This window comes from Culex pipiens, chromosome 3, assembly GCF_016801865.2.
Source record: "Culex pipiens pallens isolate TS chromosome 3, TS_CPP_V2, whole genome shotgun sequence".
In the NCBI taxonomy this organism is placed as follows: Eukaryota; Metazoa; Arthropoda; class Insecta; order Diptera; family Culicidae; genus Culex; species Culex pipiens.
In genome coordinates, this window is record NC_068939.1 from 178,546,044 (window position 1) to 178,618,132 (window position 72,089).

Genomic DNA, 72,089 nt, shown 5'->3' on the forward strand with positions numbered 1-72,089 from the left:
ATTTTTCATGGAAAAAACAACTGCGCGTGGCCGAATGAATACGCTGTCCGCTTCGTAAGCGGATGATTCTGGGTTTGATTCCCATCTGCTGCAACCTTCCATCGGATGAGAAAGTAAAATGTCAGTCCCGGCCTTGGTTGTTAGGCCGTCCAGGTGTAGGAGTCGTCTCCATGCCCTAAGTACAAACAACACACCAAACCAAGCCTACTCCGGTGGAATCGCTGGCGGCGGTTGGACTCGCAATCCAAAGGTCGCCAGTTCAAACACTGGGGTGGAAGGTTCCTTGGAGTAGAAAGAGGTTTGGGTGCTCTCCCCATTGAACCCTTCGGACTCCTAGGTTCGAGCAGAAACTTGCAATAGAGACCACAAAAGACCTGGGGGTCGTTAATGTAGATGGTTTGATTTTTGGAAAAAACAAAATTTTGAAGAAATATATAAATGTAAGGCTGGTACAAATTTTATTTAATTTTTTTGCCACATCTCCCCAGAAATGAAAATCGAATGATCATTTCTTTTCCAAACATAAATAGCAAAAAAAACGTTAAAAGTACCCGAGCATGGAATATCATTTTCTGATATTTGAAAATTACATTTTATGTTATTTATAACAAGATTTGTTATTCGTCGTTATTATTTTTTTTTTTTTGTTATTGGATTGTTGTTTTAATACCAGACTGACAATTTTTAATATTTTTGGAACAAATCTTTGTTATTATTTTTTCTTATTTTAACAACTAATCCGATCATGCAAGTAACAGTTAGAGGTATGATCCCACAACAATAATTGTTATTCCAAAGTTGTTTTTGCTTTCAATCAATATCAGGCCAATAACAAATTTGGTTATGATAACATAAACTGTTATTCAACTCTTATGCAAAAATTGATCTTTCAAGAAGGATCCATAACACTTTCTGTTATTTAAACAGTATTTATTATTGAAATGGTATGAATTTAGTAATTACAGTCTGCCCGGGTATACTTTGTTCACAAGTGCTAAACACTTTAATTTTGTAATCATAACAACAAACCATCAATCAAAACATATCGATCTATCCCTAACACATACCCTCAATCATAGTCCCGACCGACATCCATCGAATCGATACTCATCAACTTTATTAGCCTACATTTGATGCCCCCCATTTGGTCCTAACAACAAATTACCAGCATTCAAATCTCAAACAGCAACCAGTTCTCGACTCTACGCTACTCCTTGCCTACAAAACTTTTCATTCATCGTTTTTTTACCGCGCCCGGAGCCTTCGTCATGATCGGCGCAAAGCTTTCCGTTCAGAACAACACAACACAACTGGGGATCTCCGCTCGCGTCAGGAAAGTTCAGGCCGATCATCGCGATGCCATCTTCCGAACTTCGTCTCCCTTCCTCCCCCACCCCATTGAAATCGTCGATCGTTTACACCAACCACAAGCAGGTGTCGGAGGAGCTTTCCGTGTACGAGCTTTTGCGGCGGCTCGGATTTGATTCGCGAGCGCGTATTATTTCGCAAACCCCACGGGCCGCGACTCGTCAGTCCGCTGTGAGATTCTGAAGCGATCGGTTCAGCTCGTTTCGCGGTTCGTCGGGACATTCTGGTTGAGAAGTTCTTTTGTTAAGGTTCTGATTGATTGTGTTGACTACGGTGAAGAGTTGGTGAAGTTCGTCGTTTGAGAATATTTCAAATGTGAGTGAAAATTTGAAGCAAGTGTAATTTTTGAGAGTCTATATCAGACACCTTGTACGCACGAATGCCAAGTGCAGTAGATCGCGCTGCCTCGTAATTGATTAGCAATTTCCGCGTCTCGAGGAAAAAAAACATGAACATTCGCTCCCTTTACCAGCTGCAATAGCAGAGCAGAAATCGCAAGTGTTGTTGAGTAATCAACCCCCGGTCAGGTCAGCAGGAAGCAACGAAGCTAATTGAACTGGTTGTTCTTCGAAGTAGAAAAAAGTTGCGTACACTAACCTGCGTGCGTGATCGCACGCCGATTCCAAGGCTCCCGCGCACTTGAAGAGACGCGTGAATTGCCAGTTCCAACAACTTCAAGTGACTCTTACGGTTTTGCCCAAATGTCAGGACCAAACATTGTCATTGAATAAAATTACCATACCCGTGCAAGTGAAATTTGTTTCCAGTATCAATCATCTTCCCCACTTTTTTTTCTTCCCAAATTTCAGTTTTGTTCAAAATAAAGAGAAAAAAAATCAAACAGTGAATCCACCCCAATCAGGTCGGTCTTTATTGATTGTGCGCGAAGAAAGTGAGTTTGTTGTGCCGATAACCGGAGCAGCAGCTGATCGAAGCGAAGCGGCTCATCTCACGATTTACAGGTAAGGTTCGTCGCCAGCGGCCGTTCAGGTCTTTGCTGCCACCGCGCGTGGTGCGTTTTCAACTTCGTGCGGTGTTTCTCGATTAAAGCCATTATCACACACCATCTTGGATAACAACCAGCTGGGGGCATTTGATGGATGTATTATTTTTTTTTTTTGTTATATTTCATCAATGTGTGTCAAATTTATTTCCATTGAATGTTTTCAATGCCAGTAAATAAAATCATGGTAACATTACTTTGAGGAATGTTTATTTTTTTGTGTTAAATCAATGTGCAAATTTGGAAATTTATTCTTTTGTGCATTTTCACATGTTTCACATAAATAAAGGTAAAATTAAATTAAAAATAAGGTTAATTACATTTATTATATATTTTTTTCAAAAAAATTATCTTTCAATGTTTCAATGTTTGTTTTTAATTTTGATAAAAATATAACATGTTTTTTATTTTAAACATCAAATTTTTCAACCTTCCAAAATTGAACTTTTTACTGTGTGGAGTGTAATTTTTCCAAGCATCCATACACCATGTGCACACCTTTGAAGGGGGGGGGGATTGTCCACGCTCCATACAAAAATATTTGTATGGAAATTGTCCAAGATATTTTTAGTTTGCTACACATTTCAATCACATTTTGTCTAGCTACAAATTTTAATCAATCAATGCTGAGAAAAATCATATTAATTTCGCAATTTTAGGTAAAAAGTTAAAAAAAAAATACAAAAATTACAATTAAGTAGCTGCTAATAGATCACAGAACATTAAATACAATCATATAAAAAAATGTATCAACATTTATTTCTGTAACCGATCCATGCAAATTTTTTTTAATCGTAAAATGTATCTCATTTCTAGGCTTAGTGATTTTTCACGCTCAAAAATAGCAAATTTCACGGGACCTTAATTTCAAAACACCAAATTTCACGGAAATTCAGCGTAGCGTGATTTTTTTAAATAACTTTGAAAATCTTATGTTAAACTTACAGAAACTACAGAAAACTACTATTTACGTTTATTTTATATTTTTTTCACTAAAACTCATAAAAATCTTCACACATGCGTATTGTAATATATTGAACTGTTTTTTTAATGCTCGGCTAACATTGCAAAACAGTTTTCGCTGATTTGCTACTGTTTTATCTTTGTACAATTTATTGAATTTCATATTAAAGCAAGATTTGCCAAAAATTAAAATAACTTTTCTGCGACATTTTTCCCAGTAAAAATATGTTTAAAGTTTTCATCTAACTTTTCACTAACTAAATTTAAAATCAAAAGGCAAAAATAATTGAATCTGTAACTAAATCTTCAAAATGTTATTCAAAATCAAAACAGAAAACAAACCCACTACCCGAGCAGACGGAATTAACTTGGGAATAACATTTTTTGTTATTTGAAAATACTAGGCCAACAACATTATATGTTATTTATAACATGATTTGTTATTCGTCGTTATGATTTTTTTGTTATTGGATTTACAGACTAATAACATTTTTAGTTATTCTTCGAACAAATCTTTTTATTATTTTTTGTTATTTTAACAACTAATCCGATCATCCCGATAACATTTGGAGATATTCTTCCATAGCAAGAAATGTTATTCCAAAGGTGTTTTTGATTTCAACCAATATCAGACCAATAACAAATTTTGTTATGATAACATAAACTGTTATTATACCCTTATGCAAAGGGTTGTTATTTTAACAGTATTTGTTATTGAAATGGCATGAATTTTGTTATTACCGTCTGCCCGGGTACCCAAATAATCAAATACCCTAAAAATTAAACAGGACATCATACAATAAAATGTGAAATGCTCCTAAAAGGTGACTTCGAAGGTATAATAAAACTATTCATTTAATCTTGAATAAACCAAGCTTGACTCTTTTAATTTCTTTCAACATTATACCTAACAATTAAATAATAGTCAAATACAGTAAAAAAATCATGATGAAATTACATCTAAAAAGGGGTAAATCTTCTATGCCAGAAAAATGGTTTAATTGTACCTCTAATAATGTGTAAATTTGCATCTAGCAGACGCTAGGAAAAATATCTGTAATCCCAAAAAGATATCAAACCGGCGATAGTTATATCTAGCTTACTAAGTCCGCGCCCTAATTTGCACGGCCAATTCACCGCTATGAAAACTGAAGATCAAAGCCGATGTACCTCTTTTTGTTCTTGATTCGATTAACCGAAGTTTCATACAAACCTTCGAATAACTATCAATTAGATTTGTTATGTTGGAAGAAACTAAAAAATAGGAAATAATTATCATCATTAATCATAACATAACATTTTCAAGTTGGAAAACACGTTACCAAAAATATGACGTTATTTCACATCTTCAGTAAAGCGTGTAACCAAAACATAGTTTTAACAAAGTGTATGTTAAAACTTTGTTTTGGTTTACATTCAATTTGAAATTTCAGGAGGAAATAATCGAACTCCTTTATTCTGAATTTCACATTTTATTTATTTTTCGCATAAATCTAATTATTTCAGGTCATAATATATTTAAAACCTCATGAAAAGTATTCCTATCAGATATCATGTCTGTTTCTAATCTATGCCCAAGACATTCAAAATCTTTGTCTTTCAATATTTCAATGTTTGTTTTCAATTTGATTCGATTTTTTTTTATTATGTTGAAGTCATTCCTCTCACTTTAGCAATTTCGTCAGAAAGAGAATTATTGCGTATTCAAAACATTGCAGACTTTTTGTCAAGCAAATACAGACACCATCTTTGTTGTTTTTCATAACTTTTTAACAACTAATTGAAACACAGACATTTGCTCAGAATTTGATTCTTAGTCGATTATGTTGCTATTGAATTGTTTGAAATTTCGATACGTAGTTCAAAAGTTATGTATAAAAATGTGTTTTCAGAAATATTCGAATTTCACCTAATTGTATGTAAACTATGTCCGGATCTATGAACCGACCATCGTCCCTTTCTAACGAGCCCAAAACATTGATAATCTGGCAACCCTGTCTGGAGTTATTACCACTTATGTGATATTTGTGCATCTTTTTGAAGCCGGATGTATGTACCTAAATGTATGTAAACTATGTCCGGATCTTTCAACCGACATATCGCTGGTTAGGTAATTGAAAGACCTTTCCAACGAGTCCAAAACATTGATGATCTGGCAACCCTGTCTCGAGTTATGACCACTTAAGTGATATTTATGTAGTTGTTTAAAGCCGGATCTCACTTAAATGTGTACAAATTATGTCCGGAACCATTATCCGATCCATCGTTGGTTAGGTAATTGAAAGACCTTTCCAATTTGTCCAAAACATTGATGATCTGGCAACCCTGGCTCAAGTTATGACCACTGCAGTGATATTTGTGTATTTTTTATTCCGGATCTAAAAAAAATAGGTGAAATTTGTGTTCAAATGTATGTGTCCCATCATGTCACCCACTGTGTGTAAAGAGTGAGGAAGGCACCAACCACATAGGTGGATTAAGTTATTTTTTTCACAAATAACTTTTGAACAAAAGCCGTATTTATCTAACTGTGCAAACTTTTGTCGCTCAAACATTTACAGAATATGACGATCCCCATCAACTACTTGACGAGGCAAATGAAGTTCTCTAGTACTTTCGAAGCGCTGATCACTCTAACTGCTGAATTCCTAACAGACTTCCCTTCGTTAATCAACCCGACTCGACTCGCACGCTTCAACGATTTACAACTTATTCCCACTGTTAGCAAGTTCATGCTGCAACGACTCTGGTACCGTTGCTCCTACTACCGGTTCTTGTGTAATATTTGCACTGAGTCGTTCAATATTTATAAGTTTACTTACTCGCGTGGAGAACCGTTTGCCGTCGAACAACAATTCTCCCCACGATGAACTGCGCCTTTGATGGAAGATTTTGCCGATATCTGTTTGAAATCAGTGAAGTTAAGATGATTTGATTTGGCAAACTCAACTGTAAATTAAAGTTTCGGTGTAAACCTGGAATCTTATCGTAAGAATGTTCCATCTTCAGCGTGGCGCTACGAGCATCATTCGTCAACAGTCGGCAGCCGGCCTCATCCAAAAGACCGGTTCACCGCAAATAGAGTTGAGAGCTGTAACTCCGCGTTGCTCCTACTGCTACGCTCGGGTCGCTTGATTTACCAAGTAAACCGCATCGCCGCAGCAGCAGAGCTTGCTGGCCGTGGCAATGGTACCACTAATTTGCTTCCTTATTCAGGTTGTTTGCCCCGGCGTCGTCGTCGTAGACGTCGGTTTCTCCGGCCAGATCAAATTCGCTTGATTTGTTTTTCGATGGATTTTGACATTACTTGCTCGTTCGTCACATAACCAGCAAACACACACGTGAATCGTTGGAGCCAATATTTGCCTTGGATGATCGTACTGTTTGCCCAAAACTTGTCGCATACGACCAGGCGAAACTCGTACTTGGCTGGGCTTGGGCTAGGCCCGGATCAGGTCCGCGGAGTTCAAGATCAGTCACACTATTAATATTCAAACGGTGTGACATTGGCCCTTTGTCGAACGTCTGACATTGAAACAAGCTTTACGAGGCTCGAGTAGGTAGTTGTTGTTGATCGCGACGGAACCGCTCTCGATTACCGATCTGGTTCAACCTTCCCCGCAGGGTTTCGCGATGTAAGGTATGGAATTTTCCTGTCTGCTTACATCCTCCTACGCGGTGGCGGTGGCAGAATTTCAAGTTACAGAATTCCCCGTCGCAGAATCAGTTCTATAGCCGATCATCGCCGGTTCCACGTATAGAACACGATGACGAGTTCACTCCTCTCCGTCCAGTTAAGGGTAAAACCAGTTTCGTACGTTGTGTGTAGAACCGACTGACACGAAGGTGACCAGTCCGGTTAGGGATAAGGGCTTGGTGGCCACGAAGGTCAACGACACCAGAAGAGAAATGGAAATTTTACCTTCGGCGCAGAACTTCGATCTAAGATTAGAAATTTATAGCAAACAAAATTTAGGAATTTCTTTAGTCGTTTATTTTTAGGGTTTCGAAATTGAAATATTTTATTTAAAAAATCATTTCAAATTACAAAAAAAAATCAACAATTCTCTAACTAACCGTTGAGAATCACTGCTGTAAGTAATAACCCCGCAACACGATGCATCCCGGTCGCGACCTTCACCGGCCACAGGGGTGGGGTCATCCTCAGAAGGTGGCACTTACAGTGTCGCAGGCGTGACGCTAATAACAGACAAACATTCTCGTGAATTCATCAATTACAGCCATCACAGTGCTTGCTTGCACTTGAGCCCGTATATTTGCGCAGAAAGTGTGATCAAACACTTGCAATCCGACGCGCCTGAAACCGGCCACGTGAATTTGCGTTTCTTCCTGTGAAGAGTGAGATGATGATTAGTTTCGACCTGGGTTGGAGCGAAGGCATTTCTTTGAAACGGGTGTGGGGTTTTCTGTACAACGCAGGGTTGCAAAGTGTGGAAACCAGTTCAAGGATATCATTTTTGCACATCATCGTTCGTGAATCGATCCACTTGAACGTAACAACATGATAGATTGTGATTGAATGTTTATAAGCATTAGTAGTTAAGGTGTGCAACCAAGGATGACCAAATGAATCATCAAAAGGACTGCTGTTGCTTGATATGTAACCGTGTTCAGCTAAAGTCGCAACCCGTATTCATGAAACAACCCTTTAAAATGATGGTGTCAAGCGCAGCACTCGTCTGAGAGGAATATGCTATCAGATTTTAAGTAAAGTCCTGCAATTTATTTATTTTATTTTCAAAAAATTTCCCCTCTAGAATATTATTATCCTCCCAGACCACTTCAAGGCCTTTTACTCTCGACCGTCTCCTGTGGATTTTCCACTCCAGATTCGATAAATCCTCACAAAAATTATTTGCGAATCATAACAAATGGGTATCTTATTTAAGTCTTTCAACTCAAACCTAAAAGGCTCTAAAATGCTCTGGAAAAATGTCATCCAAGATGATGTGCAATACAGCGGCGATGTAATATTTAGAATATTCTGTTGATAACACAACTTAACATTTTTGAAGTTGATGTCAGTAAACGCCTCAGTTTTGTCAAGGTATGAAAGATTTCGGCTCCACAAACACGCTCCAATTGACAGCATTAAATTTTAGTGGATTCCCTGCCAATAAATAAAATTATAAATTTGAGAACAAATTCTAGGGAATTATCTTGAGCAACCATGCGCACCCACGTTTATGTATGGGGGTAGCAAGAATAAGGGGGTGCGCATGGTTGCTTATATGAGGGAACGCACGGTTGTTTAACATTTTTTTTTTTATTATTCTTTGTCCTCTATCTTAACCTATACCCTAACTGGCTCAATCGGCCTTGCCATCACGGAGCCGTGCGTCTATTTATAGATCTCGAGATCTATTGTTCTTGTTCATGATGGATGATGATGATCTCCAGGGGGGTCTTCTTGGAAGAGTCTTCCTTCCTTCCTTCACGCGTTGTGGTGTGGTTGGTTGGTCATCTTCCCGTCCTGTTTGCACTCAACCACCACTATCTGGTTCTAGCGGGGGGAGCGGCGTGCGTGTGTGTTTTGGTAATTAATTACCGGGGTTCTGGTGCTCCCAGAGGGAGCAAGGGGGTCTAGTTGCCACCGAAAAATCGGTGACGAGGTGACCGGGCGGGATTCGATCCCTGATCGTCTGCTTTGGAAGGCAGATCGCTTAACCATCAGGCTAAGTACCCGGACGGTTGTTTAACATGATTCCATAGGTTTTATACCTAAATTTATAATTTTATATATTTGCAAAGAATTCCATAAAATTCAATTCTGTTTATTGGAGCGTGTTTAGGGAGCCCAAATCTATCATACTTTGACGAAAATGAGGCGTTTACTGACATCAACTTCAAAAATGTGGAGTTGTGAAATGTATTAATCAATCACTCGAAATTGAATATTCATATTTGGGTCGCTGAACTCGATTGTTATCTCACCAAGTCAACTCAATCAGATTCTGAAACGGAATTCAATACGAACCGTTTACGTATTCCTTATACGTCCACCTGAGAATTTCCGGAACAAAATTCCAGATATTTTTCCAAAACCGAGAATTTTTGAATCCCGGGATTTTTTTATATTTTGTCCCGTGCCCAATTTAAAAAAAAAAACATATTTTTGTCTTGATATTCTAATTTTGTTGTGGAAATAGATGAACAGTTCACTACTTTGTAATTGGTAAGAGAGGCTTCATCCATAAAGTACGCCCTCTAGAGCGTGACAACGTTATGGATGACGCCTAAAAACATTTATTCAGCATATATCAATATTCATTTGGCTTAAAAGAGAACACTGTTAAAATTTTAGTTTACAGATCCGCAAAATGCCTAGTACTTTACAATTGTCTAATTAACTTTATACATTTTTGAAAATACTGTGTATCTTTTACGTAGATTAATAATTTTAACCTTAAAAAATATATACTAGGGTGGGTACGTTTTTCAAAAAGTTCTCGGATCAAGTTTTAGTATGGTTCCCCTTGTAGGGCATGCCCATAGGGACTCTCATGCCAAATATTAGCTCATTTGGTTGAAAACTGGCTGCGCGCATCACGGTTAAAGTTTACATGGGAATTACTATGGGAAATTGGAACTTTTTGTTCAAACGCTCCTACAGGTCTGGAAAAATCACGCGCCAACTTTTGGTATGGTCAGGTCTATGGGGAATGGTCTGGAGAACACTTTTCCCGAAGAGAGCATATGGATTCGTTGTCCCTAGACCTGGCGCATCGGCAAACAATCCGATGTCTCCGGAATCAACGGTTTTCCCTCAAAAAGCATAATATTTTCCTTAGCATGCTATGAAAGCTTGATGAACACCGCGACGCCATATGTCAGACAGCGACCACGTGGGTGAGAAACGGCTGGAATATTTTATTGCAAACCTTCTTTTAACTAGAAAATGAGCATTTCGAGTAATCCTGATATTATTTAGTCGAATTCAAAATCTTTGCATAGCAAATTTGTATTTTTTTTGCAAAGTCTCACCCAAACAACCCATTATTTTCTAATGTCGATATCTCAGCAACAAATGGTCCAATTTACAATGTTAAAACATGAAACATTCGTGAAATTTTCCGATCTTTTTGAAAAAAATATTTTCATGAATTTTGAATCAAGACTAATATTTCAAAAAGACCAAACATTTAATATTTCGCCCTTTTGATATGTTAGTCTTGATTTAATTTTTTTTAAATATTTTTTTTCGAAAAGATCGAAAAATTTCACGAATGTTTTATATTTTAACATTGTAAATCGAACCATTAGTTGCTGAGATATCGACATTAGAAACTGGTGGGTTGTTTGGGTGAGACTTAGAAAACATCAACTTTCTTGGTTTTAAACCTTTGCATGGCAATATCTCAGCAACTAAGGGTCGTATCAACAAAGTCCGAAAAAGCAAAATATAGAGAATTTTCTCAACTTTTCAAAATTATTTTTTTCAAATGTGGGCAAACATGGGCACTAATTTTAAAAAATGATAAACTGCGACTATTTTCAAAAAATTTACCTAAAAATGGTTTTAACTTGATAACGGTGCACTCCTGGGTGCTGAAAAGACAGAATGCGTAACGTGATTTCCGAATGATCCTTACTGCTCCTCACTAATACAACTGCACTACAGCTGTAAACATAAACAAAGTAGAAGGCTTTGTTCAAGCTCAAGCGTGACATATTTTTTGCTGCTGAAGTGACTCGTTTTAAAACATTTTGGATCTAATGATATTTAAGTTTTCGCTGAAAACATAAGTTCTTCGTGCTTTTTTTGTTCGTAGACTAAACGATGGGCGGTTAAAAGAGTCCTTCTTTGTTTTCAACGTGATGAAATATTGCGTCAGAAGTGGGGGAATTCTGTGAATCAGAAGAGCAACCGAATGGAAGTTATGAGAGTATGTATCTTTGAAGCGCAGTGATAATACAGGAGTAAGATTATTCAATGTTATTTGGCAGGTTCCATTCACTGTTACCGATAATTCATCGTAAACAATCCGTAAACATAGGTTTTGAGTGAGACATAGCGCTTATGGAAATGTTAGCGACGAATTATGGCAATCTCGATTTCGTCTCTTTTCTTAAGACTGACTCAAAAGCTCGACGTCCTCGACTTGTTTTATTCCTGACAAAATAAATAATAGATCGATTACAATACTTGCCACTTCTTGGCATCATTTTTCAAACAGTAAATTGGTTCCACTTTGACAGTTCTAAATTGAGGCCGCTTTGCGAACAACAATTCTGCACCCAGGTGCACTCTATCTAAATTTCACTAGAGTATTTTTTGTGTGCAAAATCAATTTTACATCGAAAAATTAAGTTGAAAAATTTTTGCGACCAATTTTTTGATTTTTTGAAAAAAATTGTATGATTCTAAAAATCATAATATTTTTTGCCCATTCTGGAAATTGCTGAAAAGTCTTAGATATTTTTGGATGTACCGGGCAGCAATCAAATTGTCTAAGAATATTGAATTGACCATTGTGGCACCCCCTATAGCGTGGTGCAGACCCGTTATGCTATGCTATGCTATGCTATTCTGGAAATTGCTGAAAAGTTGGCATTTGATGTCCTCTAAAACATATCAAAAAATTAAAAATAGTGTTTTTTTTGCAAATCAAGTTTTAGTGATAAAAAGTGAAATTAAAAATCATCAAAAAAATTTTACCGTGTATCATTTTTTTCAGTGTAGTCCATATTCATACCTACAAATTTGCCGAGACACCAAATCGATCAAAAAATTCCTTCAAAAGATATAGATTTTTGAATTTGTACGGACAGCTGCCAAATTTGTATGGAAAATTAGGTATGGCCAAAATAATGCTGCAAAATGACTTTTTTGGGCATACCGAAGGCACCAAAAAAGTTTCGCCGGATTAAAAAATACAAAAATTAAAATTGAAGAAAAAATACCGATTCCGTAGAGAACTGCTCATAGATTTTATGACTTTTTCAAAAGTTTCCCGGGATATTCGCAATAAGAAAATTGGGCACGTGTAATCCAGGAGCTTTGAATAAATATTCATGACTTTCATGACCGATTACACTCGTAAACCTAAATAATTTGCATGATTTCATGCAATGCACGTAAAAAGTCGTGAACAATATTCATGATTTTATGATTAAAATTTCATGATTACGATCAAACAAATATACCTCGTGAAAATTTCAAATCAAATTATTCGCTCTACAGCATTGCCTTGGCGTTCTCGATTGTGAGATTCCTACTCGAAACTAAGTGTTCGAAGGCTTGATTGTTGAGGCAATTGCAAACCTCTTTTTACACCTTAGCTTCCATCCACTCCGGGATTCGAACTGACGACCTTTGGATTGTTAGTCCAACTGCCTACCAGCGACTCCACCGATACAGGACCCAGGGAGACGACTCCTGCACATTTTCTTCCCGTCCGACGGAGGGCGTGATCAGACAAATCTCGTCTCGAACAATGCCACCGGGACCTTCTGGGATCAAACCCAGGCCGACTGGGTGAGAGGCAACCACGCTTACCCCTACACCACGGGTCCCGGGTCGTGAAAATTTGTATGTCATGAATAAATGAAATAATTCATGAAAATTTATTGTGTACATTAAAAACTTATTTATTGCCACGAGCTGGACGTTGAACTTGAACTGCCCTCCAAACTGATGCAACGCACTGAGTTCAATGTGAAGGTCGGTTGTAAACGTCACCTCTTCGTCTTCGTACGATCTTCACTGACGAATCCCGCGTGTTCCTTTCACTTTTGTCCTAGTGAGTGAGAAAAACAACAGCATTTATGGGAACCGATTTGCTGGATGACCCCCCCGGATAATGACCCCCAATTCTGCGCCGTAGTACGTTCGAGGCTCCTGTTGCGCTTCGCTCCTTATCGAACCAATCAAACTTTATCGGGTGGCGCGATTGGTATCGTAAAATATTTATTGCTGCATGTGGTGTGTGGTGTTGACTAGGGGGTACTAAACCTTCTAATGTGTTGAGCGCAATTGGCCAGTTGCTGGTATACGGTCTTCAGCACTGGGCGTGTGGTCAGCCATGTGAAAACACAATTTGTGAGCCAGCTTATTAATCGGCACTTCGTTTTTTTGTTTTGCACAAAAACAATAGCGGTACCGGCTTAAACAGTGGCATTCAGTGCAACAGCTGCGAAGCTGCAGTCAGGCGTTACCGAAAAAAAGAGTGCATCCGCGGGCCGTTGGGTGGCTTTACTGCACATCGGAAGACCTTCGCCGCATTGTGAGGAGTGGCTTTATTTACTGCACATTTAAATAGATTGCGTTGCATAACGCCAACTATGAAATGAGTACCTACAAAAGGGTACTGTAAACCTTGAAGGAAGACTGACTTGAAATTACCTCAATACTAAGTTTTAATTAAAACCAGACCTGTGTCGAGTCAAACTCGAAGTCGGCATAGTCAACGGTAGCGCATCTCGCGATAACCTTACTAATTGGGTTAAACAGTGCCGTGCTTGAATGGCTCGCAACATCGTTGAAGTGGGTGTGAAGAAAAGTGCAGTATGGCCTCAGGCTTCGTTCTGAGGCAGTCAGTGATGTGCAGAAGAAGTCCTGTGAGTCGGTTGATGCTCGCAGACTAAAGTATTGCGGTTCATACAGGCGTTGCACACTTGTACTGAAATGTGGTGCACGACGTACTAGCGTACTCATATGCACAACCCAGCAGCTTACGACGCTGAAGGAGTGCTCTTCTCCAGCACACTGAGTGGTACTCGACCTCAAAGTTCATCGTCGAGGAGTAACAGGGCGGATGCTGCTGCTGCTGCTGCTGCTGGGGAAGCTGATATCTCTAACGGAATACGGTGGAAGTTTAGCGTGGTGGCCTTTTTGATGATATTTTATCCTTTTGCAGAAATTTGCCTATTCCTAGATTTCTGTACACAAGGACCAAAAATCTATTTTTGATATTTTATTTTTTTAACAAACTTAAAAAAATTGTCAAAATACGAGTAATTCGGATCTGCGATGGACGTCAAAAATTCAAAACTGAACCAATCTATTGAAGATTCATTAAATATAATTTAATAACCTTGCAGATCCCTCATCATGATCAATGTCTATTTCTGCGATTCAGTGTAGGTGCGCTTGTTAAATCCAAAACTGACAGTGATGAGGTGAAAATTACAAGCCAAAAACACTGCTTTTAACAAGGCAACAGGGGGGCACACGCTGCAACTCTAATGCACCCCCCGCACATTTTCGGAAGCTGCTCTGCGGCACTAATTGCATGTTGTATCGCAACGCAGCAGTGCGTGTTAACATCATACGCGATTTGGGAGCAATATCGAAAGTGGAGCCTTCCCAAAGTAAGTTCGTGATTAGACGTGGCTGAGGTTCCGTACTGCTGGAGGAGCAACTGTTGATTGTAGTACGAGTTCGGAAGGGGCACTTTAACCCGCGTTTAATTTTCCAGCTCCCTGGAGTTATTATGAAGCGATTAGAGGGAGCTTTTCCGCTGAACTGTCAGAATATCGAGCGACGAGGGTTGGAGGGGGGGAGGAGCTAATTAGAACAAATATTCTCGATCTCCGGTCGCAGTCTAAGCCGCGCTGTGTCTGTGCTTGCATCGAAAAATGCACAATTTGTTCAACTAACTGCTTTTCCTAATTGGCCGTCTCCGGGGTGTGCAGTGCTGGTTCGGGTTCTATGTCGGAGGAAGTATCGTGACTCGTGGATGGGCGGGGGGAAAACACAGTGAAATTACTCGGTTCGATCTGATAGGGAATGTTTGCTGAAATGGCATCCGGTAATGGCGGTCGGAGCTGCAGTTCCAGAATGGGAAAAGTGCATTATCACCGGGCCCAGGCGTGGGACTTCCGCACTAATTACTGCGTTTGCAATGCGCTAATTGATTGTGATTTTAAAAACTGACTGCACCCTGCTAGGTGAGGTTCAATATTCTGTTGGTAAGGGAAATGAAAAGTTACTGATTCATGGGGTGAGATTAAGTAATTGTGTTCTTATTAGAAAATAAACGATTTGATTCTTATTCTGGTTTCACTGAGGATTCATAATAATTGATAAATGTTCTATTGATTATGTCCATTTATAAAATTAATACACCTAACCTAGTCATTGACCCCGATTTGCACATGATCTTTCATCGTTAGCCCCCCCTAACGATCTCCAATTTCACGTGGCGCAGCCTTTTCTGGAAGCGCGAGGTTCAAATCTGATCGGACTTTTTCCTCCCCAGTTTAGCTGCTTCTAGACGACCATTAGCTGAGAAAACGTCATTAAGAGTGGAGGAAAATTACGCCCCATCATATTGGCTAATGATCCGCGCGATCAGCCGCCAAGTTTGAACGCCGGGAACGACGTCTGACGTCAACGGCGATGATTTGAAGCCCCTCGGTGGAATCTACGACGGGGTCGGTCAATTGCAGAAAGTCGGTACTGTAAGGGGAGTCACTACCGGTTTCTTGGGACTCGAGGTAAAAAGTGTTAAAAAAAATGACCATCTTGAACAGTGACGTACATCCAGCATGACAACGTCAATTTGAAGGTAAAGAAAGGAGTGCCACCTGTCGAGGATCGATACTGAACGGTGCCACACTTCAATACCTTGATCTTCAATTTGTTTGCCCAAAAAAGAAGTTTTTTTTTCGACCGGTTTGGGTATAGCGGACGGGATTTCTTTTTGGAATATTGAAGGCAATTGTGTTCCGCGCAGTAAAAAGTGTCGGCAATGACGATGATGAGTTTGGAGCAGCGAGTTCTTCAGTGTGTCTACGTACTCGGTTAATTAGCATCATTTGAGGAAGCATTATTCTTGGTGGGAGCCGCGCGCGTAAGTGAGTGCGCAAAAAAGGGGTAGATAATGAGTAGCCGCACGTAATGGCCACCGAAAATTTGGGTGACTTTCAATTTGACAGTTAAACAAAAAGCGTCTGGTTACACTTACGATGAGTCATGTGTTGAACTGTGGTTGAAAACAGAACACTTGAACCAATTTAACCTTGTATTGGCTCGAGATAGTCTCTAAACATCGCGTAGCACGTTCCCCTCGTACGTGAACCGTTAGCTCAGCTGACGAGACGGAATTTATTTAAATTCACAAATTTTACACATTTTCCCTTCGTTTATTGACTTTAGTTGGAATGAAAACCCGTTTTGTACGATATTTAGTATCAGCGCGCTGATGGTCTAGACGGCGCACAATGACGTTGCTGTTTTGTGATACACTGAACTAGAAACGGGTTTGACTTTCTTCAAGCGAGTTTATCTTCTGATTTGATCGCACACAGATGGACAACTTTAGCGTGATCAATCTTAGCTCGATGCACATTGTACGCAGAAGTATTCATTTTGATGCAAATCAATTAACATTTCCAACAATGTAACAGGCCAGTGGACAGAATTTGAAGATTTGAAGATTTGAAGATTTGAAGATTTAAAGATTTGAAGATTTGAAGATTTGAAGATTTGAAGATTTGAAGATTTGAAATTTTGAAGATTTGAAGATTTGAAGATTTGAAGATTTGAAGATTTGAAGATTTGAAGATTTGAAGATTTGAAGATTTGAAGATTTGAAGATTTGAAGATTTGAAGATTTGAAGATTTGAAGATTTGAAGATTTGAAGATTTGAAGATTTGAAGATTTGAAGATTTGAAGATATAACAACTTGAGGTTGCTGAGCTGTGCTTCCAGTATGGGTAGAGCCAGATACCGATGGGACTCTCCTTAAAAACCCAGGATCGGCATGACGCTCGAAGTTAAGCTAGGCCAAGAAAACACTCGCAGTCGTCTAAGGAAACTACGTTTATTTCTCGGGGTTCCGTCGACGGTTTATTGGGCACACTTCCTAACTCCTCGCTAACACGTCTCCCTTCCCACTTCCTTACTTCCTAGATCCTACCTCACACGATCCTTCTTCCTACTTCCTTGTGCACCGATGATCTGCTGCGGGGCCCCGATCTGCACTGCGGTCGTCGTTGTTCCGTCCGGATGACCGTTGAGCTCCTCCTGCAATACGTCAACGGGGGTGGCTTCTCGGTCGTCGGATGGACCCTCCGACTTCTGCTGCTGCTTCTCGGACCTATCGCCAGCCGTCCGTGTCCTTCCTGCGCGTGTAACGGTGCTGCAGGCTTCGACGAGGCAGCGCCTCCGTCGGGATTGTCCGGGTTTGGGACACGGAGGTTACGTGGCGGCTTGGCGACGCACCGACCAACGGGTTGACGATTGGTGGTTTCAGGGTTGGTCTGCTGGGCCGGATATGGCAAGGCCAGGGCAGAAACCAACGGGGTTTCACGGGGAAACTATGGGTAAACCCCGAGAGGTCCTGGGGCAAGAGGGATTTAAAGATGGCGTTAGAGCGATGGCGGTCGGGATCAAGGTTCACTAGGGGGGTTGTTGTGGGGGATATCATCCTACCTGGGATGTCCAAATCTCGAGCAGCTCCTGCTCTTCGCTGTCCGCGGAACGTAGCACGGTTCCGGGCACTTCCTGACACGGTCAGGTTCACTGCGGCCGCTGGTCCAACTCCGGGACACTGGCCTTCGGTTTCGGCTGCGATTGACGACAGCCTCCTTCGTCGTACAACACCGGACTTAATGATGGCGCAATCCTGGCCACTTCGTCCTGAACCCCCCTGATCCGATACCCGCCAACTTTCCTCTCTTTTCGCCCTCTTTCGCCACCCCCTGCTGATCTCTCGTGCGATGTTTTCCACGACGACATCTGGTGGTGGCTAGCGGCAACAACGCACTGCGTGGGACTGGTCGTTCTGGGAGACGTCCTGGTAGCTTTCCGTCGACAACCACGAACATCTCTTGGCACTACATTTACACAAATACGCGACGAGTCACACCGATATCGAACACTACAGACACACTGGTTACAAAGATTTGAAGATTTGAAGATTTGAAGATTTGAAGATTTGAAGATTTGAAGATTTGAAGATTTGAAGATTTGAAGATTTGAAGATTTGAAGATTTTAAGATTTTAAGATTTTAAGATTTTAAGATTTTAAGATTTTAAGATTTTAAGATTTTAAGATTTTAAGATTTTAAGATTTTAAGATTTTAAGATTTTAAGATTTGAAGATTTGAAGATTTGAAGGTTTGAAGATTTGAAGATTTGAAGATTTTAAGATTTGGAGATTTGAAGATTTGAAGATTTGAATTCTGGGGAATGAGATATACACGTTGTACAGTGACAAAACGACCGTATTTAGAGGTCTTCCTTTTGAGTTTATGATCTTCTGTTGCACTCTACAAGAAACCTACAGTGTCAGTCGCCAGTAACTTAGTATCGTTTTACTCGTTACAATCTGTACACAATGATCATGAGTAATTGAGTGCGTCACCTTGCTTAAGGTGAAAGAGCAAAAGGGCTCGGGAATAAAAAGCCTTCCCCACATCGATAAATGGCTGTACGGCGCAACGACAATTCAATGGAAATCACCTTGCATGGGTCTCGACCCTGTGGGGCTATCCAATTGATGATGAGCTGGGCATGCGGATTTGTTCTGCTCGCCCGGAAAAGTACTGACCATTAATAGCGAAATAAATTTTCCTACACACGAGCAGGCAAATCCACACACACACACCCGTTCAGCCTGCATTATTTGCACGAGTTCGAGCGAACACCGGCAATTGCAATCTGTGGAGAGACGTGTCCGTATACGTGAATCATGAACTTGAACGCCGCGAACCTCAACAGCAGCAGCAGCAGCCTCTGAAGGTCTCCTAGAAGACATTGGCGTCACTGAGCGAGCTGTTGCTGGTTTCGATTGCAACACTTCTCACTCGAGCCGGCAGTGTTGAGCCGGTGTGATGAGTTCTGGTTGAGCTCCCCTGGCTGCCTTGCTTCAAGCTTTGCCTTTGGGGTTCGTAAGTGCGATGTTCAAGTAATTACCGGCGGAGCCTTCGATTTCTATTGTCAGTTTTCTGAGGTTCGTTGTGTTTCTTGCGCGAGAGGTAACTTAGAAGTTTAAACTCTTCTGCGTTCTTGGGTGCTTCTGAAGAGCAGACCCCCCTAGCTGGTAGGCTAATTAGGTTCATTTGTTTCACTTCCTCATTGGAATCGATTCGATTGGCGTACGTTTGTAGAGGCTCCCAAATTGATCGATATCCATTGTTGTTGAACGATTTAGCTATTTTTGGAGCAGACGGCTTGATTCCAAAACAATCAGACAAAATTGTTCGTTTTACGTTAAAATTGCATCAATTTCAAGTTTTTCCGTGTACATTATTTTTCAACTTGCTCAATTTATCTAGGCCAATTAGGATACCCACTCATTTTGAAACAATTCCAAAGTACACAACTCACATTCAACATGCTTTGAAATCCTGATATCCATAAACCAACAAAAATAGCAGCAAAATAGTGTTACTTTGCAACACCTTCTAGAACCCAAAGCAACAACAACAAAAAACATGTATCACTCTCCCAAATGGCCAACGGGAATCCGGTTTCAGTGAGAACTAGCTATTCTTTCTTTTCTGTGCAATTGCCGCACTAACTGCAGCTGCCTTTTTCAGACACATACACACTCACAAGCACTGCTTCAATACAGTGTTGTGCATATACCGGGTGTATTGCATTGTGCAGCAGTCGGAAACGGAGAAATACGAGCAGAATAATGCAACAAACAGGTACCTACCGGGCTACAGACAAACTCACAAAAGGTACAGTTTGCGCTCTGCAACTCCGAAATTCCCCGGCACTTACTACACTGCAATGCAAAAGTGAAAGAAAAGCAACCAGTGGCAATAATTTCCTTGTGTAAAAATGAAGATAATTTTTCAAATTATTCCATTAATAAAATTATTCTAAAGAAACAATAAAAACAAAAACAGTATTCAAAATACTTTTTTTAAACATAAAAACAAATTCAGGGGTTTTTTAAGAAATCTGGAGGATTATCGCGAAAATATTACACAAAGCTTTATATGGGGACATACTTGCCAGGTGTTATTCTCAGCTTGCTGTTTTTTGTATATGAAACATTTATGCAAAATTGGGCAATATAATTGATGTATAATTGATGTAACTCTAAAATACTCAACTTAATTCAACTACGTCAAAACATAAAATTCTTAAAATACTTCAAATACTTCAAATACTTAAAATACTTAAAATACTTAAAATACTTCAAATACTTCAAATACTTAAAATACTTAAAATACTTAAAATACATAAAAAACTTCAAATACTTAAAATACTTAAAAAACTAAAAATCCTTAAAAAACTTAAAATACTTAAAATACTTAAAATATTTGAAATACTTAAAATACTTAAAATACTTTAAAAAACCTTAAAATACTTAAAATACTTAAAATACTTAAAATACTTAAAATACCTAAAATACTTAAAATACTTAAAATACTTAAAATACTTAAAATAATTACAATACTTCAAATACTTCAAATACATCAAATACTTCAAATACTTCAAATACTTCAAATACTTCAAATACTTAAAATACTTAAAATACTTAAAATATTTAAAGTACCTAAAATACTTAAAATACTTAAAATACTTAAAATACTTAAAATACTAAAAAAACTTAAAAAACATAAAAAATACTTAAAATACTTAAAATACTTAAAATACTTAAAATACTTAAAATACTTAAAATACTTAAAATACTTAAAATACTTAAAATACTCAAAATACTTAAAATACTTAAAATACTTAAAATACTTAAAATACTTAAAATACTTAAAATACTTAAAATACTTAAAATACTTAAAATACTTAAAATACTTAAAATACTTAAAATACTTAAAATACTTAAAATACTTAAAATACTTAAAATACTTAAAATACTTAAAATACTTAAAAAACTTAAAATACTTAAAATACTTAAAATACTTAAAATACTTAAAATACTTAAAATACTTAAAAAACTTAAAATACTTAAAATACTTAAAATACTTAAAATACTTCAAAAACTTAAAATGATTAAAATACTTAAAATACTTAAAATACTTAAAATACTTAAAATACTTAAAATACTTAAAATACTTAAAATACTTAAAATACTTAAAATACTTAAAATACTTAAAATACTTAAAATACATAAAATACTTAAAATACTTAAAATACTTAAAATACTTAAAAAACTTAAAATACTTAAAATACTTAAAATTTTTAAAATACTTAAAATACTAAAAATATTTCAAATACTTAAAATATTTAAAATACTTAAAATACTTAAAATACTTAAAATACTTAAAATACTAAAAATACTAAAAATACTAAAAATACTCAAAATACTTAAAATACTTAAAATACATAAAATACTTAAAATACATAAAATACATAAAATACTTAAAAATTTTAAAATACTTAAAATACTAAAAATATTTCAAATACTTAAAATATTTAAAATACTTAAAATACTTAAAATACTTAAAATACTAAAAATACTAAAAATACTCAAAATACTTAAAATACTTAAAATACTTAAAATACATAAAATACTTAAAATACATAAAATACATAAAATACTTAAAATACTTAAAATACTTAAAATACTTAAAATACTTCAAAAACTTAAAATGATTAAAATACTTAAAATACTTAAAATACTTAAAATACTTAAAATACTTAAAATACTTAAAATACTTAAAATACATAAAACACTTAAAATACTTAAAATACTTAAAATACTTAAAAAACTTAAAATACTTAAAATACTTAAAATTTTTAAAATACTTAAAATACTAAAAATATTTCAAATACTTAAAATATTTAAAATACTTAAAATACTTAAAATACTTAAAATACTAAAAATACTAAAAATACTCAAAATACTTAAAATACTTAAAATACTTAAAATACATAAAATACTTAAAATACATAAAATACATAAAATACTTAAAATACTTAAAATACTTAAAATACTTAAAATACTTAAACTACTTAAAATATTTAAAATACTTAAAATAATAAAAATATTTTTAAAAACCTAAAATACTTGCAATACTTAATGTACTTAAAATACTTAAAATCCTCAAAATACTCAAAATACTTTAAAAAAAAACCTTAAAATACTTGAAATACTTAAAACACTAAAAATACTTAAAATACATGAACTCCGAAAGTATGACACCAATATTGCGTTAAAAAGGTTTAAGTATTTGTGAATATTTTGAGTAATACAAAAAATATGACTCGATATTTATGAAAAATTTACGATCATCAAATTTACGAAATACATATTTAAAAAAAACTTAAATGTTGATTTATTTTCGAAAACACGTTGTTTTGTGAGATTTTGAGCATTTCCAAAAAATTGTTGTATAACTATCGAATTGTATGAAAAAATCTCGAACATTCAATACCCGTTTGTTTATTACTAATACAGCAATTCCATTTGAAAAGGGCACAAGCCGTAAAAAAAAAGTTTTTTCATCGGGTTCACAATTTTTGTGGGGATTTCTTGGCCAAAATAATTAGACCCGTATTTTTTGTCAGGCCATTAGGCCACTTGGTTTTGGGAAAATTTTGATTATTTTCTTAAAAAACACTGTTTTACTGATGTCATAATGCACCAAGATTTCCGATAGTTTGATACCAACATCGAAAAAAATAAAATTTCAATTATTTATTCGAGGTAAATTGCATTTTATAAATACAGGAAAAAAAGGTTTGACTACGACAAAGTTGCAAAAAAACATCTCAAATCCTATTTTTTCGGTAAAAAGTACACAAATTGTGATTTTTGGCCGGCATTTTTGCTTTTATTTTTATTTCGGCTGTCAATGTTTAGATCAGCAAATAAGAAATCATGGTTTTGCTATTTTATCCTTTAAAAAAAATATAAAAAAAGTTTAAGCTAATCCTACCAAAAAATTAGCTGTTTCATCAACATGAAGACAGTAATTTTTTATACATTGTAGATGGAAATATTTTTTATCAAATATTCGAAACATAAAACAGATATATTTGTGTAGTTTTTCTTACATGAGATTCTGTCATAACATCAATCTTACAAAAACTATAAAACAAAATTCCAGATGCATTATTACGTATACCATTTCATTAGTCTTGAAAGCGGCAATAATAGAAATCACTGTCAAACTATCGAGGTGAGATTTAAAAGACCAACTAGCGACTGTAGACTTTCCGAGTGCATGTTTATGCATTGTTTTACCAGCGCTGGAACTACTGCTTTCAGGTTGCAACCGGTGAAATGGGGTAAAATACCCTAAATTCAACACTGAACATTTTATGGCATGCAATAAACAGCTTCAATAGAAATTGGTTCAGAAAAAAAACTAAATTCAATTTGTTAATTTAAGTTGGTTTTCTAGGAAGGTACTAACCAGGACAATTTCTGGCTACCTTACCCTATATCCAACCAAAGCTTCTGCTCGTTTGTTTGTTTTGGATAAACGTCGAGTACCTCAAACCTGGAAACGAGCGTTGCGAGTGGGGGAAGAAATTGCTGCTTTGCATACCCCACCCCATTCCTCCACCACCACTCATCGGAATGAGTTCTATATTCATGAGTGACGAGATCCGGAGTGGCCCACCAGGCAGAGCCGCCTGCCGCAAGAAAAGCGCTTCATTGCACTCTGCCGATTTGGGCTGGGCGAAATTGCAGCCGCCCTGAGAAGTGCGGTTTGAGCAAATTATGTTGTGGAGCAGCACGGAGCCGTGCCACGGAGAAGAAATGCACAAATTTAATAGGATTTGAATTAAACATGAACGGTGTGAACACAGGTAACCAGTTGCGACTGCTACCGCGTTGAAGGAGGTGTGGGCAACGATTTACTTTATGAGGGAGATGTTTTGTAATGCAGCGGCGCAGCAGGTTGGTGAACATCACCTCTCAGGTGTTGCACCGCTCGGCGACGCAGTCCTGCAGTCACGGTTAATGGAAATTAAAGTTTAATATCACGCTATTTGTGTTACACTTGAGAAATTACTGGTTTTGAGGACCGTAACTCTCGAGAAAAGGCATCAAATTAACCAAAAGAACATAGGCTTCAATTTTGTTTCAACAAGCATTCTCATTCATACTCCCCTTCGCGTCCCTAATTGGACAAGAAAGTTCCATTTTCCGCTGCACTTGCACAATGTGGCTTCATACTTTCCGCACAGAAACGCAAAATGCAGGAAAATGCTCCCCCGAAAAATTACATTTTCCGCCAGAGTAACTGTAATGAGACTTAATGTCGGGGTTGCGAGGTCCAAAACGCACACACACACACACCAACGTGGCAAGTTCTAATTGCAACACTGACTGTGTGTACGCTCGTTAGCCACTCTGGCTTCTTTTCATTTTTGGGTTGGTCACATCCAGGTGTATTATGGTCGCTCAAAAAACGTTAGAAACGAGCACGGACTTCCGAGAATGGGACAAAGATGTAGAAGGGGAAAGTTGCCTGTTTTGGACTGGCCGAAAGTGTCGAAACACACGATAGGTCGAAATTAGGTCCAAAATAGGTACACTGACCTGAAGAACCTGGAAACAGTTTCCGGAAAAGCGTACATTGTGTGGACACCAGAAGTATAGTAATTATGGTGTGTGTGCAATGCTGAGTTGCACCCCAGTGGAAATTTTAACGAGCTTGTCTCCTCAAATTATGAATAACTAGCAAAAGTGTGTGAATGTGTGAGCCTGGTAAAATGAAATGTGCATCGGTTTGGCAATAATGTGTGCGATGTGTGCATCCAGTCCAACATTACGAAACGAAATTTTCACCGCACGTTGAAGAGTGAGTCTGCGTCGGAGAGCGTTCCACAACCAGGTTTCAAATATTGTGACGCATGGATGAGCTTGAAATTTTGATACAATATCAAAAGGCTGCAACTGCCTTTTTTATAAATTTTCCTGGAACGATCATCGAGGCAGGATATTTAGATCGAAGCTAAATGTTAAAAATGTTTTTCCTCGTGTTGCGTCGATGTACATCAACAAGATCCTGGTGCACCGAGTAACGAAAATTCTCTACGAAATCCACCTATTTCAACCATGTCACCCATACAAGTCTCCGTACAATGTTGGCAGTTGTCCATACAAAAATGATACGTAAATATTCAAACCACTATTTACTTTTGACTAATTTTTCTGATCAATTTGGTGTCTTCGGCAAAGTTATAGGTGCACACGGAAAATAAATTTAGCCGAATTTTCAATTAGCTTTTATTCACAAAAACTTTTTTTTTTTGATTATTTGATATGTTGTAGGTTACAAAAACCCACAACTTTTAGGCCATAGAGAAGTATTGTAAAAAATCTGCCAAGTTTATGAATTTTTGGAAAAATTGTGATCTTTTGAAAAAAAAAACGAAAACTCATTGAAAATAATTGAATTTGCAATCGAAATGTACTTTTAAGATTTCAAATTCAAATTCACTCAAAAGTTACAGATTTTTAAATACTTACGTACCATTTTTGTATGGACAGCTGCCAAAATTGTATGGACTTGGTGACCCAACGGCACAAAATAGCTTATTTGGTAATAGGGAAGGCCCTAACAAAATTTGAGCCAAATCAAAAAATACAAATGAAATCTATTCTCGGTTTTGGTAGAGAATTGCTCACATTAGTATTTTTAACACATAAACTACATGGTCAAAAAATGTGGAAATTCCATTCAATTCCCCATTTTCCATGAGCTGCAAGGTGATCGGGTAACTCTGTGTCGTCAAATTTGACAACAGAGCAGTTCTCTAAGATTTCGGTCATTCGATTTTTTTTGTATTTTTTAATCCGACTGAAACTTTTTTGGTGCCTTCGATATGCCCAAAGAAACCATTTTGCATCATTAGTTTGTCCATATAATTTTCCATACAAATTTCGCAGCTGTCCATACAAAAATGATGTATGAAAATTCAAAAATCTTTATCTTTTGAAGGAATTTTTTGATCGATTTGGTGTCTTCGGCAAAGTTGTAGGTATGGATACGGACCACACTGGAAAAAAATGATACACGGTAAAAAAAAATTGGTGATTTTTTTATTTAACTTTTTATCACTAAAACTTGATTTGCAAAAAAACACTATTTTTAATTTTTTTTTATTTTTTGATATGTTTAAGAGGACATAAAATGCCAACTTTTCAGAAATTTCCAGGATGTGCAAAAAATCATTGACCGAGTTATGATTTTTTTAATCAATACTGATTTTTAAAAAAAATCGAAATTTTGGTCGCAAAAATTTTTCAACTTTATTTTTCGATGTAAAATTGAATTTGCAATCAAAAAGTACTTCAGTGAAATTTTAATAAAGTGCACCGTTTTCAAGTTATAGCCATTTTTATGTAACTTTTTTCAAAATAGTCGCAGTTTTTCATTTTTTTAAATTAATGCACATGTTTGCCCACTTTTGAAAAAAATATTTTTGAAAAGCTGAGAAAATTCTCTATATTTTTCATTATTGAACATTGTTGATACGACCCTTAGTTGCTGAGATATTGCCATGCAAAGGTTAAAAAACAGGAAAATTGACGTTTTCTAAGTCTCACCCAAACAACCCACCATTTTCTAATGTCGATATCTCAGCAACTAATGGTCCGATTTTCAATGGCCAAACATTCAATATAACGCCCTTTTAAAATGTTAGTCTTGATTTGAAAATTTTGAAAATATTGTTTTCGAAAAGATCGGAAAATTTCACAAATGTTTCATATTTTGACATTGAAAATCGGACGATTAGTTGCTGAGATATCGACATTGAAAAATGGTGGGCTGTTTGGGTGAGACTTAGAAAACATCAATTTTCCTGTTTTTAAACCTTTGCATTGCAATACCTCAGCAACTAAAGGTCGTATCAACAAAGTCCGAAGAAGCAAAATATAGAGAATTTTCTCAGCTTTCAAAAAATATTTTTTTCAAAAGTGGGCAAACATGTGCACTAATTTAAAAAAAATAAAAACTGCGACTATTTTTAAAAAAAAGTTACATAAAAATGGCTATAACTTGAAAACGGTGCACTTTATCAAAACTTCACTGAAGTACTTTTTGATTGCAAATTCAATTTTACATCAAAAAATAAATTTGAAAAATTTTTGCGACCAAAATTTCGATTTTTTGAAAAAATCAGTATTGATTAAAAAATTCATAACTCGGTCAATGCTTTTTTGCACAACCTGGAAATTTCTGAAAAGTTGGCATTTTATGTCCTCTTAAACATATCAAAAAATAAAAAAAATAAAAATAGTGATTTTTTGCAAATCAAGTTTTAGTGATAAAAAGTTAAATAAAAAAATCAACAAATTTTTTTACCGTGTATCATTTTTTTCCAGTGTAGTCCGTATCCATGCCTACAACTTTGCCGAAGACACCAAATCGATCAAAAAATTCCTTCAAAAGATACAGATTTTTGAATTTTCATACATCATTTTTGTATGGACAGCTGCCAAATTTGTATGGAAATACATGGAAATACATGGAAAATAATATGGACAAACTAATGATGCAAAATGGCTTCTTTGGGCATACCGAAGACACCAAAAAAGTTTCAGTCGGATTAAAAAATACAAAAATAAAAATTGAAGAAAAAAGACCGATTTCGTAGAGAATTGCTCAACATTGAAATGTTTTCAAAAACGTCAACATTTTTTTCCAATTTTGCACGTTAATGTTGTTTTGAAACATTTCCAATGAAAAAGTTTAAAAAAAAAAGTTTTCGTAAAATACAGATAACTCGTAAAAAATACATGCAAATCCCTTTTGTTTGTACATCCAAATTTTTGTTTTTGTCTACTCTACAATTTTTTACAACATTGATACACTCTGAGAAGTAAACCTGCAAAGTTACAAAAACACGTAATCTTAAAATGCATAATTTTGTTCTAAATCAAATCATATCGGGCGAAGGGGGGATGGGGACCACACAACTCCTTTTGAGACCAAAATCTATCTCTTCACAGTTTCGTGCTATGAATCACTGAACAAAGCGTCTTAGTAAAAATCCTGAAAAATAAAGGTGGTCGTACCACCCCATCGTCATGAGATATCGAAAAATGGAACTCGGATTCATGATAAGAGAACAAAAGTACCCCTTCGAGCAAAGTTTTACAGAAATCGAACAGGACTCGGGACAACTTTTTCCGAATTCATGTGAGTTGGCCGAAAATGACCCATATTTGAAAAAATGGTGTCGAAGAGAGGGTGAGCGGCAAGAAAAAAATATTCAAATTTTAAGAATTTGGAAACATAAAGACTCACAAAATGCATCATTACAGTTATAACGCTACTGTCACAAAGGAGAATGGGCAAATTTGGTCCAAGGATGTACACGAACGGGACCAACTTTTTTCGAAAGATCTCACCGAGACATGAAAAAAAGTCTTCTGGACCAACTCTCTAAACCCCGGGGTTCAAAAGTTACAAGTTGTTGAAGTTTGAGCATTTTGGGTTAAAATGTACAAAAAATCGAATTTTTGCTATTTCTAAAATCATTCATAAAATCTCTGTTTCATTATGGATTTTGATTTTTTTGACTTCATTCGACGCGTATCAGCAAAAACTATGAGTTCTGATATGTCTTAGCATGATTGAAACATGATTTCTCTTGTTTTTATCCGTTTGAACCGTTTGTGCAAGAGGCATCCCATTGAAACAAGTCGAAACTTCAAGGTTTTGAAACCGGATCCGACCCAGACTGCTTCAGTGAGTATGGAAGGCTTCAGTGCAATGTTGTAACAACTTATTGGGATGGTCTGAGTCATCCGAGAACTCCTTGGAGTTGAGACCGGTGAGTCTACCGCCGTAACAAGCAAGATGTCGGCGGTTTTTGACAACGGATCATACCCGCATGGCTTTAGTGAGTATGGTAGACTACTATGCTGATATGTTGGAGTGTCCTGGGTTCTCCTAGGACTCCCTGAAGTTAAGATCTGTGGGTCAACTACCGTAATAATCCAAATGTCGACCGGTTTTGACAACGGAACATACCCGCATAGCTTCAGTGAGTGTGGTAGACTACTTTGCTTATCTGTTAGGATGTCTTGGGTCATCCAAGGACTTCCTGGAGTTATGATCTGTAGGTCTACGGCTGTTAAAGGACTCCCTGGAATGGTCCAGAACACCCCAACCTAACAACAATACAGTCTGCCATACTCACTGAATCTTTGCGGTTATGATGCGCGGTTAAAAATCATCGACCTTTTTCTTGTTACAGTGACCCAAATATCGAAACTCCAGGGAGTCCTAGGATGACCAAAGACATCCCAACACATCAAAAAAGCAGTCTACCATACTGTCTGAAGCTATGCGTGTATGTTCCGGGGTCAAAAATCGTCGACCTCTTGCTTCTTACGGCTGTAGCTCCACAGATCATAACTCCAGGGAGTCCTTGGATGACCCAAGACATCCTAACAGATAAGCAAAGTAGTCTACCACACTCACTGAAGCTTTGCGGGTATGTTCCGTTGTCAAAACCGGTCGACATTTGGATTGTTACGGTAGTTGACCCACAGATCTTAACTTCAGGGAGTCCTAGGAGAACCCAGGACACTCCAACATATCAGCATAGTAGTCTACCATACTCACTAAAGCCATGCGGGTATGATCCGTTGTCAAAAACCGCCGACATCTTGCTTGTTACGGCGGTAGACTCACCGGTCTCAACTCCAAGGAGTTCTCGGATGACTCAGACCATCCCAATAAGTTGTTACAACATTGCACTGAAGCCTTCCATACTCACTGAAGCAGTCTGGGTCGGATCCGGTTTCAAAACCTTGAAGTTTCGACTTGTTTCAATGGGATGCCTCTTGCACAAACGGTTCAAACGAATAAAAACAAGAGAAATCATATTTCAATCATGCTAAGCAGGGATGGAATAATCGCAAAAAAATTAATTTCACTTGCGAACTTTCTTCACCCGCGAAAGAGAGAGGAGGCAAATCACGCAAAAGAAAATCGCTCCCGAAATTCTCCAAGAAAATCAATCTGCATTCTGATTTTCTGTCAATTTCCTTGTCAGCACCACTTAATAATATTTATTTCACTTTGTTTACACACATTGCCCATCTAAAAAATGTGACAGGTCATTTTTCGACGTGTGACGTTAAACTTGCAAGTGTAGTAGGGAAAAGGATATTCCACCGAATAATCAACATGATGATTTTTTTAGATTCTGTTTACCGAACTTTCGTGCGCGAGAGAGGAGAGCCATGCTCCTTTCGGATTTTTTCTCTTGATGAACGTCTAGAGATTTTCTTTTGATGATGATTATTCCATCGCTGATGCTAAGACATATCAGAACTCATAGTTTTTGCTGATACGCGTCGAATGAAGTCAAAAAAATCAAAATCCATAATGAAACAGAGATTTTATAAATGATTTTAGAAATAGCAAAAATACGATTTTTTGTACATTTTAACCCAAAATGCTCAAACTTCAACAACTTGTAACTTTTGAACCCCGGGGTTTAGAGAGTTGGTCCAGAAGACTTTTTTTCATGTCTCGACGAGATCTTTCGAAAAAAGTTGGTCCCGTTCGTGTACATCCTTGGACCAGCTCCCATACAAATTTGCCCATTCTCCTTTGTATTGAATTCTGAATATGACAACACAATCGTAAAGGTTAACAACAAATTACTATTCGTCGAATTTCACTACTCTGTTCGAATGAAACGGCTTGAAAATTAGTTTTCCTTGCAATAATTGAGTTGGCATCAAGTGAAATGTAATTATGAGAGACAATAATTATATCAATGCCCAATTTTGACGCAAATTACCAATTTTCTGAAACAGTAATTTGCATTTTGATAGCGCCATGTGATCATTAGCCAAATCTGTCACCAAATTTTGACAACCACTTCTCAGTAATTCTACTGATTGTATTTTAGTCATTGTTTGAGCTAAAATACAGTACCTATACAAACATTTCGCCAGCGATGGGAACGAAATTTCACGTGAATGCCCTCCATTTAAAACGTACACACATTCACACAGTCGAGTCAACGGTTTGCTGAAAACTAAAATCTGCCGCCAACAATCTACGCAGCTTACAAAAGCTCGCAGGCACAACAAAAAAAAAAGCTCAAGTTCAATCACAGCAAGTACAGCGCTGGTGCCTCATCCGGACAAAGAGAGAGAGAGGGGTGGCAAAACCCGCCGATAATTGCACTTCAATTCTGGCACAGTCATCGCCGCCGTTGTTGGGTGAGCTTTTTTTTTCGTGCTCACTCTCTATATTTTTTAATTCATGGGCGCAAGAAATCAGCCGAAAATACCGCGCCTTTTTGTTCATCACAACCGCCAAAGTCGTCCACCACGACGACAGGGGATGTTTTGTGTGAAAAGTCTGGTGTTAAAGCAAGGTTAGTGTTTTTTGTGCCTTTTTTCTTCGAAATAATTTAACCGATCAAAATTGTTTCATAAACTTTAATTTTAAATTTCAAATTATTTAATTGAAAATGACGAATCAGTTGCTTGGTACCCTATTACTGTTAATCTTTTTCTTTTGCATGTGCAAGTGTGCATCAGCTAACGGCGATAATGGCTCCCAATTAAATCTGCACAAAGTGTACTGCAAAAACACGCAAAGTGCGGCCATTGGCAATAGGGCAACACAGTCAATGAACTGAGCCAATCGGCCAACCAGCCACCAACTGGGTCCCATACCCGGTTGCAAATCTCTGTCCGACCTGGAAGCTCCAGCAGCAAGTTGATGATTTAGCACTATTTGCGCAAGTTTCAAGCAGATTGAAGAGAGATAGAGCGGGAGAGGGCGAAAAAAAAGCTGAGCAAATAAGCAAAACCAACGGGAGTTCTTTTTTGTGGGTTTGAGGATTTCTTGGTGAAATCATCGGTTTGTTGAAAATTAACAAAAAAAATCAGCGCAAAATTTTAAATCATAAAGTAAAAAAATAAAAACAAGCTTCTTCCAACGCGGTTTCATTTTATCTCAAGTTTTCAAGTTGTGCACTGTGTGTTTCCTAGAACAAACTTAAGATAAAAACAATTCAGCAAGTCTGATATTTGGCACCATGAAAGAATGGCTCTTTCCTGGCATTTTGCGGGGTCCGGCGAAATATTTCGTCGGGGGGGTCTAGAGCAACTTTGTTTTTTGAAGATTTTTTTCGATTTTATAGGATTTTTCTTCAGAAAAGTCGATGGAAACCGATGAGTTCATGTTCATATCCATCAAATTTCTTATGAATGTGCCTCAAGCGACTCTAAATTACATATGGGTAATTCTCCGCCAACTCACACAGCAGTTGCCCCGACCCCTCTTCGATTTGCGTGAAACTTTGTCCTAAGGGGTAACTTTTGTCCCTGATCACGAATCCGAGGTCCGTTTTTTGATATCTCGTGACGGAGGGGCGGTACGACCCCTTCCATTTTTGAACATGCGAAAAAAGAGGTGTTTTTCAATCATTTGCAGCCTGAAACGGTGATGAGATAGAAATTTGGTGTCAAAGGAACTTTTATGTAAAATTAGATGCCCGATTGGATGGCGTATTCAGAATTCAGAAAAAAACGTATTTTTCATCGAAAAAAACACTAAAAGAGTTTTAAAAAATCTCCCGATTTCCGTTACTCGACTGTAAAAATTTTTGGAATATGGGTAATTCTCTACCAACTCACACGAAATCGGGAAAAGTTGCCCTGACCCCTCTTCGATTTGCGTGAAACTTTGTCCTAAGGGGTAACTTTTGTCCCTGATCACGAAACCGAGGTCCGTTTTTTGATATCTCGTGACGGAGGGGCGGTACGACCCCTTCCATTTTTGAACATGCGAAAAAAGAGGTGTTTTTCAATCATTTGCAGCCTGAAACGGTGATGAGATAGAAATTTGGTGTCAAAGGGACTTTTATGTAAAATTAGATGCCCGATTGGATGGCGTATTCAGAATTCAGAAAAAAACGTATTTTTCATCGAAAAAAACACTAAAAGAGTTTTAAAAAATCTCCCGATTTCCGTTACTCGACTGTAAAATTTTTTGGAATATGGGTAATTCTCTACCAACTCACACGAAATCGGGAAAAGTTGCCCCGACCCCTCTTCGATTTGCGTGAAACTTTGTCCTAAGGGGTAACTTTTGTCCCTGATCACGAAACCGAGGTCCGTTTTTTGATATCTCGTGACGGAGGGGCGGTACGACCCCTTCCATTTTTGAACATGCGAAAAAAGAGGTGTTTTTCAACAATTTGCATCCTGAAACGGTGATGAGATAGAAATTTGGTGTCAAAGGGACTTTTTTGTAAAATTAGACGCCCGATTTGATGGCGTACTCAGAATTCCGAATAAACGTATTTTTCATCGAAAAAAACACTAAAAAAGTTTTAAAAATTCTCCCATTTTCCGTTACTCGACTGCAAAAATTTTTGGAACATGTCATTTTATGGGAAATTAAATGTACTTTTCGAATCTACATTGTCCCAGAAGGGTCATTTTTTCATTTAGAACAAAATTTTTCATTTCAAAATTTCGTGTTTTTTCTAACTTTGAAGGGTTATTTTTTAGAGTGTAACAATGTTCTACAAAGTTGTAGAGCAGACAATTACAAAAATTTTGATATATAGACATAAAGGGTTTGCTTATAAACATCACGAGTTATCGCGATTTTACGAAAAAAAGTTTTGAAAAAGTTACTTTTTGCGTTTCTCTTTGTTTCGTCGTCCGTGTCTGTCGCGGGTGACCATGAATGGCCATGATCGATGACGACCAACTTTTTCAAAACTTTTTTTCGTAAAATCGCGATAACTCGTGATGTTTATAAGCAAACCCCTTATGTCTATATATCAAAATTTTTGTAATTGTCTGCTATACAACTTTGTAGAACATTGTTACACTCTAAAAAATAACCCTGCAAAGTTAGAAAAAACACGAAATTTTAAAATGAAAAATTTTGTTCTAAATGAAAAAATGACCCTTCTGGGACAATGTAGATTCGAAAAGTACATTAAATTTCCCATAAAATGACATGTTCCAAAAATTTTTACAGTCGAGTAACGGAAAATGGGAGAATTTTTAAAACTTTTTTAGTGTTTTTTTCGATGAAAAATACGTTTTTTCGGAATTCTGAGTACGCCATCAAATCGGGCGTCTAATTTTACATAAAAGTCCCTTTAACACCAAATTTCTATCTCATAACCGTTTCAGGCTGCAAATTATTGAAAAACACATCTTTTTTCGCATGTTCAAAAATGGAAGGGGTCGTACCGCCCCTCCGTCATGAGATATCAAAAAACGGACCTCGGATTCGTGATCAGGGACAAAAGTTACCCCTAAGGACAAAGTTTCACGCAAATTGAAGAGGGGTCGGGGCAACTGCTGTGTGAGTTGGCGGAGAATTACCCATATGTCATTTTATGGGAAATTTAATGTACTTTTCGAATCTACATTGACCCAGAAGGGTCATTTTTTCATTTAGAACAATTTTTTTCATTTTAAAATTTCGTGTTTTTTCTAACTTTGCAGGGTTATTTTTTAGAGTGTAACAATGTTCAACAAAGTTGTAGAGCAGACAATTACAAAAATTTTGATTTATAGACATAAGGGGTTTGCTATCGAGTTATCGCGATTTTACGAAAAAAAGTTTTGAAAAAGTTGGTCGTCATCGATCATGGCCGTTCATGGTCACCCGCGACAGACACGGACGACGAAACAAAGAGAAACGCAAAAAGTAACTTTTTCAAAACTTTTTTTCGTAAAATCGCAATAACTCGTGATGTTTACAAGCAAACCCCTTATGTCTGTATATCAAAATTTTTGTAATTGTCTGCTCTACAACTTTGTTGAACATTGTTACACTCTAAAAAATAACCCTGCAAAGTTAGAAAAAACACGAAATTTTAAAATGAAAAATTTTGTTCTAAACGAAAAAATGACCCTTTTTGGTCAATGTAGATTCGAAAAGTACATTTAATTTCCCATAAAATGACATGTTCCAAAATTTTTCACAGTCGAGTAACGGAAAATGGGAGATTTTTTAAAACTTTTTTAGTGTTTTTTCGATGAAAAATACGTTTTTTCTGAATTCTGAATACGCCATCAAATTGGGCGTCTAATTTTACATAAAAGTCCCTTTGACACCAAATTTCTATCTCATCACCGTTTCAGGCTGCAAATTATTGAAAAACACCTCTTTTTTCGCATGTTCAAAAATGGAAGGGGTCGTACCGCCCCTCCGTCACGAGATATCAAAAAACAGACCTCGGATTCGTGATCAGGGACAAAAGTTACTCTTTAGGACAAAGTTTCACGCAAATCGAAGAGGGGTCGGGGCAACTTTTCCCGATTTTGTGTGAGTTGGTAGAGAATTACCCATATTTGACTTCAAATCAAAAGTTTCCAACCCAAATGTATCAGATTTCTAGCTTTCTTTGAAATAACCCCGACATCCAAGTGGGAAACGACCAAATAAAAATCTTTTCTTTTTACAATTTGTCATAAAAATACGGCAACAGAATGGCCGGATACAAATTCGAGCCTCAACCATTGCTAAACTTAGAGTATTAGATTTGGGTAATTCTCTACCAACTCACACGAAATCGGGAAAAGTTGCCCCGACCCCTCTTCGATTTGCGTGAAACTTTGTCCTAAGGGGTAACTTTTGTCCCTGATCACGAAACCGAGGTCCGTTTTTTGATATCTCGTGACGGAGGGGCGGTACGACCCCTTCCATTTTTGAACATGCGAAAAAAGAGGTGTTTTTCAACAATTTGCATCCTGAAACGGTGATGAGATAGAAATTTGGTGTCAAAGGGACTTTTTTGTAAAATTAGACGCCCGATTTGATGGCGTACTCAGAATTCCGAATAAACGTATTTTTCATCGAAAAAAACACTAAAAAAGTTTTAAAAATTCTCCCATTTTCCGTTACTCGACTGTAAAAATTTTTGGAACATGTCATTTTATGGGAAATTTAATGTACTTTTCGAATCTACATTGTCCCAGAAGGGTCATTTTTTCATTTAGAACAAAATTTTTCATTTCAAAATTTCGTGTTTTTTCTAACTTTGAAGGGTTATGTTTTAGAGTGTAACAATGTTCTACAAAGTTGTAGAGCAGACAATTACAAAAATTTTGATATATAGACATAAAGGGTTTGCTTATAAACATCACGAGTTATCGCGATTTTACGAAAAAAAGTTTTGAAAAAGTTACTTTTTGCGTTTCTCTTTGTTTCGTCGTCCGTGTCTGTCGCGGGTGACCATGAATGGCCATGATCGATGACGACCAACTTTTTCAAAACTTTTTTTCGTAAAATCGCGATAACTCGTGATGTTTATAAGCAAACCCCTTATGTCTATATATCAAAATTTTTGTAATTGTCTGCTATACAACTTTGTAGAACATTGTTACACTCTAAAAAATAACCCTGCAAAGTTAGAAAAAACACGAAATTTTAAAATGAAAAATTTTGTTCTAAATGAAAAAATGACCCTTCTGGGACAATGTAGATTCGAAAAGTACATTAAATTTCCCATAAAATGACATGTTCCAAAAATTTTTACAGTCGAGTAACGGAAAATGGGAGAATTTTTAAAACTTTTTTAGTGTTTTTTTCGATGAAAAATACGTTTATTCGGAATTCTGAGTACGCCATCAAATCGGGCGTCTAATTTTACATAAAAGTCCCTTTTGACACCAAATTTCTATCTCATAACCGTTTCAGGCTGCAAATTATTGAAAAACACATCTTTTTTCGCATGTTCAAAAATGGAAGGGGTCGTACCGCCCCTCCGTCATGAGATATCAAAAAACGGACCTCGGATTCGTGATCAGGGACAAAAGTTACCCCTAAGGACAAAGTTTCACGCAAATTGAAGAGGGGTCGGGGCAACTGCTGTGTGAGTTGGCGGAGAATTACCCATTTAAAAGCTATTTTTTACCCAAAAGGTCCCCAACATTATTTTTTCAATCCTCTGCCAAACAAAAAAAATATTTTAAAACATTTTCGAAAATATTTTAAAACATTTTCGAATCAATCACATTGTAGTAAAACGTTTTCTGAACAATTTCCATAAAAAAGTAAATCTAATACTCTAAGTTTAGCAATGGTTGAGGCTCGAATTTGTATCCGGGCATTCTGTTGCTGTATTTTTATGACAAATTGTACAAAGAAAAGATTTATATTTGGTCGTTTTGAGGTTTCCCGCTTGGATGTTGGGGTTATTTCAAAGAAAGCTAAAAATCTGGTAAATTTGGGTTGGAAACTTTTGATTTGAGGTCAAATGTGTAATTTAGATTCTCTTGAGGCACATTCATAAGAAATTTGATGGATATGAACATGAACCCATCGATTTCTATCCACTTTTTTTTGAAGAAAAAGCCTATAAACTTGAAAAAAAAATCTTCAAAAAAAAGTTGCTCTAGACCCCTTGACGACCCATTTCATCGGACCTCGCATAATATCGGGAAAGAGCCTTTCTTTCATGGTGCCAAATATCAGACTTGCCGATTTTTTTATCTTAATGTTCTCGGAAAAATACACCGACTCCCGATTTTTTTTAGATTTTTACCATTTTCAATTCTCGGGATTTCAAAGTTTCTGTTCGGCCCTTTTTTTAATAGATTTTTTTACTTTTTTCAGTGTTACCTCCCCATTATTGTTCACCCTAACTTCTCTTTGATTTAAGTTTACTACTGTTTTTAAGTGTTTTTTTACTATCTTGTTAACTTACAAGTAGTTATAAATAACGAGCTTTTCATGTTTTTACTCTTTTTTTGTTTTCAGCATATTTTTTATATGCTAAATTTTTACATTGAGCTTACCATTCAGCTCAAAAGTAGAAACAATTTGGGTGAAGTTTTTTTTTTAAATAACAAAAAATACTGCAATCATAAACTGACTTCAAAAATAGGGGATATTAGTCAATAACACAAAAAAAAAAACAAAGTTTTTTTCAAAACCTTGGAAAACATCAAACATGTTGAAAATTAGCAATCACGTCCAAAAGTCCAAACATGATGAAGTTTTTAGATGATTTTTAAGAATTATTGACGGAATGAATTTTAAAATGTAATCTTATTTTAGAAAAATCTGGTTTAAGTTTTTAAAAACATTATAAAAACACAGTTTTGTATAAATTTCTTTTAAAAAAATGTAAAAAAAATTAAAGTGAAATTTTAAAATTAGTGATGAGATTGTAATAAAAAGCATAATGTGTGGATAACTTATTTTTTATTAAATGACATGATATGAAAGACAATTTTTTTTATAATGAATTATGAATTTTGAAATAACTTTGCCATAATTTATTTTGATGATTAATATAGACTTGAATTTAAATTTCTGAAATAGATGAATCACGAATTATCAAAAGTAATATCTACAAATGCAACATGAACCAAACATGTATCACGTAAATCTTTTTCAGATGAAAATTAGATGAAAACACAACATTTCAATGTTTTGCAAATAACTTAAGCTGTTTTTATACTACGATGCTCAAATTTTTCCAGAATAGTTCTGCAATATTTAACTTCAAATTTCTATGATTTTTTCCCGGAAAATTCTCCCAATACCGAAAAAGCAGGCGGTGCATTTTGCCCCAGGGGTGCATATTACCCCCTCTCCCAATAAAAAAAGTTCTAGCAGAATTTGATTAGGCTGGTACATATTCCATTAAAAGTTTTTGTTCTGTTTGCTCTGATCGAAGTTTGTTTAGTTTCGAAATATCGTAACAAAAATATGAAATATTGTTTTAAACATCATTACAGTTATTGTATTGTCGAAAATTTACAAAACATCTATGAATTCGTAAATTTTGTAATTGTAAAGTCTTTTTCTGATGTATAGTCCCAGCATTAAAATCTTTTTGAAAGATAAAATAGTCTTAATTTGATCAAAAATGCATAAATAAGCTATTTACGATGTATGCTGAATTATTTAAAAGAGGTTACAAGTTATTTTCAATGAAAATTTAATTTTAAGTCAATTTCTTTCTGCCTTTTTGATTTTTTGAGGAAATTTTGGGGTGGGGGCCAAGCACTTGAAATAAAAATGCAATGGCTTTATGACTCTTAAAAACTACCAACAATATTGTTGTGCGAACATTGCTTTGTTTTCTTTATCTATGAAAAAAATACGAACAAACAAACTCTTACTGCAGATTTCCATGAAAAGAATAAATCATAAGTATATTTTTGTTAGTGAAATCTTATTGGAATCCAAACAATTATTCTAAATAGAGTTTTTTTAATTGGTTCTTTAAACATATAAAAGACAATAATTTATAGGGCCTTTTAAAAAATACTCTAGAATTTTTCAACTCTCGGTATCCTGGTAAATGTAAAAAGGCAAATTTCGATCCATTGAAGTTTCAAAATCTCGGTAATCGTCCCCCTTCTCAATGAAAATAATCATGCTGTTTTATCTCGCCAGAATCTTCTAATTCTTTCAACTGAAAATCCTGCGATATGTCATAAGTTGGATCAGGAAATCATTTTGATCAAAGTTGGGTAAAGAAATATAATTTCATTTTTAACTTTTTTGGCAAATGCATGGAACCTTGATCCAAATCAATTAGGACTGGGTTGGCATAAATCGGATCAACCAGTGCTAAGAAACACGCTCACTTTTTTGTTCAGCTCTGGATTCTGTTCTGATTTGATGGAATTATGGTGGGTCTACGACGTTTTTACACAAAATTCGTTTCTAGAGCAGTATTATAACCTCTCCGCAGTGAGTAAGGCAAAGTCACAAAAACTTTAAAAATGCTTCCTAAAACTAATTTGAAAAAATACTCCCTGAACCTTAAATCTACTTGTGCTGTACCAAGACGATGCGCCGCGTCAAGATGGGCGCAATAAATCTTGGATGTGACCCCTAGTGGTCGGCACCATCGTCGCCGTTGACACCCAGCGAAGTACAAGACACATGGGGCAGCATGTTGCTCCGTCTTACAGATTTGTCGATATGGGCAGATAATCAAACAACTATGATACTGGTTTTATGATTAAACATTTAAAAACTTTAAAGAGATATCACCTAAAACGTGAATTTTCAAGTCTAAAAAATAGTCCACATTTGCCATTTTACCCTTATGCGACCCAAGTCGCCCTCCAAAGTCGTCACATTTTTTGTTGTTGCCCGGAAATTGCGGTTTTTCACACACTTGCTTACATGCAGCAAAACTTGAACACAGATAGAAACTTCTTCAAACTCTCAGGGCAGCGAGAAGAATTGCTGGAAACTTTGTAGCGAGTGTCTTAGTGTAGTTTTAGTACTTCAACTTTTTATTTTATTTTATTTTAACTCCCCTTCTTAGTCGTGTCCGGTGATGCGATAATGGCAAGTGTGGCGTCCCTGGTTCTTGTTGCGGACTTTGGACTCTTTCGACGGTCGGTGGCGACACCAAAGTGGTTGGGTTGTACGAGAGAACACAAAAAATGACCATCCGAGACGCGAAACTTTTGGCAATATTTTCGATCTTTTGTACAAAGATGGCATTTTTGGTGCATTTTGTGGGATTGGAAAATTTCAGATCGGACTGATTTATCGATAGCATTGCAGTGCCATGCATTTTTGAGCACTGATCATGTTCAGAAGAACGGATTTTTTCAAATCTCCACTGTCTTGTAAAAATATTAGCAAAGTTTTAATTTAAATTACTTTTTTTAATTGCTATGCTGAGTTTTCAGTCCTTAAAATTTAAAAGAGATTTATTTCGAGCATTTTTTATGGTTTGGGGTTTTTTTCATTTAATATTGGTTACAATTAATTTGTCAAAAACAGCACAAATCTCTCCTCACTCCCCTCTCGTGCAGCACTAATTTGTTGCTTCAAAGGCAAAAAGAAAAAGCTCACCTTCAACCGTCAAGTTCAGGAAGTCACACGTGATGAAAAATAACTGCGCAGCGCCCTTCAGCTTTCAACTTGTGTAGTTTGTTCAATTGCAAGAAAAAGTACAACTACAAAACGCTTGCAGTGATTATGCAAATTGATTTATCGCGCGCAATCGCCATCCGACGGCTGCTATTTAAAGGAACAACAAAAAGGGGTTGTAAATTACCAACAGTCGTGCAAGGATTTCGTTTTTCATTTAGAAATTATTTTTGTGCTACAAAGTTGAGGTGAGGGCATAAAGGTTAGCTATTTTTGTCCACCATTTGCTGGCGATAATTGGCTTTGTGAGTCAAGTGCAGCAAAGGTTAGGTTTGACTTAAGAAAGTAAATTCACTTGCAAACATTGAAAACGCTCTGAAAACAATTAAAAACAAACTCAATTAAATTAATAATCCATTCTCTTGAACTGGCGGTAAAACCAACTGTTGATTGAATTTTCACCACTCATAATTGCTATACCTTCAATCAAGTCAGTGAAACTTTCCCAACAGTCCTTCGCAAAAAAAATCGACCTCACGCCATAAATTTTCAACCCACCTCAAAATAGTCCAACAACAGTTCTAAAAATAAAGCGCAACAGTTAGAAAAATATGCAACAAGCTGAGGCCGGCGGTATGTTGAACTATCCATCCCCCTGCTCAAATTTCCCAAAGTTTCCTAAACTTTGCACGCTGCACTCAATATCTCGTGCGCCACGCGTATTTCGTTCTGTTTGCGGAATAAGGAAAACTTTTAATTGAATTATATCGCGCGCCACAACGCCGCCGACGACGACCGCGTTGCGTTAAACACCGTCAAAGTCTTGTTTGCGCTTTTTGATTGAACTTTGACAGGTACTTGAACGGGGCTGGCAGCAGAAACAAACAGATGTGATTTTTTCGAAATCCCCCTAACGATTAAACAATTTAACGGTCAATTTGAATAATGAAAAAAACTCACCACGGTATTCCCGAATTCACCACATCATACGCGTTTGACAGTTGATTGAAACGAACACAAATTTAGTTTTTTTTTTCGCCTTCACGAAACACGAAACGAAGCTGTAAAATATGGTTTTCAAAACATAGTGGTGAATTTTACATTATTGTGGTGAGTTTTCGATACTTCAAATTGACCGTTTGACTATTAAATAACATCAAACAGAAAGGTATCAAACCAAACCAGTTTAACCCTACACGATGAACACAACTCATCAAAAATTGAGATAACCAGCTTGTCTTCAGTTCCGTTGATCCGCGTACGATATAGAATTGCGATGACACGCCAATGTTGACCAATTGCCCTTTTGCCCAGGTTACGTGCTCCACGTCACCGCGCTCGCCAAGGGAGAGGCCACAGATTGCGTGACGGGCACGGTTTACGGGGAAATGTTTAGCCTCTGAGGGGGAGGGGGAAAAGGGCAACATTTACCCATTTAATCATATTTCCCCGCGACCAGGTCTAATTAGATTAATCATCGTCCTCTGTAGGTTTGCGTTCGCTACCTGAACGGCTTTTGCACGCAATCTCGCGATGTTTTTGCCTCCCCGTGACTAATTTGTCACATACGTACAACACGACACGTGGGCGAGGGAAAAATGAGATGTACGCGCTGAACGGTAATGAAGTACAATTTTAGCTGCCCAAGCTGTCAAATAAGTTAGCTAAGTGGTCTGCCCCTTGGGAGATTTTTTTTTGCGTTTGTAGCAAGGGACTCATCACTTGACTACACCACAACAGAGGTTGTCAAAAGTTTTGTTTTCACAGATAAACAGACGGAAATCTAATAACAGTTTTGTCAGTCATTCATTGATTACTTCCTACTAGAGCCATCTAGTTGTTGATAAGTGACCAGCTTTTCAATAATTCAAATCCACCGTTGAAATTATTTATTGATGGACTGTATAATACATATGTATCTGTTTTCCTATGCTATTTTAGGAATATTATAAAAAAAAATTTAGATATTTTTTTCTGATTATTAATTCTTCAACAAATATGTTTCTTTCGTTTCACCTTCCAGAGTGAGATCGAGGCAGTAACACCGCCGCCAACCCTAAATCACAAGGCGCTGCCTCGCGATGGACGTCGAATCCGAGGGTGTCCAGCCGGTCGGGCCCACCGGGAACGGGGGCCACACGGTCGAGATCAGCGACCCGAAGGCCGACGCCGCCGACAGCGTCCACATCGAGCTGGCCGCCCGGCGGCGGATGTTCATGAGCCAGCCCTCGACGGTGGCCATCCGGCGGCAGCAGGCGGTCTGCGTGCGGCGGGCGCACAAAATCTACGGCACCAAAAAGAACCCCAACGTCGTGCTGGACGGGCTCAACATGACCGTGCCGAAGGGGTCGATGTGAGTTACCATGTGTTTCTGAATCATCGATAATAATGCCAAATTTTCAAGTTATTGACACTTTTAATTCAATTTTAAGATAAAATTATCAATTATTTGATTATTTGAAAATGCTTTGTCCGTCCACCTATAGTTTTGATTTTTTAAAACGTCTGCAAAATTTCCCTATAAATTCGTCTAAGAAACATTTAATTGGTCTTTTCGTTCCAGAAATACAGCCACTCAAATAAAAAAACAAAAAAAATCTTATTAAGACGTTTTCAAATGTTAATACAGATTTCAAAATATGTTTTTACAGGAAATCAAAATTTCATAAAAATTATTCTTTTTTGCCCCTTCTACTCACAGCAACTACTTTAAAAAATCAAACAATTCTAGCTAACTTTTCAAAACAATCAAATGCGCCATTAGGGTGACAAGAAAAAAATAAAATTTCGGAAAATCTCAAGGGATAACCCCTGGCTCGATTCTTTAGGCAATAATAAGTAACTGTGCCAATTTTGAGCCAAATCAAAGCAAAAAAGTGTGGAAAAACATCGATTCGAGATGTTGGAAGCAGATGGCGCGGGTCAAGCCCAATTGTGAGATTTTTCTAGGAAATTTAATTTCCTACAACTTTGTCAAAGAGTGCAAGAATATCCAAGTTGATCCTGAAGAGTTATTAGCAATGCGATGAAAAGAAATCTGCTAATATACTTGAAAGTATATAAAAAAAAGACTTTTTTACTAAAAAAAATCACAAAAAAAAACAGGATCAACTCGAATTGTTTTGCACCCTAAGGCAAAGTTGTAGGGAATTGAATTTCCTAGAAAGAAATAATACTTTGGCAATTTTGAGCGAAATCCGCTCCCAAAATCTAGAAGCGATATTTTTCACATACATTTGTACGATTTTTCCCATGTAAACTTCAACGATAAATAGCGACCCTTTAACCTTAACCGATTTGGCTCAAAATTGCCACAGATACTTATTTTTGCCTAAGGAATCGAGTCAGAGGGTATCCCTGATGTCAATTCATTTATTGTCACCCTAATTGAAATAAAATATGTTCTGTAAACGATTGAAAATAAGGAGTTAATAAAATTTCTTTCCATTGATTGATTAACCAAATGCGTCCACTAATTCTTTCAGCAGTTTAAAAAAAATGTGTTCACTGCAGTTATGATAATATTGATGAAATGGCTACATTTAATCCTTGCAAAGCGTCATGATTTTCTCCGTGAATTTGAATTTGAATCCAAAAATTAATTGCATTATCGGATTCTTTGGACAATTTTGCACACAGAACAGGACAAATTAGTTTCTTAGTTACAAATTTTTAATGATATTGGATCAAAATTCACGATATTTTCAAATTTTATACATTTTAAGTAAAATAATTTCTTAGTAATTCTAGAAATTTTCGAATAATCACCCAAAAATGGAAATGGTGACTTCGAAAATAGATATTTTTATGCAAAAATATATTTCTATTGAGCAATTCTCTCAGATTTCGGTCATTCGATTTTTTTGTATTTTTTTATCAGGCTGAAACTTTTTTGGTGCCTTCGGTATGCCAAAGAAGCCATTTTGCATCATTAGTTTGTCTATATAATTTTCCATACAAATTTGGCAGCTGTCCATACAAAAATGATACATGAAAATTCAAAAATCTGTATCTTTTGATAGAATTTTTTGATCGATTTGGTGTCTTGGGCAAAGTTGTAGGTATGGATAAGGACTACACTGAGAAAAAATATACACGATAATTTTTTTTTGGTGATTTCTAATTTCACTTTTGGTCACTAAAACTTGATTTGCAAAAAAAACACAATTTTTAATTTTTTCTGATATGTTTCAGGGGACATCAAATGCCAACTTTGTAAAAATTTCCAGAACGGGCAAAACATCTTTGACCGAGATATGAATTTTTGAAACTAGTGCCCATGTTTGCCCACTTTAAAAAAAATATTTTTGAAAAACTGAGAAAATTCTCTATATTTTTCTTTTTTGAACTTTGTTGCTACGACTTAGTAGCTGAGATATTGTCATACACAGATTTAAAAACAGAAAAACTGATGTTTTCTAAGTTTCACCCAAACAACCCATAATTTTCTAATTTCGATATCTCAATATAAAACATTCGTAAAATTTCCCGATCTTCTCGAAAACAATATTTTAATTTTTTTTTCATCAAGACTAACATTTTAAAAGGGCGTAATATTGAATGTTAGTCTAGCATGAATGAGACCAATAAAGTTAATTATTTAAAAATAAATAGTAATTATAGATATTATAAAGCATTGATTTGATTGATGGATATTGCATCTGAAAAAAGAAGTTAGCAATATTGTTATCCTAGTGCTATCGATTTCGTTTGGTTATGTGTTGAAATGTTTTTAATTTAGAACAAAATCCAGCTCGATGCAGGTAACTAATACATTTCACGAACGCTTGTCAAATTTTATAAATTTGTAATACGATCAATCGATAACGCTGCAAATCCAATCAGTATGTATCTCCGAGAAAAAAAATGTGTATCGTCAATTAACATCATTTCCAAATCCACCCCAGACTGGTCGATACAACCATATTTTTCCCCCTTCCCGATAAAGCGGATATTTTGGGACACCCTGCCTCCTGCCTCCATGAGCTTAGCTGCGGTCCCCGGTTGGACACATCAAAGGAGTGCGCGCGCGACCCTTTTGCACCAGCTTTTAAATTATTCATCTATTTAAATTGCACCGCCCTACTCTATGAAAATGAAGGTTTCAAATTTCCGCAATATCCGCGTACACTTCCGGTGTACACCCAAATCGGGACACGCACTCGCACAGTGGTAGGGGATGTTGGGATTAGAAAATTTTATAACTTGCAAATCAAGAAAAAAAAATTTAAAATTGATTTTGAATTTTTGTATTCTTTGTAGATAAATTCATCAGAAAATTCTAATAAACGCATTTCTTTTACAAAACCAACTTGAAAAAGTTCCCTAGTCTCCCCTTCCCTTTCCCAAATCCAAACCGTGGGGCCGATTATCCCTGGTGGGAGACTACTAGCCCACTTCCACCAACTCTAGACAAAGGGCGCGAGGGGGGTTGGACGCTCGGAAAAACAAAAGTGGAATTGAAATCGCTGTGCGTCGAGCTGTAATTAATTAATTTTAAATTTGATTGTTTATTGTACGCCAAGTGGAAAAACAGAGCACTGCGGTGGAGGCTAGAGGAAATGTTGTAGACACGCGGCGGGAGATGAAAGGGTCTGCGGTCGGATTGGATCGGTGAAAATTGAAAACCCCCGGCCGGAAGGATTTTTTATTCGAAAAATTTCGGAAACGGTTTATTGAGACACTTGATGTGGGGGGACCAAATGTACGCTGGTGTTTTGAGCTGAACATTGATAAATGTTATCTATTTAAAAGATTTTTCTTTGAAAACACAATTAAAATAAAAACAATTGATAAGGCAGGTATTTTTTTTAAGTTTACACCCACCTATTTGAAATCTTCCCAAAAAATAAGGGGGCAAAAATTTGTTTTTCAAAAAACTTCAAAATTTCATTAGAAATTTAAGTGCAATCAGTTAATATCAATTCAAAATGCTGTCACCTGCGTTAAGAACCATCCCGAGCAGACGTAAATAACTAGGGAATAACATTTTATGATATTTGAAAATACTAGGCCAACAGCATTTTATGTTATTTATAACAGGATCTGTTATTCCTCGTTATGTTTGTTTTGTTATTGGATTGTTATTGTAATAACAGACTAATATAATTTTAAGTTATTTTTCGATCAAATCTTTGTTACTATTTTTTGTAATTTTAAAACTACAGTCGACTCTCTGGCTGTCGATCTTCTCGATATCAATATTGCTCCATCCATCGATGAATTCTTCAGTGCCTTCAAACTGCATGCTTCGATTGGCTTTATACCTCGATATTTTCTCTTGCTTGAAGGATCTCTTCCTCGACGGTCCCTTGGATTCTTTTTGCTATAAAAATCTCTTCCGGTTGTCAACATTGTCACTATCTCATGGCTTGCATAGACATTTTTCTTTGCGAAACGAAGCTTTGAAGGGTGTTTGTTAGTTTGTTTTTGTTTGCTGGACGTTTCCATGATTCTCTCTCATAGCTGGGTACCAAGAGAAACATATTTTCAATCGAGTCTTCATTTTGCATCGATCTGTAAACTGATGATTCTCTTCCTCGACGGTCCCTTGGATATTGACAACCAGAGAGTCGACTATCATCCTAATAACAAAAAATGTTATTCCAAAGTTGTTTTGGCTTTCAACCAATATCAGACTAATAACAATTTTTGTTATTATAACATTATCTGTTATAAACCCTTATGCAAAAATGAATTTTCAAGAAGATTCTATAACACTTTCTGTTATTTTAACAGTATTTATTATTGAAATGGCATGAATTTTGTTATTACCGTCTCCCCGAAATTGTTAGCATGTTTCCCGGGCAGACGGTAATAACAAAATTCATGCCATTTCAATAACAAATACTGTTAAAATAACAAAAAGTGTTATGAAATTTTCCTGCAAAATCTATTTTTGCATAAGAGTTTAATAACAGTTTATGTTATCATAACAAAATTTGTTATTGGTCTGATATTGGTTGAGAGCCAAAACAACTTTGGAATAACATTTTTTGTTATGGAAGAATACCTCCAACTGTTATTGGGATGATCGGATTAGTTGTTAAAATAACAAAAAATAATAACAAGGATTTGTTCGAAAAATAACTAAAAATGTTATTTGTCTGTTATCTCAATAACGATCCAATAACAAAAAAATCATAACGACGAATAACAAATCTTGTTATAAATAACATAAAATGTTATTGGCCTAGTATTTTCAAATATCAAAAAATGTTATTCCCATGTTATTTCCGTCTGCTCGGGTTGAATTTCTTAATTTTTTTTTCAATTTTTAATAATAGTTTGATGCACAGTACTAAAAATAAACTCTTTTTCGGTAACATTTCTGTTTTCTTCAAATCTAACATATTTTTTAACTAATAATTGCAAAACAACTGAACTTGTGTAAATTGCATTTTAAAACGCTTTTTTCATTCAAATGTTGAGACTGGTTTGTTATTTAAATTTTTCATGTTTCATTTTTGTATAAAAAAAAGTCTCCAGAAGGTTAATAACAAATCAAAACTTATGAAAAATTTAAGATGGGTGAAATTACAGGTACTTTTTCCTACAGAAAACGTCCTTGATCCCTTTTTTTGCTCTTTGCATTGAAGCGGCCAGACCTACCCTGTAGAGTTTACCGCAAATACGAATCTTTGACCGAAAAATCTACCAACCTTAAACAATTTTTGTGCAACATGAAGAAAAACTAACATCATCAATCATCATTCCAGATACGGCCTCCTGGGAGCGTCCGGTTGCGGCAAGACCACTCTTCTGTCCTGCATAGTCGGCCGAAGACGACTCAACTCGGGCGAAATCTGGGTGCTCGGAGGAAGACCATGCTCGCGGGGTTCCGGCGTGCCCGGACCCCGGATCGGCTACATGCCACAAGAGATTGCTCTGTACGGCGAGTTCAGCATCCGCGAAACGCTCATCTACTTTGGCTGGATCTGCGGCATGAGCATAGCACAGGTCGACGAAAGGGTCGAATTTTTAGTTAAGCTTCTTCAACTCCCGAACGCGTCCCGGTTTATCAAGAATCTGTCCGGAGGTCAACAGCGACGGGTGAGTTTAGCGTCCGCTTTGCTGCACCAGCCTGAGCTGTTGATTCTGGACGAACCTACTGTGGGAGTGGATCCGGTGCTTCGCCAGAGCATCTGGGATCATTTGGTGGAGATTGTGAAGGACAACAAAACTACGGTGATCGTCACGACGCACTACATCGACGAGACCCGCCAGGCGCACATGATTGGGTTGATGCGAGGTGGCAAGTTCCTGGCCGAGGAATCACCCGCGGATCTACTGGCCAAGTACCAGGCTGAAACGCTTGAGGATGTCTTCCTTAAGCTGGCCGTGCTGCAGAACATGGGCAAACGACGCCGGTCGTCGATCGCCCAGGAGGTCGTGGAGCAGATTCGCGTTCCGGCCATCGCGAACCCCGCGCTGGACCTGTCCTCAGAGGAAGATCACGGAGAAATCTCCGGCGAATTCGGTGATAACATTTCCATGTCCTCGCGAGGTCCCGACTCGATCACGCCGGAAATCCAAGCTCCTCCACTGCCTCCCGAGGAGGACACCAAGGTTCCACTGATCGAGTACTTTAAGTTTGTCAACCCGAACATCATGCGGGCACTGCTGTGGAAGAACATCATGTGGATGTTGCGAAACGTTGGGTAGGTCTTTATTGCTAACTAAATTTGTTCACATTACTTATCACAGCTTGCTTTTTTCAGTGTAATGCTGTTTATCCTAGGACTGCCGGTGGGGCAAATTGTGCTGTTCTGCTGGGCGATAGGACACGATCCGGTGGGCTTGAAGGTTGCCGTTGCCAATTACGAACAGACCCAGGCTAACTTCTCCCTGATGGAGTGTCCCTCCTTCCCGGGCTGCAACTACAGTATGCTGAGCTGTCGCTATTTGGAAAATTTGAAGAACAAAAGTATCGACGTGCAATTCTACCAAACCGAAGACGAGGCTCGCGAGGAAGTGTCCCACGGTCGGGCTTGGGCTTCGCTCGTCTTTGCGCACAACTACTCGGAAGCGGTGGTAGAACGGTCGGAAAACCTGAGGAACATCAAGGACTGGACGCTGGAGGCGGCTACCGTTGGCGTTAGCATGGATATGTCGAGTAGGCTCTTTAAAGATAAACTGATCATAACCTGTAACTAACCTCACTTTGTTTCCACAGATCAGCAAATTGGAACTCTTCTCTTCCGGGACATCCAGTACGCGTACCTGGACTTCATCCAAGGTATCTTAAAGGACTGCGACGTCAACCCGTCGAATGGACGACCTCCGATCCAGTGGAACACGCCAATCTACGGAGATCGGGATCCTAACTTCACCGACTTTGCCGCTCCTGGCGTGATATTGACGTGAGTTCCGACTAAAACTCTTTTTTGTTCAGCTCTACAGCAAAGTTCTACCTTCCAGGATCATCTTCTTCCTGTCGGTGGCGTTGACTTCGGGTGCGATGTTGATCGAACGTAACGAGGGCATCCTGGAGCGTTGTCTGGTGTACGGCGTAACCGGGGTGGAGATTCTGTTTTCGCACGTCATCTCCCAGCTGCTGGTCATGTTCATCCAGACGGCGATGGTGATCGTGTTCAGCTTTTACGTGTTTGACATTACGCTTCGCGGCGAGCTGGCGTCGGTGGTGTTGATGACCGTGCTGACCGGACTGTGCGGAATGAGCTTTGGTAAGAGATCGCGATGTTCTTGAAATTTCTCTATTTAAACGATTTTCTTCCGTCCAGGGTTCGTCATCTCGTGCTCGGTTGACAGCGAAAGATCCGCGGTGTACATGGCGATGGGAAGCTTCCTGCCGATCGTGATGCTGTGCGGTATCATCTGGCCCATCGAGGGCATGCACCCGCTCGTGAAACCCTTCTCGATATTCTTGCCCCTGACCAAATCTACCGAATCGGTCCGTTCGATAATGCAGCGAGGTTGGATGATCGATCATCCGCAGGTCTACATGGGCTTCGTCTCCATCACGATCTGGATCATCATCTTCCTGACCTTGAGCATACTGCTGCTCAAGTTCAAGAAGGGATAAGCCGGGGGTTTGCCAACTACGCAGATTATTTTGCTCAAGCTCTAGCTGTACACTATTTGAAGGCTTTCTGTAGGGTAGTTTTTTTAAACTGTTTTAGCTGTTAAGGGATACTTTTGCCAAGTATGGAAATCTTGCGAATTTTACACTTCATAGGCCAAATGATTAGATTTTCTGTGAACAGAGAACTGATGTGAGGTAATTTTAGCAATACTAGTGTTTGTTTAGTTAGAACAGACAAATCGAGCAGTGTAAATAACCCAAATATTTATTCTTAGAAAACTCAAATCCCAAAAAAAACAACAATCTCTCTAACCCAAAACAACAATCCCCAAATTTCCCCCCTCCCTGGTTTAGTTTTAAGATGTGTGATGGTATGTATCTCAGAGTTTCTGTACTTGTTACCAACCAACGTGCCTTCCCTCCGCGGAGCGAGGCACTCAAGTTAATAAAACCAGTCTACATGAAAACCCCACAATGGCAGAGCGCTTTTCATTTCCACCCCCACAACTTCCGGTCATCACCACCGTCTGGCGATGCTAATTGAAGATGGTCGGTGTGATTAATTCGCCCATCCGCAGCACTTCCGGACGGACTCGCCGGAGGATTTAATTAAAGCGCGGAACTAGGATGTTGATCGTTAGAAGGATAAAAGGTAATCTGAAGCAGATTCCACGTCCCAAGGCATTAGGATGTGGAATTTTCCTGTCATAAAGCTGCACTCGGTTGTTCAAAAACTTAACTTGAAGTTGTTCAAAAAGTAAACTTTACAAACTGTAATTTATAAAAGATTATTTCCAATTTAGTTCAAATTGTTTAAGATGCATCTTCCAACTATTTACTCAACTCACAGACGACGCTGAGCAAATGAGCACCGCGATGATGCGGCTCATTTCCGGTGAATCCGATGCAAATCCACGCCCGATTTGACACTGCAATTTGCTGCGCAGTTCATCTTGCCAACACCAAACCCACAGGAGACTATTAATTCCCGTCTGATTGGGTAATTGATTAATTGTTGGTACTACGGCGCAACTACCAGACGGCGACTGAAGCTGGGCAAATCCAGCAGTGGTTCCTAACAGTTAGTAGGATTTGACCATTATAATTGTATTAGTGTTTTTTTTTTATCAAAAACAAGCAAATTTCATATCTTGATCTTTTCTTAAAAATCTGAGGCAAACAATTCTTTTTTCTTAAAATGGTAAAACGATTGCATTATGAATGCTTGAGCAACAGATTAAGAATTGCAAAGAATACTGTTTTTTTTCCAATAAATTTGGGATATTACTCGAACCTATGATATTTTCATTTTTTATTTTTAAATAACAGGAAGGAAACAGGCAAGTTCTACTTTTCAGGATGACTTTTCAGCATTAGTATCAACAAGTTCTTTTTTCTATGTTTTTTTTTTGTTTTGAACGGCGAACTTACTTAAATCATGGATGTTTGACACTAGATATTTTAAGCATTCATCGAATTTATCCAACTCGGATCGGAAAAATGTACGTGCTGAAAAATTCTTCTTTTTGGAATTTGTTGCACAACGTATCATTTTCAAATTTGATTATTTACTCAAAATATTGAATTGCGCAAAAGAAACATTTTTGAAAAATCTAATTTATGGATATGTTTTAGATGCTTGGAAATGCAATCTTGTGAGCCACAAGTTGGTCAAAGAGTTTTGTCAATTAAAAAAAAAAGTTTGAAAAACGAGGAACGATTGCAAAACAAAAACTATGTTTGACTTAATTTTAACACAGAAAAAAAAATCATAGTAATATTGCATCTGGGAAGGGCTTTATTTTGTATGTCAAATGTGTAATTATACCACTTTTCTTGCATAATGTCACTTTTTCAGTCTAAATTAATGTATAATTATACCAAAACGAGGAAATATTCAACCTTCTAGAATCACTCCTTCAAAATTTACACATTTTTTTACTGTGTATGTTTTTGTTAAACATGTTACCTGTGTAATCACCAAGTGTAACAATCTCTAAACAAAAAATATTTCGAAATGATCAGAAATATCCTATCAATTTGCTCAAAACATACCAATGGTTGCTGAGTTTCAGCGAAGGAAATTTTGTTTGCAGTATTTACTGTGCATTACAATTGATTGATAAGACCAGTGATCCTCAGCCGGCTAAAGATCGTGGGCCATTTTGGCAATTTGCCGTAGTATCGGGGGCCGCATGTTAAACACAAATAAAAATTACTGAAACTTGTAAAATTGTATTAGTTTGATAGTTGAATTTTCGTAAACGTACTTTTTGCGCGACTTTTTTATTTAATCTGCAAATGTCATTGATTTTTTTCCTATTTTGAATTTTCCTCAAAATACATATGCTTCCACATCACACCACATCCCTTCTTATAAAATTGAGCAATTCTCTACGAAATCGGTCTTTTTTCTTCAATTTTAATTTTTGTATTTTTTAATCCGACTGAAACTTTTTTGGTGCCTTCGGTATGCCCAAAGAAGCCATTTTGCATCATTAGTTTGTCCATATAATTTTCCATACAAATTTGGCAGCTGTCCATACAAAAATGATGTATGAAAATTCAAAAATCTGTATCTTTTGAAGGAATTTTTTGATCGATTTGGTGTCTTCGGCAAAGTTGTAGGTATGGATACGGACTACACTGAAAAAAAATAATACAGGTAAAAAAAATTTGGTGATTTTTTTATTTAACTTTTTATCACTAAAACTTGATTTACAAAAAAACACTATTTTTATTTTTTTTTATTTTTTGATATGTTTTAGGGGACATAAAATGCCAACTTTTCAGAAATTTCCAGGTTGTGCAAAAAATTAATGACCGAGTTATGAATTTTTTAATCAATACTGATTTTTTCAAAAAATCGAAATTTTGGTCGTAAAAATTTTTCAACTTCATTTTTCGATGTAAAATCAAATTTGCAATCAAAAAGTACTTTAGTGAAATTTTGATAAAGTGCACCGTTTTCAAGTTATAGCCATATTTAAGTGACTTTTTTGAAAATAGTCGCAGTTTTTCATTTTTTAAAATTAGTGCACATGTTTGCCCAGTTTTGAAAAAAATATTTTTGAAAAGCTGAGAAAATTCTCTATATTTTGCTTATTCGGACTTTGTTGATACGACCTTTTGTTGCTGAGATATTGCAATGCAAAGGTTTAAAAACAGGAAAATTGATGTTTTCTAAGTTTCACCCAAACAACCCACCATTTTTTATCGTCAATATCTCAGCAACTAATGGTCCGATTTTCAATGTTAATATATGAAACATTTGTGAAATTTTCCGATCTTTTCGAAAAAAATATTTTCAAAATTTTCAAATCAAGACTAACATTTTAAAAGGGCGTAATATTGAATGTTTGGCCTTTTTGAAATGTTAGTCTTGATTTGAAAATTCCGAAAATATTTTTTTCGAAAAGATCGGAAAATTTCACAAATGTTTCATATATTAACATTGAAAATCGGACCATTAGTTGCTAAGATATTGAAGATAGAAAATGGTGGGTTGTTTGGGTGAAACTCATAAAACATCAATTTTCCTGTTTTTAAACCTTTACATTGCAATATCTCAGCAACTAAAGGTCGTATCAACAAAGTCCGAATAAGCAAAATATAGAGAATTTTCTCAGCTTTTCAAAAATATTTTTTTCAAAACTGGGCAAACATGTGCACTAATTTTAAAAAATGAAAAACTGCGACTATTTTCAAAAAAGTCACTTAAATATGGCTATAACTTGAAAACGGTGCACTTTATCAAAATTTCACTAAAGTATTTTTTGATTGCAAATTTGATTTTACATCGAAAAATGAAGTTGAAAAATTTTTACGACCAAAATTTCGATTTTTTGAAAAAATCAGTATTGATTAAAAAATTCATAACTCGGTCAATGATTTTTTGCACAACCTGGAAATTTCTGAAAAGTTGGCATTTTATGTCCCCTAAAACATATCAAAAAATAAAAAAAATTAAAAATAGTGTTTTTTTGTAAATCAAGTTTTAGTGATAAAAAGTTAAATAAAAAAATCACCAAATTTTTTTTACCGTGTATTATTTTTTTTTCAGTGTAGTCCTTATCTATACCTACAACTTTGCCGAAGACACCAAATCGATCAAAAAATTCCTTCAAAAGATACAGATTTTTGAATTTTCATACATCATTTTTGTATGGACAGCTGCCAAATTTGTATGGAAAATTATATGGACAAACTAATGATGCAAAATGGCAGATTTTTTTACCATACTTCTCTATGGCTCAAAAAATGGGGTTTTTTGTCCTCTAAAACTTTTCAACATTTGGTAATTTGAGTAATTGTAAAAAAATGTTAATAAAGAATTCGGCAATTTTTTTTCCGTGTACCTTTCTTTCTCAATAGTCCTCAACAATACCTACAACTTTGCCGAAGACGCCAAATTGATCAGAAAATTCACTCAAAAGTTCCAGCTGTTTAAATTTTTACGTACCATTTTTGTATGGACAGCTGCCAAAATTGTATGGAGACTTGTATGTTCACCCATACAAGTCTGGCACAAAATAGCTTCTTTGGTCATAGGGAAGGCCCCCACAAAGTTTGAGCCAAATCAAAAAATATAACAAAAAAAATGGTCGATATCGGCCGATTTCAAAGAGAATTGCTCATAAAATAGATTTTATTTTGAAAAAAATCATGGAAAATTCAATTTTTACTCAAAAACCTGACCTTTTGAAAAAATCTAATGGGAATGGATTCAGCAGACAAAAATACATTAAAAGTGATCAATAAGACTGACGAGACATCGACAGATAGTCATCTCTGAGTCATACTTTAGCATAAAATAGATTTTATTTTGAAAAAATCATCAAAAATTCAATTTTTACTCAAAAAGCTGACCTTTTCGAAAAAATCTAATGATGGGAATGGATTCAGCAGACAAAAATACATTATAAATGATCAATTAGGCTGACGAGACATCCACGAGTCATACTTTAGCATTAAATAAATTTTATTTTGAAAAAAAAACATGGAAAATTCAATTTTTACTCAAAAACCTGACCTTTTTGAAAAAATCTAATGATGGGAATGGATTCAGCAGACAAAAATACATTAAAAGTGATCAATAAGACTGACGAGACATCGACATTTAGTCATCTCTGAGTCATACTTTAGCATAAAATAGATTTTATTTTGAAAAAATCATCGAAAATTCAATTTTTACTCAAAAAGCTGACCTTTTTGAAAAAATCTAATGATAGGAATGGATTCAGCAGACAAAATTACATGAAATATGATCAATTAGATTACCGAGACATACTTATTTAACGTTCTGCAAAGCATTTTTGATTTTTATTTTTGATATCCCAGCATAATATGACTTGCATGCAAGTTGAAAAAACTTGAATGAGAACCAACTGAAAATATAATTTTAAAATGGCTATAAATATGCGTAGAAACAATCAAATTTTAAAAACCAGGGGTGTTTCAGAAAGGGGAAAACGTGAACTATAAGATACATGTTGGTTTAGTTGTTTATTCAATAGTTCTTTTGTAAAATAGTCGACAAAGTAGCTAATTTTGACCTAAACTAACATTTCAAACGGGTGTATCTCAAAATTGGGACCATTTGGAGCAATTCTGGACCCGGATTCGGATTCAGCAGGCAAAATTCTACTAGGAACACATATACTCGTCTCAGAGACAAGAAACATTTGATTTTTTGTTGAACTGTGTTATTGAAAATATTAAATTCGCTTGTTTCTGAAAGTATTGCTCATTCAGCAGTTTATTACTTGATTTCGCATTTGTATTATTTTAAATATTAAATAAATTTTGAAAATCTTCAGTCGAAATTTCTGTTATTTTGGTCAATCCATTCACAACTGGCAAAGTTGAACCGGTTAAAAAAAAAATTAAGTTTGACAGTTTTCATTGCACGTGGTAAATAATCCAGGCTAAATTTTTTTGCAGATCATGAAATATCGTCGCTTGTGTGCTATCTTGTGACACGTCTGCTGTAAAAAGAAAGGACGTGTCACAAGATAGCCTACAAGCGATATCTTGATGACACTTTCAGATAGACAATTCCCAGACATTTGATCTTTTATTAATTTTACTGCGCACCATAAACTGTCTTGAAATTTTAACAGCACTGTTCTGTCAGTATACCCCTTTCCATCAGATAATACTGCCAAAGTTTAAGCAAATGCAACCGCACAAATGATAGAGAGACAGAGACCAAGTGTCTAGCAGGGTAATCCGCAACCCTCACTATATCATAATCAGATCCGGTGGCATGGCGCCATAAATCTCGTTATTGTAAGTGGGTGGAAGTCCTGGGTTCGGTAATTAAATTACGTACACACACACACACACACACACACACACACACACCCCACACGAGGAGATCCCAGTTTGGGCAGTTTTGCTGCTAGCGGCGGTGAAAAGCGACCCAGCCAAGAGTGAGATTTATCGACGGCCAGGAATAATGAGGCATTTAATTTAGGCGCGCGCTCGATGATAATCTGGGTGGTAAATTCGCTTTAATTCGGAACGGTTTAGCGCGTCACTACCACCTAGTGCCCGCGCATAAAGTGGTTGTTGGTGCGGTGTGTCCAATTGGAAGCAATTTGCATAACAATAAACTCTGTACTTGTAATAAATGAGGCGAGCTTTCCGGGAAAATCACACAACCGCACACAATTACGGATATTGGATACTTTATTCGCATCAAAGTGTCAGCAATCATGATTAATTAGAGCAGAGTTAGCCTGAAGTCTGTCAGAGCTATTTTATTTCTAAAATCATACTTTTTGCTGAGATTATAGAAGCCACTCAAGTCCTATAAAGCGGTTTGAAGTTGATATTAAAGGGTTTAATTTCACACAAAAGTCAATTTTAATATGATAGGATCATCCTCCTGACACATTTCATCTTGATTTGTATACAACGTAAGCTGTGTTAAGCTCAGACTATTCCTGTCTCCACGTACGATTTTCAAGTTGTGATGCACCTCAACTACAAAAGTCAAGCCGTACCCTTAGGCAACGTGAAACTTTCGCTCGGAATCCACTTTAATCCCATTCGGAGAGCTTCCAAATCCCCAACTATTTTCAATATAAGTTAAAAGCTTTGATTAACTTTACACACCGAACCCGCTTAGTCACCACCACCCCCAGTCTAAACTTTTCACATTTGCCGAGTTTTGCTTCGAAGCTCTCCCACCCGCTGCGAGATAGAGAGAGAGACCGTCGTCACCTTAAGTGCCGGAGTCATAAAGCATTTCCTAACGGCAATCCTGGCTGGTTCAACTCCTCGCTAATGCTGTGTCGCCAGAGAGATACAAAAACTTGTAACCGCGCGCTCGAGAGCTCGTTCATCTCCAGAGGAAACCCAGCAACTGAGAGCGCTGGAAAACTTTGCAATCCCACAGCCGAAGCTTTCCAAACATGGGGAAGAGGAGATCACCACACACCCACCAGGGATTGGAATAATTGATTCTTCCCTGGGAATGGCGGCGATGGCCAACTTTTCGAGAGCCGCACCCCTTCGGATAGTCTTTTCATGTTTAAATAGGTTTAATGGTAATCTTGGAATTTTGGTTAATAATTCAAATAGTTGGTGGAAAATTGAACCAACCGTGACAAGAATGCTTCTATCCTGTGCTAACAGCGAATCCCTAGAGCTTAGCTTGTTTCAACAAAATGAAATCTTGATAAAATGTTTGACTCAGTTGAAAACAAATATTCACTGCGTTTTTTTTTGAGTAACCTACAAAATGTTCCCAGACTACACTCAAGGTGCGAAAACATTTAATTCGGTCACACTGTCTAACTGCAAATCGTATTCTATAACCACCCTACCCTCCAAACAAAGCTTTTCCTGCTGGGTGAAAAGCGAAATGAAAAAAAGTGTGCTCCATTTTCATTATCGTTTTAGTGCGTCGGTGCGGTAATTTGTTTTTCGGGGACCATTTTACAGCTTTCAAGCGTGGTCTCGAAGCGAATCAAGCGGTAGAAAAAAAAATGGAGCTTTTCTCGTACACAACTTTTCTTTCCCTTGAATGAATCGAAAGTGGGCCACGGACGATGACTGGACTGTCAGCATCTTTTTACACTTGTTTTGAGGATTTACCTCGAACGTGAGATAACCCTCAATTGCAGATCAACCTACATTTAGCAAAGACTTTCCAGATTAAAAATTTTTAACAAACACATCACTTTCTAAAAAAAAATATTAACTCTACATTTGAATACAAAAAATTCTAATTTAGACCCGTGTAGCGTTTTCCAAGCATTCAAAAATTTACATTCGTTTTTTTAAAGACTTGTGAAATTCCATTAACACTCAAACTATATTGACCAAAAACCAATATTGGAGGGCTGAGGTACCCCAACGGAATCTGGAATATCTCCGGTAATAATGGACCATATTTTTTTCCCATCTGACAGTTAAAAATATAGACAAATTTGGATCATTTGCAACCGGAAGCATCCAAATTGGCCAATTCTACCAAAAGTTATGAGATTTTTAAGAAAAAAAATAGGAGTCAAATTACTACCCGAGCGTTTGAGTGTTGATGACAAATACTTTCAGACAGGATTGCCATATATAAATATTCATTTCGCATTAGCAAATAGTAGTTTATGCAACAAGTTGCAAAAAGAGGATTTTTTCAGCACGAGTCGTACATTTATCCAACGAGGTTCACCGAGTTGGATAAATACGAAGAGTGCTGAAAAAATCAAGTTTTGCAACGAGTTCCATACAACATTTTTTGCAATTCCAAAAAACACACACTGAGTGAAATTTTATGTCAAATTTTCATGTATTTTGTCAATAAATCGTTTAAATCAAAAAAATGTTGAAAAGTGTTACTTTTCGAAACAAGTGCTGAAAAGTTCAACTTTTCAGCACCCATTTGAGTGCTGAAAAGTAGAACGTTTCAGCATTTATTTTGAAAAGTGTTGCTATTCGATTCTGTTATTTTTGATACAGAAAAGTAGGCTATTTCGTCGTTCAAGAATGACAGGAAAAGTAAATAGTTTCACGACGGAATTGCAAAAAAAATATTTTCAATATTTATGTATTTTCAATTAGGAACATTTTTCAAAGATCTCGTCCACAAATTTCTTTCAGTCATAAAAAAATATTTAAATAAATTATTTTGATAGACTAAAAAGGCTGTTGCTAATATTTTTTGACTGTGGCAAAAGTTGAGGGGGGAGAACGGAAAAAAATAATAACAGTTGTAGTTGCAAGCCATGATATCAACACTTGAATGAAAAATTTATTGATCCCAAACATGCTTAACATGATTTCAAACGCAGGAAATTGCATTTCAAATTGCCTAAAAAAAATAAAACAAAACTTAATTTTAAATTTCAAGCCTGATTTTCTTAGTTTGGAAACAAAGAGTAGCTCAAAATGCTCCTATCAAAAATTTGCAAAATATCACCGAATTTATGAGATTTTATTTGCTAAACTTTTACGTTTTGTACCGATCTGTGCAAAGCGTTACTGAATGTATTCTAAGTAATTTATAATCCATTTATATTTGATACAAACCACCTCTCTTGTTTTTCGAGCTTTAATGTATGACGTTAAAAAATATGTTTTTACGGGACATATATAAAGGTTTACATAATCAGTGATTTTTGAAATGTTTACAACCAAGGTATTTTAACACTCAATGTTTGACAAAATAAAAAAACAGGTTAAAACAGGCTAAAAAAAAGTTTTAAGTCAGATTATTTTTAACCATGTTTGAAAAATTTCAAAAGGGCCAAACATTCAATATTACGCCCTTTTAAAATGTTAGTCTTGATTTGCAAACATGTGCACTTATTTAAAAAAATGAAAAACTGCGACTATTTCCAAAAAAGTCACCTAAATATGGATTTAACTTGAAAACGGTGCAATTTATCAAAATTTCACTAAAGTACTTTTTGATTGCAAATTTGATTTTACATTGAAAAATGAAGTTGAAAAAATTTTGCGACCAAAATTTCGATTTTTTGAAAAAAGAAGTATTGATTAAAAAATTCATAACTCGGTCAATGATTTTTTGCACAACCTGGAAATTTCTGAAAAGTTGGCATTTTATGTCCTCTAAAACATATCAGAAAATTAAAAAAAATAAAAATAGTGTTTTTTGCAAATCAAGTTTTAGTGATAAAAAGTTAAATAAAAAATCACCAAATTGTTTTTACCGTGTATCATTTTTTACCCGTGTAGTCCGTATCCATACCTACAACTTTGCCGAAAACACCAAATCGATCAAAAAATTCCTTCAAAAGATACAGATTTTTGAATTTTCATACATCATTTTTGTATGGACAGCTGCGAAATTTGTATGGAAAATTATATGGACAAACTAATGATGCAAAATGGCTTCTTTGGGCAAACCGAAGGCACCAAAAAAGTTTCTGTCGGATTAAAAAATACAAAAATTAAAATTTAAGAAAAAAGACCGATTTCGTAGAGAATTGCTCCATAAACCTCACGAAAAAAAGATTGAATCCGGCCTGCCTGTCATAAAATAATTCACAGAGCTGACTATGTTTGCAATAGTGTACATACCCACAAAAAAATTCAAAAACTAAGGAACTTTTGTGTTCATTCGATTTTTTTTCCTTTCAGCCTTTGGTCCACTTTCGATCTTTTTGTCATTTCGACCTATAGTCTTTTGTCACTTTTGTCCCTTAATGGCAAATAATTAGGCAAGGTTTCAGACTTATAAGTAATCTTATCGCCAATATACAAATTACTTAAAACTAAAAAGGAAATCCCATATTACTTTTAAGCAGTGTTGCGTTCCTCACGCGCTCACGTGCTCGTGAGCGCTCACTTTTCGCTCATTCGTGAGGAGGAGCGCTGCGCGAGCTAGCTCACGTTTTCCCGCGCTCACTTTTGCTCCGATTTTTTCAGCTCGCGTTTGCCCCACGCTCGCGCTCGCGCTCGTTTTTCGCTCATGGAGCGTTCACTTTGGAAGTATCGCGAATCATTTAACTTTTTGAGACAGTTTTTTTTTTTTGTTTTTCAATCCTAGTTAGATTTTGTACTTAAGGCGTAGCATGTCAGTGGAAACAAAGGAAGGGTATGAGCGCGTGAACAAAAAGGACTGTAAACCTTAGAAAAACTTACAAAACAATGAAATAATTCAAGAAGATTTATGCTGGGGTAAGTTCGATTCAATGTTATGTGCTTGGTTGATTAAAATATAAAATTTAACTGTTTTATGTACCTAAGCAGTTTGTTGGCTACCATTCCAGCGTGCAGATCAGAATGAGTAACAATTAAACAAAAGTCATTCCATTTAATAAATCGTTCAGTGCTTGGAAACGGCTGATCATTTTTATTAAGTTAATCTTTCTCATTCTTCAAAATAGGGTTAAATTGTTGAAACAGTTCTCTTTTTTACAAAAAAAAGCCTAGTGTTTGAAATAACCCATATGAATGAAATAATATAAAATGTCATTTTTTAGCACATAAAAGGTGGCTCCTCTTCCGTCAAGTAAATTATATCTAACACTTCCGCTACCAAGTTCTGAAAATATGCAATTACAGATTCAATGAATGATTTTTTAAATATGGACATTCTCTAAAATGTTCCGAATATGAAGGATAGTTATAACTTTTATAAAGCTTACTACTGTTTTTTTTTAAAGAACCAATAAAACAATTTTTTTGTGTTTTTAAAACCGCCTTGAGTCAAAACTCCGGATTCTAAAAACTTAAAATAAACATTTGTCAATTAATTAAATTTTTTGTACATATCAGTGCATCTCTTCACTTCAATGATTTTTTACATTAAGAATGAGTTAGCTCTTTGTTAGCACATTCAAGAGTAAATCATTCTGACCCTTGGCTAATTCTGAATTTAAATAGAACGTATGTTTCGGTTCACCGACTAAATCCATTTTATAGCTTACTTTTGTATGTTTGACCACTTTCTTGTTTATTTTTGCTGCCTGTGCTGAGATAGTTCTAGAAACTTCGTTTCAAACAGGCAGATGCTTCAACAGGGAAAAACAACTACCTAGTTTGGCTCACCAGCTCACGTGAGCGCAAAACGCTCCGGTGAGCGTGAGCGAGCACGAGCTACCTGATAAAAACTCATGCTCCAGCTGGAGCGAGCACGCTTTCCGTGAGCGCTCGCTCATTCGCAACCCTGCTTTTAAGTGACACAAAATCATAAATGACAAAGACTAACGATTAAATGACAAAGATTAAAATATTTTTGCAGTTGGTTTTATTATTTAAATTGCTAATGATTAACCCTATACAACACAACCCCGTCTTTAGGCGGGCTTTGGTCTAAAAATTCGGCAAAATCAATTTATCCACAAATTTTTGATCTTTAAAACCCATTTCAAGAAGAAGATTGACTTGTTTTAAGTGACTTTGCCAATGCTTCTGATTTTTTTTTCTTAGGTCGCGTTTATTTTTTAAATCAAATGATAATGGTATCATTTCATAATAGGCAATGTGAAAAACAATCAAAAAATTGTAGAGGTAACCTAAAAACATGAAAAACCAAAAAGGCAAAAGGTTATGATAGGAGATGGTAGAAAAGGCATTCACTACAAAAAATATTACTATAAATAGAACAAACATAAAACAAGAGAAGTAAAAATGGTTGTAGAACAAAAGTTGCTCAAAAGACCTCTTTAAAAAAAATCGGATTAAACCAAAAACACTCATGTTTAATTGGACGATGACGATTATTGTGTGCATTCGAGGGTTAACACAATCGGAGCTCATTCCCTGGCCTAGAACAACGCTCAACCAGGCGGGTGGGGCCGGCCATCCTGACGGTTCACTGGCCACCACCAACCACCTGGAAGGGGGTATTACGGTCCTGATCCCACGGTCTGGCGACGCCATCGCCCGGGAGAGATAGCAATCCTTGACGATGCTGTGAACAAGCAAAGAAGATCCAGGGACGGTGACAATGAGACCGTGAGTGGTGTTGTACCATCAATTTCAATTTTATTGTTATTTTAGAGCATTAAGTGGATTACGTACCTGGGCCACGGGAATTGTTTTCACTGCAGGCGGTGGCGACGACGACCATGGTGACGACGGCGCTCTTTGTGTGCATCAAGCGGTGACGCCCACCGTTCAGGTGTTCAGAAAGCGCCTCGAGGAGGGGTTTCTTCGCACAATTTTCACCGTCCACACCCTTCCCTTGCTGACTTTCCTCGAATGCCCCCGCGTCCGGTTTAGTTCATTTGCTCACTTTATGAAGCTTTTCCAATAAAAGCAAATCTTCTTTACGACTTTCTGCGCTAGCTGATGGTTGATGCTTGCGTTCTTCGCAGGTGACACACAGAACTCGGGTAACACTCTGGACTAAGTGTAAAAATCGTGGGTTGGATCTGGTGGACGGGGTGAAAAAACGTTTGAAAAGGGACAAAGACCGTAGACTAGACACAAGGTTGATCTAATTAACACTAACAAGCGACTCTAATTAGGAATCACAAGTCGTCGCCATCGTGCTAACTTGTCGTACGTGCGAAAAACGAAACGAAACTATTGGCACTACGCCCCCCGGGGCATGGCCTTCCTCTAACGTGGGATTTCTGCTCCAGCGTCTCTGACGAGACAGGAGAAACCGGTCGTACGTGCATTTTGGGCCAAATTGAGTTAAGAACGCCATTTTGTGCAGCTCACAATGCCTCACCTTTTGACCTTCACAGATCCCCAATATTCGATTTCAATCCTGAGATATTCAACAAAAACCAAAAAAAACCCGTGCATTTTTGTCACTTTACATATGAAAGTAGTTTCAATCTTGTCGTGCTATCTTGTCACTCCATGAAAATTGATGTAAGTGCGACAAAAGGCCAGAGGGATTTCAGGCCAGGAAAGTCAGGATGCGTTTGTCGCACGTACAAGCTAGACTACCGTAAACATTTGTAATTGTAACTCGGGACTCCAGCAACCAACTTCAACCAAACTTTGGGACAATGCACAGAATGGTGAGCCAAACAAAACGTGTTTGTTATTGTTTACATTGCGTGCTCTCGTTTTTGAATATTCAAGGTCAAACATTAAAACGCGTTTTTCTCGGAACGTCAAAATGGCGGGTGCGACAAGATAGCACGACGACGTCGAAGTGCAAGTCACATTCTCATTCAAGTTTTTTTTTTTTTTTTCAATGATGGAATGAAGTATTTTTTTATTTTGTACTTTTTTCAAAACAACCACTAATTTTTGTATAAATTTTGATCAACAAACAACTTTAATTGTTTTTGTTTTTTTTTGTATTACTTTGTTTTTTCATGTTTTTGTGAGTGTTCTTTATGTTTCTGTTTTTTTTGTGTTAATTTTATATTTGGTGTTTTTTATGATTTTGTGATTTTTTGTGGTTTTGTGATTTTTTGTGATTTTTTGTGATTTTTGTGATTTTTTTGTGATTTTTTGTGATTTTTTGTGATTTTTTTGTGATTTTTTTTGTGATTTTTGTGATTTTTGTGATTTTTGTGATTTTTGAGATCTTTGTGATTGTTGTGATTTGTTTTGATTTTTGTGATTTTTGTGATTTTTGTGATTTTTGTGATTTTTGTGATTTTTGTGATTTTTGTGATTTTTGTGATTTTTGTGATATTTGTGATTTTTGTGATTTTTGTGATTTTTGTGATTTTTGTGATTTTTGTGATTTTTGTGATTTTTGTGATTTTTGTGATTTTTGTGATTTTTGTGATTTTTGTGATTTTTGTGATTTTTGTGATTTTTGTGATTTTTGTGATTGTTGTGATTTTTGTGATTTTTGTGATTTTTGTGATTTTTGTGATTTTTTGTGATTTTTTGTAATTTTTTGTGATTTTTGTGATTTTTGTAATTTTTGTAATTTTTGTAATTTTTGTAATTTTTGTAATTTTTGTAATTTTTGTAATTTTTGTGATTTTTGTGATTTTTTTTGATTTTTGTGATTTTTGTGATTTTTGTGATTTTTGTGATTTTTGTGATATTTGTGATTTTTGTGATTTTTGTGATTTCTGTGATTTCTGTGATTTTTGTGATTTTTGTGATTTTTGTGATTTTTGTGATTTTTGTGATTTTTGTGATTTTTGTGATTTTTGTGATTTTTGTGATTTTTGTGATTTTTGTGATTTTTGTGATTTTTGTGATTTTTTGTGATTTTTGTGATTTTTGTGATTTTTGTGATTTTTGTGATTTTTGTGATTTTTGTGATTTTTGTGATTTTTGTGATTTTTGTGATTTTTGTGATTTTTGTGATTTTTGTGATTTTTGTGATTTTTGTGATTTTTGTGATTTTTGTGATTTTTGTGATTTATGTGATTTTTGTGATTTTTTGTGATTTTTGTGATTTATGTGATTTTTGTGATTTTTTGTGATTTTTTGTGATTTTTGTGATTTTTGTGATTTTTGTGATTTTTGTGATTTTTGTGATTTTTGTGATTTTTGTAATTTTTGTAATTTTTGTAATTTTTGTTATTTTTGTGATTTTTGTGATTTTTGCGATTTTTGTGATTTTTGTGATTTTTGTGATTTTTGTGTTTTTTGTGATTTTTGTGATTTTTGTGATTTTTTGTGATTTTTGTGATTTTTGTGATTTTTGTGATTTTTGTGATTTTTGTGATTTTTGTGATTTTTGTGATTTTTGTGATTTTTGTGATTTTTGTGATTTTTGTGATTTTTGTGATTTTTGTGATTTTTGTGATTTATGTGATTTTTGTGATTTTTGTGATTTTTGTGATTTTTGTGATTTTTGTGATTTTTGTGATTTTTGTGATTTTTGTGATTTTTGTGATTTTTTGTGATTTTTGTGATTTATGTGATTTTTGTGATTTTTTGTGATTTTTTGTGATTTTTGTGATTTTTGTGATTTTTGTAATTTTTGTAATTTTTGTAATTTTTGTTATTTTTGTGATTTTTGTGATTTTTGTGATTTTTGTGATTTTTGTGATTTTTGTGATTTTTGTGATTGTTGTGATTTTTGTGATTTTTGTGATTTTTGTGATTTTTGAGATCTTTGTGATTGTTTTGATTTGGTTTGATTTTTGTGATTTTTGTTATATTTTGTGATTTTTTTGTGTTTTTTGTGTTTTTTGTGATTTTTGTGATTTTTGTAATTTTTGTGATTTTTGTGATTTTTGTGATTTTTGTGATTTTTGTGATTTTTGTATTTTTTGTGATTGTTTTGTTATTGTTTTGTGATTTTTTGTGATTTTTTTGTGATTTTTTTGTGATTTTTTTGTGATTTTTTTGTGATTTTTTTGTGATTTTTTTGTGATTTTTTTGTGATTTTTTTGTGATTTTTTTGTGATTTTTTTGTGATTTTTTTGTGATTTTTTTGTGATTTTTTTGTGGTTTTTTGTGTTTTTTTTGTGATTTTTTTGTGATTTTTTTTGTGATTTTTGTGTGATTTTTGTGTGATTTTTTGTGATTTATTTTTTATTTTTTGTGTTTTTTTTTGTGATTTTTGTATTTTTTTTTGTTTTTTTTTTATTTTTGTGATTTTTGTTATTTTTGTAATTTTTGTAATTTTTGTGATTTTTGTGATTTTTTGAGATTTTTGTGATTTTTTTTTTTTTTTGATCTTTTTATGATTATTTTGTGATTTTTTTTGTGATTTTTTTGTGATTTTTGAGCTATTGTATTTTTTGTTTTTGTTTTATCAATGTGATTTTGACAATATTTTTGAGTTTTTGAAAAAAAAGTTTTTGAAAAAAAAGGTTACCATAATTGGAAAAAATACCAAGCAACAAAAATACCTTTTCGAATCCAAGCAATTCAATTTGATATCATAAGTTCACTACTTATCCCCACCAATCGTGGCTGTCACCTAGTAAAACCATTATCGTGGTCCGCTACTCATTATTTTCAATTAAAAGAAAATTTTCCAATTAAATATAATTAATTCATCAGAATGTCATTCTGGAGTTATTATTCATAATGCTCTCATTCATTATGACTTTTCCACTTCCTGACCACATTTCCTAGCCGCAGCTAGCTGCTGGTTTGGTTTTCCTACTCCTTTTTCCCCAGAAAGAGAGAGGGAAAAACTCCGCCCGACCATCAGCTATGTCGCAATTTTCCACCGTCGTCGTCGTCACCGTCGTAATTCGTCGTCTTCATCATCTTTTCGCGGTGACAATTCCGAGGGTGCACAATAAACTTTTCCTTGGCGCGAGCGCGTACAAAATGAAAAGCTTTTCGTTTTTGCACCCACCCACAATCCCACCCAAGCGAGGGAGGGGGGGTCATTCAAACAAAAGGGTAGCAAAAAGTGGCTGCGAATTGGCAGTCCCTGCTCTGGTTGGTCATGATTACAGGGTGCAGTGTTGCGGTTTTAAAGCGGGAAAAAGGGGAGTAACAGGTAAAAGAAAAGCTCTGCGGTGTGGAATTCATCTTGAAAAAGAAAGCTTTTCTCGTGACAATGATGTCAAGCTGTGCTCGGGCTTCCTTTTTTCACTTAGTTTTAATGACTTGCGGTTGGAAATATGAAGGTAGAGGATGGTTAAAACTTTATCTGCTATGCTAATGAGTAGAATTAATTTTCTATGAGTTGGGCTACCGGATTTGTTTGGTTTTGAAAACGCAAAAAATCATCCAACAATACTGACCTTGTCCTACGCAGTGATGCGGACATCATCTCTACTGCGGATGCAAACAGGCTGTTCTATCTCCAAACTCGGTGAACCTCAATGAATGAATGAGTGAGCCACTTCGCCAAGCCACACCAGACTGGACGCGGTTCACCATGGACAAATCCGGCTCCGGCAGCTTCCGGCAAACTTGCCACAGAGCCTGGAGCCTGCGATGTTTGCTTACAAGAGGCATCCAGCGTTGGAATTCTGACAAAAAAACACCCAGAAAAAAACAAACGAATGTCCGTTCTGTGATCACTAATGAGCGTCATAAATCTGGTCCATTTTTCCGGCTGTTGCTCGCCAGCGATGATGCAGGATCTGCAACAGCTACTGCAGCTTACAGAGATCTCACGATTTTGGAAACTTGTTCACTAAATTTCTTAACTTTTTGCTTCGAATAAAACAAACACAAATCTACATATTCAGCATTTCTTCAATTTTAATTGTAAAATCGCATTACCACTGTAACATTGCAGAAAACCTCGCGTGGAACAAACAAAAACATTGCATTCCAGCGTATGAAATGGAAAAATGTGATCTACAGAGACTTGTGAAATGCATACTTGGGCATGGTTCCCGGCTAGCCCAACTTGTGAAGAACGACCGTTGCAAAAACAAACAACAGTCAGCGAATCTGGACCGGATGAGTGCGCAGATTGAAGCTCTGTACGGTTACGGATTGTTGGACTCAACAATCATAACAAAATTATTACTGATGTTATAAGGAATCATGTTGATAGTTTGATTTAAATTCACCAGAAAACTAATTTAAAATGATGCCCATAATTGAAGATTGTGAAAAATATAAAGAAATGAATGCTATTAATCGCGGAATCAAAGTAGGAGGGATCAAATTTATTTATTTTTTCTCATTTTTCGGAATGCTTGAATCAAAATGGGAAATTGGACGAGCTTTTCAATAAAAAATATCTTTGAGACTAGAAAATACAGTCTTACACATCAAAATGGCCGAAAACAAAAAAAATAGTTCTCCAGAAATTAATATGAAATTTTTAAATTTAAATTGCCACAATTCATTTTTCCAAAAAAAAATGTGGCTTTTCCATACAAAGTGTGTACGTAAACATATAAAAATCTGTATCTTGAGACGGGATTTTTTTATCGATTTGGATAATTCGCATAGTTGTAGATTATAATTAGGACAACTCATTGAAATAGGTACACAGTAGTTGCTTGTTAACTGGGCCGTAGTCCAGTTGACAAGCAGACAAACATCATTTATAGGCTAAACAAATTTTTTGATCCATCCCCGAAACTTTTTTTCAAGCCCAGAAAATTTCCTTCTATGAGACTTTGTGAAATTTTCTGGCCTTTTAAATAAAAATAATTTAAAAATTCTAGTGCAAGTATTTTTGTTTTAGACATTTTATTTTAAATGACTTTTTTTGTATCACAAAAAAAATAAAAAAAAAGTTAAAAAAATATTTTTAAATGTAAAAAAATATGTTTGGAAACATCGGCATTTTCAGGTTAATTTTTTTACATTTTCTGTTTGAAAAAAATGATCCATCCCTGTATTTTTTTTAATAAGAGAAAATTTCCATCTAAGAGACTTTGTAAAATTTTCTTGTCTTTTAAATGAGTTTTTTAAATTTTTAATTTAAGACTTTGTAAAATTTTCTGGTTTTTAAATAAAAATAATAGATTGAGTTTTGAAAATATAGTTATTTTTAAGCTAATTTTTTTTTTTGTTTGATCTTATTTATCCATTCCTGTATTGTTTTTTTAATCCAAGAATATTTCCATCCATGAGACTTTATAAAATTGTCTGGTCTTTTAAATAAAATTTTTTTTTTTAAATCCAAAGAAAGAACTTTTTAACTTTAGACATTTTTTGATATTATTTTGACATGTTTTATTTTATATCACTAAGAAATTCAAAGAAAGCTAAAAAAATATTTTTAAAAATAACAAACACGTTTGGAAACATCGTCATTTTTAGGTTATATTTTTTACATTTTTTGCTTGAAATAAAAATTTGATCCATTCCTGTAACTTAAACAAAATTTAGACTTTGTAAAATTGTCTGGTTTTTTAAATTAAAATAATAGAGATAGAGTTTTGGAAATACCGTTATTTTTAGGCTATATTTTTTACATTTTTTGTTTGATTTTTTATCTATTCCTGTGATTTTCTTTTAATCTGAAAAAAATTCCAGCCATGAGATTTTGTAAAATTTTCTGGTCTTCTACATAAAAATAATAAAGATTGATGTTTGGAAATATCGTCATCTTTAGGCTATATTTTTTACAATTTTTGTTTGAAAAAAATGTTTTTATCCATCCCTGTTTTTTTAAGCTTGGTAATTTCCATCCATGAGACTTTGTAAAATTTTCTGGTCTTTTACATAACAAAAATTATAAAAAATTAAATTTGACACAAAGTTAAATTTTCTGGTCTTTTTAATAAAAATAATTAAGACCATGTCAAATATTCTGGCCCTACAAATAAAAATAATTTAAAAATTTAAAATTTGAGACTCTGTCAAATTTTGTGGTCTTTCAATAAAAATAATTTAAAAATTACATTTGTTCAAAACCATGAAATGATGAAAATTATCCATTTGTAAACCACAACAAAAGTTTTGAAAATTTTGAAATAATTTAATTTTTTTTATTATTTATTTGTTGAAAAGCTTTGAATATTTCTTAAAAGATTCGTTTAAGGTGACATTTCATCAAATCGATTTTTTGTGAGGCTTAATCTCAGATACTTATTATTTATCAAAAAAAAATAAAGTACTTTTGAATTGCAAATTCGATCTAGATTTTAAAAATTGTTTCTTTCAAAAATTGCGTTTTTCGACATTTCTGAAAAGCCCTTTTTTCAATTTTAAGAACCAGATTTTGCACCATCATGCACTCTGGCTCGAAAAATGCATTTTCAGTCCCTTTAAAAAAATGTAGGAAATTTTCTTTGCTTTCAAGAAGAAATTGCATTTCTTTAAAAAGTATATTTGAAATACAGTAATATAAAAAAACAATCAAAAATAAAGAAGGTTTGAAAAAATCATTATTTCTACAATTTCAAAAATACTATTTTAAAAATAAATCATGTATCAGGAACCAGATTTATCGCCATCATGCGCTATGGTGCAAAAGGTTTTTATTCTTTTTTAAGTCCTCTCAAACAATTAATAAATTTCCAGAATTAAAAAAATACGTTGCATAGGACTTTAAAAGTAACACAACAATTTTCTTATGTATTTCAACATCCCCGAAAATTGCATGAATATTCTCATGGAAGAAATAATTATGCAAAATGACTTCTTTTGACATATTCCCTAGAAGGAAATTTCACACAAATTAAAAAATACGAAGAAAAGTCAATTTTCAAAATCGAAGAGAACTTCAACTAATTTGATTATTT

At 35.8% G+C, this 72,089-nt stretch overlaps 1 protein-coding gene across 1 annotated transcript; it reads left to right on the forward strand.

Moving 5' to 3' along the window:
• The first annotated feature begins 1,529 nt into the window (after positions 1-1,529).
• Positions 1,530-51,572, forward strand: LOC120432355 (ABC transporter G family member 20). The gene is made up of 8 exons (XM_039597544.2): positions 1,530-1,683; positions 2,178-2,330; positions 43,081-43,410; positions 48,776-49,717; positions 49,778-50,172; positions 50,233-50,419; positions 50,478-50,743; positions 50,801-51,572. Exons 3-8 carry the CDS (start codon positions 43,139-43,141, stop codon positions 51,100-51,102), a joined length of 2,364 nt encoding a protein of 787 aa, XP_039453478.1. The 5' UTR covers positions 1,530-1,683; positions 2,178-2,330; positions 43,081-43,138; the 3' UTR covers positions 51,103-51,572.
• Positions 51,573-72,089: the final 20,517 nt, after the last annotated feature.

Coding starts and splice junctions, on each gene's coding strand:
- LOC120432355 (XM_039597544.2), top strand. CDS start 43,139: ATGGACGTCGAATCCGAGGGTGTCCAGCCGGTCGGGCCCACCGGGAAC. Junction 50,173..50,232: donor CGTTAGCATGGATATGTCGA/GTAGGCTCTTTA, acceptor TTGTTTCCACAG/ATCAGCAAATTGGAACTCTT. Junction 50,744..50,800: donor ACTGTGCGGAATGAGCTTTG/GTAAGAGATCGC, acceptor TCTTCCGTCCAG/GGTTCGTCATCTCGTGCTCG.